At 37.5% G+C, this 72,089-nt stretch overlaps 2 pseudogenes; both read left to right on the forward strand.

Annotated features, from left to right (window-relative positions):
- Window positions 1-15,200: 15,200 nt before the first annotated feature.
- LOC126067957 (olfactory receptor 14C36-like) lies at window positions 15,201-16,154 on the forward strand (annotated as a pseudogene).
- A 29,199-nt stretch (window positions 16,155-45,353) lies between these two features.
- LOC126067961 (olfactory receptor 2M3-like) lies at window positions 45,354-46,290 on the forward strand (annotated as a pseudogene).
- Window positions 46,291-72,089: the final 25,799 nt, after the last annotated feature.

A 72,089-nucleotide genomic window follows, 5' to 3' on the forward strand; every position in this document is an offset into this window, starting at 1 on the left:
AAAAAATCCACAAACAAAAGGAATTCAGCACAGGAGTGTAAGAGGAACAAAGAAAAAGTCAGCACCGCAAAAAAAAAAAAAAAAAAAGCACTACAAAGTTACAGCAATAAACTCAAAACTATCAATAATCACACTGAACGGAAATGGCCTAAATGCATCCAGAAGGAGACAGAAAGTGACATAATGGATAAAAAAAAAAAGGACATATTAATATGCTGTCTACAAGAGACACACCTTAGAAACCAAGACATAAATATATTAAAAATCTAAGAATGGAAAAAATATATTAAAAAACAGCAACCAAAAAAGAGCAGGAAGGGCCATACTAACCTCAGATAAAATAGACTTTAACACAAAAACCACCATAAAAGACAAAGAAAGATGTGACAGGGATCCAAAATACATGAAACAAACTCTAACAACACTGAAAAGAGAAATCGACAGTTTCAAAATAATAGTAGAAGACTTCGACATACCACTCTTAGTAAATGACAGAATATCTAGAAAGAAACTTGACAAAGATACAGAAGATCTGAAGGCTGCAATCAACCAACTTGACCTCATAGACATATATAGAACACTCCACCCAATAGCAGCAAAGTACACGTTCTTTTCCAATACACATGGAACATTTCCCAGAATAGGCCACATCTTAGGCCACAAAGCAACCCTCAACAAAATCCAAATCATTGAGATAATGCAAAGTATCTTCTTTAATCACTATATCATCAAAGTAGATATTAATAACAGGAAAAGCAAGGGAAAAAAAATCAGACACATGGGAACTGAATAATACTCTGCTTAAAAAGCACTGGGTAATAGAAGAAATCAAAGATGGAATCAAAAGTTTCCAAGAATGAAATGAGAATGAAAACACATCATACCAAAATCATTGGGACACAGCAAAGGCAGTGCTCAGATGTCAATTTATAGCAATAGGTGCACACATCAAAAAAGACAAAAGGGCAAAATCAAAACTTGAGCTACACAACTCGAGCAAATCAAAAGAGGACAGCAAAAGAAGCCCACAGGCCCCAGAAGGAAGGAAATAATAAGGATCAGAGCTTAAATAAATGAAATAGAGAATAGAAAAACAATAGAATCAACAAAACCAAAAGGTGGTTCTTAGAGAGGATCAACAAAATTGACAAACCATTGGCCAAATTGGCAAAAGGTAAACAGGAGAGGACACAAATTACCCCCAAAAATAAATGAAATGAGGGACATTACAACAGACCTAATTGAAATAAAAAAGATCATGACAGAGTTTTATTAAAAAAAAAAAAAACAACAAGAAACTATTCTCCAACAAATTTGAAAACCCAGAGGATATGGACAATTTCCTAGAAACACACTACCTACCCAAACACAAACTGAGGTTTTAAATCTGAAGAGATCCATAACAACAGAAGAGATTGAAAGGGTACTAAAACAACTCTCAACAACAACAAAAAGCCCTAGCACAGATGGCTTCACTGGAAAATACTACCAAACATTCAGAGTAGAGCTTACACCAGTACTACTCAAACTATTTCAGAATATAAAAATGGAAGGGACACTTCTGAATCCATTCTATAAAGGCAGCATAATCTTGATACCAAAACCAGACAAAGGAACCATAAAAAAGAAAATTACAGAGAAATATCTCTCATGAATATAGACACAAAAATTCTCAACAAAATTCTAGCCAATAGAATTCAGCATCATACCAAAATAAATAAATAATAATACCCCACTACCAAGTGGGATTCATACCAGGTATGCAAGATGGTTCAACACTAGAGAATCAATCAGTGTAATCCATCACATAAATAAAAGAACCACATGATCATCTCAATTGACGCAGAAAAGGCATTCAACAAAGCCCAACACCTACTCCTGATAAAAACTCTCGATAAAATAGGTATAGATGGGAAATTCCTCAATGTAATAAGAGCATCTATACAAAACCAATAGCCAACATCATTCTGAATAGAACGAGGCTGAAAGCATTAGCCTTGAAAACAGGAAGAAGATAAGTTTGCCTTTTATCACCACTCCTACTGAAAGTCCTAGCTAGAGCAATAAGGCAAGAAAAAGAAATAAAGGGCATCCAGATAGGTAAAGAAGAAATAAAATTGTCCCCGTTTGCAGATGATATGATATGCTACTACACATAGAAAACCTAAAAGACTGCATAAGAAAGCTACTGGAACTAATAGAAAGATTCAGCAGAATAGCGGGAAACAAGACCAACATACAAAAATCAGTTGGATTCTTATACACCAATAAACAGAACTACAAAAAAAGGGAATCAGGAAAATAATACCATTTATAATAATAGCCCCTAAAAAAACAAAATGCTTAAGAATAAATCTAACCTGGGATGTAAAAGACTTATACAAAACAAAAAAACAAACAAACTGTAAAACACTACTGCAAGAAGCCAAAAGAGACCTACATAAATGGAAAAATATACTATGTTCATGGATAGGTAGACTCAACATTGTGAAAATGTCAATTGTACTGTCTACATATACCATGTAATCCCAATCCAAATACCAACAGCATTTTTTAAAGAGATGGAAAAACTGATCATTAACTTTATATGGAAAAAGAAGACTCCTTGAGTAAGCAAAGCACTATTAAGGAAGAAGAATGAAGTGGGAGGTTTCCTGGTTCCTGACCTCAGAATGTACTATACAGGTATGGTAGTCAAAACAGCCTGGTACTGGTACAATGACAGACACATTGACCAATGGAACAGAATTGAAAACTCAGATGTAAATCCATCTACCTACAGTTACCTGATCTTCGACAAAGGCCCAAAGTCTATTAAATGGGGAGAAAACAGTCTTTTTAACAAGTGGTACTGGTGAAGCTGGATGTCCATCTGCAAAACAATGAAACAGGACCCATACCTCACACCACACAAAAAAAACAGATTCAGAATGGATCCAAGACCTAAATATAAAACCAAAAACAGTAAAAAATGTAGAATAAAAAATATGGTCAATGCTAAAGGCCTTAATACAGAGCATAAACAGGATACAAACCATAACTAACAATACATAAATATCAAAATATAAGCTAGATGATGGAAACTTTTAAAAAATAAACACTTGGGCTCATCAAAAGACTTTATTAAGAGAGTAAATACAGAACTTACAGACTGGGAAAAAATTGGGGGCTATGACAAATTCGACAAAGGACCAATCTCTAAAACCTATAGGAAAATTCAACACCTTTACATCAAAAAGACAAATAATCCGATTAAAAATGGGCAAATGATACGAACAGACACTTCACCAAAGAAAATGTTCAGGCAGCTAACAGACACATGAGGAAATATTCACGATCACTAGCCATTAGAGAAATGCAAATCAAAACCACAATGAGATACCATCTCACCCTGACATTACTGGTACAAATCAAGAAAAGAAAATAAATGTTGGAGATACTATGGGGAGATTGGAACTTTTATGCACTGCTGGTGGGAATATAAAATTGTACAACCATTTTGGAAAATGATGTCATGCTTCCTTAAAAAGCTGAAAAGAGAAATACCATGAGAAACCTCAATGCCACTCCTAGGAATATATCCTAGAGAAATAAGACCTGAGACACAAATAGACATATACACACCCATGGTCATTGCAGCAAAAAGGTGGAAACATCCTAAGTGCCCATCAACAGATGAATGGATAAACAAACTATGGTACATAAAGAACAATGATGTATCTGTAAAACATCTCACAACATGAATGAATCTGGAGGGCATTATGCTGCGCGAAATAAATCAATCACAAAAGGACAAATATTAAAAAATTATAAATTATAAAAAAATTTTTTTTATAAATTATAAAAGCTCATGAAAATGTTTACACACAAGATAAAACAATCTTTGTTGGTTATGAGGGAGGAGAGGGGAGAGAAAACATTGAATAGACAATAGATAAGTGGTAACTTTGGTGAAGGGTAACACAGCACACAATACTGGGGAAGCCAGCACAACACAACCAAGGCAAGGTCATGGAAGATTCATGTTGTTGTTGTTGTTAGGTGCCATCCAGTAGGTTCCTACCCGCAGGATCCTATGCACAACAGAGCGAAACGCTGCCTCATCCTGCACCATCCTCACAATTGTTGCTATGCCTGAGCCCATTGTTGCAGCCACTGTGTCAATCCATCTCATTAAGGGTCTTCCTCTTTTTCGCTTACCCTCTACTTTACCAAGCATGATGTCCTTCTCCAGGTGATCCCTCCTGGCAACATGTCCAAAGTATGTGAGATGAAGTCTTGCCATTCTTGCTTCCAAGGGGCATTCTGGTTGTACTTCTTCCAAGACAGATTTGTTCATTCTTTTGCAGTCCATGGTATATTCGATATTCTTCGCCAATGTCCCAATTCAAAGGTGTCAATTTCTTCTTTGACCTTCCTTATTTATTGTCCAGCTTTTGCACATGAGGCAATTGAAAACACCGTGGCTTGAGTCAGGCATGACCCAGGGTGACGTTTTTGCTTTTTGACACTTTAAAGAGATCTCTTGCAGTCGATTGCCCAGTGCAAAGCTTCATAGACACATCCGAAATACCTGAGGTACTGAATTATTGGGCTGAGGGCTGGGGACCATGGTGTCAGGGAACATCCAAATCAATTGGCATAACAATTTATAAAGAAAATGTTCTACATCTTACTTTGGGAATAGTGCCTGGGGTCTTAAAAGGTTGTGAGCAGCCACCTAAGATACTCCACTGGTCTCACCCCATCTGGAGCAAGAGAGAATGAAGAAAACCAAAGACACAAGGGAAAGATTAGTCCAAAGGACTAATAGACCACAACAACCACAGCCTCCACCAGAATGAGTTCAGTACAACTAGGTGGTGCCTGGCTACCACTACCAACTGCTACCAACCCTCACAATTCAGGGTCCCAGACAGGGATGGAGAAAAATGTAGAACAAAATTCTGACTCACCAAAAAAAAAAAAGAAAAAACCCAGACTTACTGGTGTAACAGAGACTGGAGAAACCCTGAATGTATGGCCCCCGTACTCTCTTTTAACTCAGTACTGAAGTTGCTCCTGAGGTTCACCCTTCAGCCAAAGATTAGACAGGCCCATAAAACAGAACTAGGCTACATGGACACACCAGACCATGGGCAGGGACAAGAATGAAGGAGGAGACAGGAAAGGTGGTTATGGGAACCTAAGGTTAAGACGGGGAGAGTGTTAACATATTGTGGGGGTGGCATGCAATGTCACAGAACAATATATGTATTAATTGTTTAATGAGAAACTAATTTGCTCTGTAAACCTGGAAGTAAAACGCAGTAAAACACACACACACACACAACACTATCTAATCAAAGGCATTTTCTGTTTGAGTTCCTACTCAGAGAAGCCTGAGTATATAGTCTTTTCTCCTGTCATGAGGTTGTGAATTTTCCTCAGTTCAGATAGATGCCTAAAGTCATCTCTCATCTCTGCAATGTCGAGGACTTGCTTTACCTTTATTTTTTTCTAGAGTTTCCAACCTGTCTTTAGTCTTCCTATATGAAGTCGTAGAAAGAAAATGATGCAGTAAAAAATGACAAGGAAGATGTTGTATATTGCTAATTTATGGAAAGACGTCAATGTTTTCCCCAAAATTAAAATGTGACATCTAAGTTTACGTGATGTTAACCTTACTATACTACGCCCAAAAAGGAGTTGCTTGTGTTGAACCCCATGCCAGCAAACCAAAACTTAAGTTTCTATTTCTTCTAAATGCCTAACCTTCCCAGGAGCCGAAATCCAAGTTAATCAATTGATTCTTGGAAATGGAAACCTAAACCAGCCATTTGGGACTTGCTTGCTCTGTCAGGCCTAGTTCAAAATTTTCCCATAATCCGAAATAAAGAAAGAAAAGGCATACCAGCCAATCTGATACTTACCATGCATGGCTTCATTGTTTCTGTGTGTCTATTGTTACAAAGGCCCTTCCTCTGGTGCTTTGTTTGGGAGCTCTTGTCTGAATTTCTGGCTGGATCCCCTGTGTCATGGATTGAATTATGTCCCCCCAAAAATGTGTGTATCAATTTGGCTGGGCCATGATGCCCAGTATGGTGTGGTTGTCCTCCATTTTGTGATTGCAATTTTAAGTTAAAGAGGATTAGAGTGGGATTGTAACATCCTTACTAAGGTTGCATCTCTGATCCAGTGTAAAAGGAGTTTCCTTGGGGTGTGCCCTGCACCACCTTTTATCTTACAAGGGATAAAAGCAAAGGGAAGTGAGCATAATGGGGGGACTTCATACCACCAAGAAAGAACCAGGAGCAGAGCTCATCCTTTGGACCTGAGGTCCCTGCACAGTGAAGCTTCTAGTCCAGGACAAGATTGATGAGAAGGACCTTTCTCCAGAGCTGACACAGAGAGAAAAGCCTTCCCCTGGAGCTGATGCCATGAATTTGGACTTCTAGCACACTGACTGTGAGAAAATAAATTTCTCTTTGTCAATGCCTTCCACTTGTATTTCTGTTACGGCAGCATGAGATGGCTAGGACAACCCACAATTCATGAATTGCAAGAAAGTAAAGCTTATGAGTTCATACATAAATTGAATATTGTGAGAACTTTAATTTTAACAGTGAGTGAAGAGATATTCTTACTGAGGTGATTTAAATATAATTGATATATTCATTGATTTCATTTCTCTAATTTGTTTCCATATTTGAAGCTACTGCTGACCAAAACATAAGGGGCTAAGAAGTCCCCTGCATGGTCAGAGGTCCAATCACCCAGGCATTTAAAGATTCCCACAGAACAGTCCATCATCAAAACAGCCTGGAATATTATCAATGGAAAATTATTATTCTATACTAATTGCTGTCCTATTCATTTTTCCTCTTTCTCCACTCAGTTTCTCATGAATTATTTATGAAGCAATATGCTGATGTCTGAGTGTGATAGAGGAATAACACACTCTATTTTATAAAAACTGAGAGTAGGTATAGTTGTATGAGAGGATTTTCATGTATATGAGGGAAAAGGTAAAATGGCCAACACAGACTTCATCTCTGAAATATAATTATGTAGAACCCATAATGATTATATAAGAATGTAAGCAGATAGGTAAGCCCCTCAATATTTCATTTAGCTTAAGGGTTTTCGAAGGGCTCTTTACTTATGCATCTCTTAATAACCCCCTGAAATGAATAAAACTGATAAAATAACTGTATTCTGCAGAACGTGTGCATGGGAAGCCAGCTTTTTGGAAACTTCTACATTGGTTAGTAAGTTCTGGGTTAAAACATTTCTGTTTTTAATCATGTAAAAAATTACATGGCTCAAAGTCAAAACTACAAAATGAGGTATATTTTAGTAAGTCAGGCTCTGGTTCTGTCCTCAGCACTCTTTCCCTTCCTTTTCATTTATTTAAAGTCTCCTTCAACTTTTAAAATAGGAACAAATATATATACACATAGTATGAGTGGGAATTCATTCCTAAGAACCAAAGGCGGTGTTTCTGAGTGACAGTTGAAGAAGCACATATGTTGCAATCTCACTAGTTAACTTACCCCCTTCACCTACCGGCCCCACAATAATCTCTCCCTGTTCTTCAAGAAAACCAGCTCTGACCTGATATCAGGTTGCTCTTCCTATTCCTGGAATGTTCTTCCCTTATTTATCGGCATTGTTTGCTTCCTTAATAATCATATCTTTGCTCAAAGAGCACCTATCAAGTTTTCTTTGATCACCCATTTAAAAATTTCATCTCCCTTAAGCCATTCTATTTTCTTTTTATTACATTTATCAATTTCTAATTCTGCTACCCACCACAACAATGCATTTAATGTTTTTATTTAATTAAAAGTCTATCCCCCCACACACAATGGAAATTTAAAGCTCCACGATGGCAGAGATATTTGTTGTTGTTGCTATTATTTTGTTGTCTGATTTATTTACCATTTCCAAAATTGTGCATAAAAGATAGGTGCACAATAGTCGTTAGCTGAATGGTGAGATAACCACGTAATGGGTAATGGATTAAAGCTGAAGAGACTGACAATTTCTCTGATCCTCAGGAGTTCTACATTGTACCTGCAAAAGCCAATGATGTTTAGAGAGTCACAGTCAAGGTCAGTGTGAGCACTGGGCATTAAATGCACTCCCTTCCCAATGGTTGTTGTGGTTAGCTGTCATCAAGTCGGCCTCTGACTAATGGGGACCCATGCACAACAGAGCAATGCTGCCCAGCCCTATGCAACCCCCACGACCATTTGCAGACGGAACAGTTGTGGTCCAGGGGGTTTTTGGTTTTCAGAAGTAGATTGCCAGGCCTTTCTTCCTAGCTCATCTTAGCTGGGAAGCATCACTGAAACTTGTTCAGCATCACAGCAACACACAAGCCTTAACTGACAGGCAGGTGGTAGCTGCACATGAGTTACATTGGTCGGGAATTGAACCCAGGTTTCCCATATGGAAAGTAAGAATTCTGCCACTGAACCACCACTGCCCCCCTCCCAATGGAGAATCTTTTTTATTATCTACTTGAAATTATTCTTTACATAGGTATATAAATGCCTGTTTACTCCTGTAGGCACACATTTTGTTGTCTCATTTCTGCATAGCCAGGGATTCTAGGAGAAAAGATTAAGTGAGTAATATTTGTCCAATTTGTAGTTGAGGTAATTTTGCTGAGGTTTACCACAGGGCTCTTTCTAGATCACAAAGCCTCCATAATGCGTAAGTTCTCTCCTTATAAACTTTCTGAATGATGAGGTAATCAAGATTTCCGTGGTTTTCATACTGCTATAAAACTAGAGTCATGAAAGGCCATTTCTCTGAAAGGCAGTTTATGAGATCTGTGTTTATTAGTATTTCCAGATGTGCAACACTAGTGTCCACACATGAACTTTAAGTGGGTCCAATTCATTTACTGCCAAGAGGCAATGATCTCCTGAGCTCCTCCCAAGACTCTGGTGACTGCGAGATGTTCAGGGTGGAGATCCCAGAAGCCTTGATTGTGATGACATGGCAACTGTCACATATTTATGTAAATGGGAGCTCTATGGCCACTGTCAGTCTATGGTATTCCTACTTCACTCTATAAATAAATAAACACTGATGTTTAGCCAGTACTTTGCACATTTGGATAAGCTACAATTGATAGTCTGTTTGGGATAAAATAAAATTAAAAAAAGTTTCCTCTATCCAGGGCAGAAAATAAAACCAAAAAAAAAGAACAAAACCCGTTGCCATCAAGTCATTCCGACTTATAGCAACCCTATATGTGAGTATTTTTTCATGATTATTATCATTTTGACCTCTTTTCTTGCTTCCATATTGATGTTTCACCTCACTACTTCGTATCAACTTCTTGTCTGGGAAGACATGATGAATTGGAATTAAAAACAAAACCGTGTATAGGTACTAGTATAACAATCTGTTATAACGTTCCAGCGAAATGTTAGTCAAACCAAAGATTTCATAACACTGAGTGGTTTATTCAAAGTACACAAAAATGTCAGCTGGCAGTCATGAGCCAAAACAAAGCAGTGAACCGATGAGCAATATGCTATCACCATTCCCGTCATACAAGGACCGTGGGAGTTCAGGTGAGTTAAAGGGTCCGAAATAAAAGTAGTTTTCTTCATAGTAACTGCCAACTGAAAATTCAAAAACCCACCAAAATCCTTTAACAACTGTATGTACATCTGTCAGCAAGTTTGGGGAAGGGGGACAGAGTATGCTTAAGACCACAACAAAAAACAAAATTATAATGCGGGAAGATAAAAGCACATAAACATAATATAGAGTATTTAACTAGTTGAAAAATTAAAATGGACTACATTATACGCATATCTGCAGAATTTAAATACCACGTTAAAAACTAGGTTGTAATCTCTAATCAAAGGAACCCAGGTGGCGCAGCGGCTAAGCGTTTGGCTGACGTCCACAAGGTCAGTGGTTCCAGAGCAGCAGCCACTCCGTGGAGAAAGGTGTGGGATTCTGCTTCCAGAAAGATCACAGCCTTGGAAACCCTGGCGGGCACTTCTACTCTGTCCTATGTGGTCACTAGGGGTCAGGATTGAACTGACAGAAAAGGGTTAATCCTAATGAAGAGCTGAGGAATGTTAGGCTCTCAGTCATACTTTCTTGAATGACAACACATGAATATATAAATAAATGGATGATTGCATGAATAATTCAATTAAATCATTAATCAATGTGTTCTTCTTTTAGTTCTAAAAAGTACAAAAATGTATCTTTCACATTGCTGCACAAAATGCTATGCACTATTTATTTGTTTTCTCTTTAGGAAAACGTAATCCAATCAACAATGCTGTGGAGAATATTCTTTGACACTTTCCAATTAGAAAAAGGGGTCAGATTTTACTTCCATTTCTAAAAATGATTATAAAGAAAAGCAAATTTACTTATCTAGAAAATAAGTTTCAATAAATTGAATTTCCTTTAATATATCTACACTTTTAAGTGTCTGCTAGTTCTGGGTAGTGTTGAAAATGTTTCCATACAATAAACATCTAAGGCACACATTACTACCGTGTTTTATGATTCAGATAATTGAGGATATTAAGTTTGGAGACAAGAAACAGACAAGATTTTACAATCCAAAAGTTTCCATTCTTGGAAGTACGTTACTTTACCAGGTACAAAATCAAATTTAAAACAATTTGCTGTATAAATATAAAATTGGAATAATCAATGTATGCTTCAAATGTACAATACTTTCAATCTAAGGCAGCCTGAAATGTTTTACCTAATTTAATACACTAATAAAGGTTTGTGGTGATGCTATAGCAGAAACCGTAACTCCATTTTCAGAAGACCTCGAACATCTAAATATACAAGGAAAGGAACATAGGCAGCACTAATACATATAAAGGGCCTGATCAATTTTCACAAAATTAGGCATGTATTTCTTTTAAGTAAAAAAAATCAATAAATATGCTGTTTACTGATGGTGAATGACTAGTTAATGATGGAAAACCTTAATGTGTCTTGTTTGTGTAAATACAACCTCTTTTAATTTTCAGACTTTGACTAATTATTAAAAAATTATTTGCTTCAGGAGAAGAAATTTTTGGTTATTTAAATCTGGTATATAGGAATGATGTCCATGGGGTAAAATGCAATTGATTCAAAATAGAAACACAGGTGTTTTGAACTCATAAATTGAAACTCATTAATAACATAGGAATTGAGTTCTATATACTGCAGATTTTCCTCACTAATCATGAGTTGCACGCACTGGATATCATCAGTCCATCAACCTTGTCTTTTAATCTGAACCACCAGAACAGCACCCTTTTAGTAACTTTTAGTCCCTAATCTGAAAGAGCAGAGGTTAAATTTCTAAGACAAGGATAATGGTGATGTTGTTTCAAAAAACAAATTGTGGCTTCATTAGAAAATATTCCAGTTAATACCTAGAAAATGCTCTCAGAATGTCAACTCTGTAATGTAGCCTAACTGATATGAGTAAAGGGATAACCTTGATAAAAATATATCCTTGATAAAAAAATTATCCTTGATAATATCCTAAAAAATATGACTATATACATTTAATTTTTAATAAAGACAAGTATAATAACAAAATACTCATAATCCAGTTAACTATTTTTCCATGTGTTAAGTTTAAAAATATATGTTATGAATGGCTAATATTCAGTAGGACAAAAAAAAGGAAAATAAAAGTCTCTTCCTTACCTTCCTTACCAGGCAGTACAGGATCCCTTGGTAATTGTCTATGTTTTATATTTACATTTTTGATTTATTTCCACCTGTTTCTTTTTCCATTTATCTCTTTCTAGTTATTTTTTCCTCTTTTATTTAAAAAAAAAAGTTATAGCACGCACATGATTTTCCATCTTTCCTTCACAACTAAGAATATATCTCAGGAGCTTTTTCTAGAGATTTAAAAAATACGATATAGTATAATAAAAATGGCTTTATTTAAAACCCTACCTACCTAACAAAATATATTTTTCTACTTTTGTGGAGCAAAAATCTTCCTACTAGGTAATTCAGAAGTTTACTAACAATGAAAAAATGTTTCAAAATATTAAAATTGTAGCCATGAAATAAGATAAAAAATGTATATTTAAATGTTTGTTGGCAGAATCTTAGTTTTTCTCTCACCATTAGATTATTACGTCACACCTGTTTTTAAGCCTCTAGCAGCATTAGTTCTGTGTCTCACTCAAACACATTTGTGGGGAAAGCAAATCAGGGAAAAAAATTTCCAAAGTATTTTTTGGCCTGGGAAATAAAGCGTCACTCTATTTCTTTTTTTTCTATCTTATTTAATCAATTCAAAAGATACATGCTGGGATTTTCTCTACTCAAGGCAAAAGAGAATCATTAGCTTGGTGGGGAAAAGTAAAAATATGTGTCTTTACTTCCATAGCAGTTTGTTGAAAATCACTTGCAGTTACCTGAAAAAACCCACCCTGCACAATCACATCCATCCCATTCTCTATGTCATAGCATCCATTTCAATCTTCTTCAAAGCACTTAAAACTATCTGCAAAAGTTTATTTTTTCTTAATAGTTAACTGTTCAGACTGCACCTCTTTTAATAAAATATTTGTTTCATGAGTTTAGAGACTTTTCTGTTTTGTTTATTCTTCAGATATACTCCTAGCCTGTAGCAGCACTAAGTGTATATTTGGTGAATGAATGAATGAATGTATGTTGTTTAAATTGATAACAAGAGTAAAGATTATTATCTTATTTTTACAGGTGAAGGAAATATGTTTTGGGTGAAGTTTGTTGTTAACTTTACATGACAGAAAAGTAATGGTGATCAGTCCCTAATGTCCTGTCCCTTATTCTTCAGCCAAGTTTCTGCTAACTTATCTATAGGAAAATGAGTCTTGCTTAAAAATGTTTTGGAAATATGCTATATGTGCTTAATATATGAGGCATGTTTTAAACAGACTGCAATTAGTTCATCTTCATGAAAATCTGAAGACATTGTTTGAAAACTAAAAGAGCTATTGAATTGGACAGAGGTCCTGGGTAACCATTTGCCTATTGAATGCAGCAAAGGTGTGAAGATCACAAAATGGGGAACTGTTTGGTGAGAGAAACAGCACCTGTTGAACTTGAGCAGGTCTTTTGTGCTCTGTAAAAAGGAATACAAAACTACCTTTTAGCCTCATTGAGAGATTTAGAAATGATATGACACAGGACTGAGCAAAGTTTAGTTTTGTTATACACAAGTCTCCACGTGTTGGAGCAGCTCAACTGCAACTAACAACCATGTTACCTGTATCCTAAAGCATCTGACAGGAGTACATGCTCTAAAAGTAATGGTTCAAAACAACAATAATAGCAGTGCTTCTAAAGATAACAAGGGACATTTATGCTGTCCTGAGCATTTTACTAAACTTGTTACACACTTCTTCACATTTCATCCTGACCACATACTGTGAGAGAGGGACCATTCTTCCCTGATTAATAAAAATATCAAGACTTAACATATAGTCCAAATGCCAGTTTCACAGTGATTCAACCATTATTTCAACCCAGATCACTGGAAGTCAGAGCTCGTAATCACCACAGATTGTTGTTTTTATCCCCTCTAACCAACCAACTTCAAACAACTATCCAGAATATATGATCTGTTAGTGCAATTGTTTAAACAAGTCTTTTGTGGCAGTGGGAACCCTGGTGGCTTAGTGGTCAAGTGCTACAGCTGCTAACCAAAAGGTCGGTAGTTTGAATCCACCAGGCACTCCCTGGAAACTATGGGGCATTTCTACTCTGTCCTATAGGGTCACTATGAGTTGGAATCAACTTTACGGCAATAGGTTAATGGGGGTAAAAAATTTCCTTCTCTGCACCAAAAGCCATATAGGTAAAGAAGTAGGATGATATTTTAGTGAAATAGAAATTTCTGCATTATTTAAAAGGTTAAAGACAAAAAAGAAGAAAAACAAAAATAGTAATTTAAGGTAAAAGAAAGAAAAACCTAAAGCAGTACTGTAAGGTATCATGCACAATTTTGTTGAAATTTTGGTTTTTCAGAAAATGGAATAAAAGAAAGTTGGAAGAGTTGGAAAACTGAAGATGATAAAGAAACAATATTAGGGGAAGTTTCAAGAGGTTCTAAGAGCAGCTGGCAGCAGGAACACTCTGCCAATGGGAGGAACATATCTCTCTTTACAAGACAGACAAGTGGCTAGAAAGATAATTTGAAGAAGAATAAAAATTTAACAGAAAATGAGAAGCAGATCCAGTGTGGGGTAAATGCATGAGGTAAGGAGAATACTTACTTATTTTACTTACTCAGCTTGAGTAAGTAAAGGTCGAAATAACTTTAATATTGTATGTTACAGTGGTAGAAAATAAGATAATTTTGACATTATTATGCATACAGAACTACTTCTAGCAACATTATTTTTCCCAGTATTGTCTATAGGGAGCCCTGGTAGCATAGTGGTTAAGAGCTCAGCTGCTAACCAAATGTTGGCAGTTGAAATCCGGTAGCTGCTCCTTGGAAACCCTATGGACAGTTCCACTTTGTCCTACGGGTTTGATTTTAGGTTTTATTGCCCGTAGCTTCAAAAGAAGAATGCAAAATTGGGAAAGCTTTTAAAATATTTTATTCCAATTATCCAATATAATACCATTATCTGCATAGTTCCTATCAAAAGCCAACTATATCAATATAACCTATATGTATATTAAAAACAAAAATCCTTGCCATTGAGTCGACTCTGAATCATGGTGATTCCACGTGTGTTAGTGTAGAATTGTGCTCCACAGGATTTTCAATGGTTGATTTTTTGAAAGAAGATCACAGACCTTCTGAGACACCTCTGGTTTGATACAAACATGCAAACGTTTGGTTAGCAACAAGCATGTTAACCATTTGTCACCCAAGAACTCCATCAATATTTATATCTATTTTATCATGAGAAAATTACATACTCACACAGAAATATTTCTACATATGTGTGTTGTTTATGACAAAGTGGTCGTGACTTTCACTTCACTCTTACAGTAGGAATAGGAATATTATGGGGACTACCGAAGCAATACAAAATTGACATTCCAAAATATTAGGAACATCAGTAGGGATTAGAATTAGGAAGGGGGCAATAAAAAAAAATCAATTGAAAGCTATCTTCTCATAATTTAATTCTTTGTGTGTTCAGGGCTTCAGGGCTTCTCTCGTTGCCTCCCATGCGTACCTGCCTCACCCAGAGATGCCCAATTCCACCATGATGATTGAATTTCTCCCGATGGGGTTTTCTGATGAATGGGAACTACGGGTTTTGCATGCTGTAACCTTCTCTCTCATGTATTTTGTGACTCTCATTGGGAATTTTCTCATTGTTATTGTCACCACCCTGGACAAGAGCCTTCACACCCCCATGTACTTCTTCCTCAGGAATCTGTCCATCTTGAATGCATGCTACATTTCTGTAACAGTCCCTAATTCATGAGTCAACAATCTGCTTAACAGCAGTGCCATTTCAAAGGCAGGATGTGTAGCTCAGGTCTTCCTAGTGGTTTTCTTTGTATATGTGGAGTTGCTGTTCCTCACCTTCATGGCCCATGACCGCCATGTGGCCATCTGCCAGCCTCTCCATTACCCTGTGATCATGAACCTTCGAGTCTGTGTCCACATGACACTGTCTTCCATCCTCGGTGGTCTGGTCTACTCAGGATTCCACACAGGCATCACTTTCAGGCACCGTTTTTGTCATTCCAATGTTATTCATCAGTTTTTCTGTGACAACCCCTCTCTGCTGAAGCTCTCCTGTTCTGACACGTTTGGTAATGAGATGATAATCTTTGCCTCTGGTCTGGGGAGTGGTGGAAGCTGTATCATCTTCATCATCAGGTCTTACATTCACGTATTTTCTACTGTGCTCAAGTTCCCAAGTGGAAACAACAGAGCAAAGGCCTTTTCCACCTGCATCCCTCATATCCTCATGGTGTCAGTCTTCCTCACTTCAGGCTTCTGTGTGTACCTAAGGCCATCTGGAATCTCTGCAACCATCTGGGATATAATGCTTTCTGTGTTCTATTCTATAATTCCCCCCCCCTTCAACCCAATAATCTATAGTCTTAGAAATGAACAAATAAAATGTGCCATCAGGAAAATCATGATAAACTATTTTAATCAGGCAATTTATAGGAAATTGCTTAGGTAAACCCTACGTTTTTAGTTGAAATTTATATTTTTAGAAGTAAATTGAGATTATTGGTTGGAATTATATAGAGGTAGTTTTTTAATATATAATATCATTAATATATATTGTTTATCAAATGCTGAGGGTTTTTAATGATTTGAATTGGAAGTTGAGTAAGAGATCTAATGTTCTTTTATTTTCTTTACATAAATTTAATATATAATATCATTAATAGATATTGTTTATCAAACGCTGAGGGCTTTTAATGATTTGAATTGGCAGTTGAGTAAGAGATCTAATGTTATGATTAAGGAAGCCCTAGTCATACCTGTTTGGTTAGTCAAAAGTTCCCACTATTTCAGGCTTGAAAAGTTACCCTTAACAATATTTTATGTTAAACTTCATCTTCTGCATTTATCGACAATTTAAAAATTGATAAATCTACAAAGAATACTGTTGTTTATTTTGATATGCAACATTTAGTATTATAAAAGAAATGAAAATATTCAGTCATTTATTCATTCTTGAAATAATTATGAAAATATATGCTGTTTTGAAACCATAGAAATATCATGAAAAGGTATTCATTGGAAAAAGGAGTGGGTTGGGCAGGGGAGTGGTTGTGTATGAGGGAGTGAGAAACACTTTACAGGGCTTCCCTAATACGGTAAGGAAAATATGTAGATATGTTTAGTATTAGACCAAAATTTTCTTAAAAATGTGTTCAATTTGCTTTACTGAATTTTACATGCAAAAAGTGTTGAAATGATAAATATTTTGTTATATATATACTTACTACAATAAAAAATAAGGTCAAGTGGTTTGGGGATACATATACTTCTTTACGTGCTTTAAACATTATTTTCTAGGTTAATTAAGGTAATGCACCAATTTTGTGTTAGAAGTTATTATCACATGTCTATCCATTGATCTGAAGGACCCCTAGAGGCATAGTAGATAAGTCCTCGACTGCTAACTGAAAGGTTGGCAGTTCAAACCCTCTAGCCACTCCTCGGGAGTAAGATGTGGCATTCTGCTTCCCTAAAGATTACCATATTTTTAAGCAAATAAGCCAAGTGTTGTATTTTTGCTTGTGAACTGCTCCCTCAAACCATGAGGTCTGTTCATAAGCACAGCCAAACCAATATTTTTTTACATGTTGTTGTAAAAAATTGCCATAGTGTGCTTACAAAAATGTCTCACAGGGGTGAGGGAGTGGTTGGCAAAAAACATAGTAGTTGGCAAACAAAATTAGAAGGCACAGGTTATTTGTAAAAATATAGCACGGCCTTGGAAACCCTGTGGGGCAGTTCTACTCTGTCCTATATTGATGCTCTGGAGTAGGTATACACTCAACAGCAATTGGGTTTGATTTTGGTTTAACCCATAGAGCCATTAAGGCAATTGAGGGGTTAAAATAATGTTATTTTTCTTTTGGAGAGTGTCAGGTACCTGAAAAAAAATAATTTCAATGTTCAATAGTATCAACCAATAGCAGGAGGTTATATCACAGTAAATAATAACCCCAAAATCTTAATGGCTTAAAAAACATATTTCAAGCTCACAATATCTACAAAATGTGGGTCAGTGAGGAAGAGGGCTCCCCACTGAATGTCCTTCCTTTATAACGTAAGTACCTAGTCATAGAGATATAAATGACATTAAGCATTTATTTTTTAAAAATTACAAGTAGGAAGACTCATAAATCAGAAGCCAGTTGATGAATAAACCTTGGACTTGACCACATCAGTATCGTGAGTTCTTTAAAAAATATGGATATAATCCACAAAGCTCCCGGGTCGTCTTTCCAGATGAGTTTTGGTATCCACAGAAGAAAGACACCCTTGAATTCACAGATGATCAAACTTATAGTAAATAGTTAAAAAGCAGTTCAAGTATATATTTTGAAAACAGGGGTTAAGAATAAACAATGTAAAATATACTGGAAAAGAGATTCAAATAAACATTGTAACTTCAAGGAGAGTCACAATAAAAGAAGACATAGCATTCATGTGAAAAGAAGCTCTGATGTTCATTTGAAAAGAAAGGGAGCCATAACAGTTTTAACTGTTAAAAAAACAACATAAAATCATTTTGAGTATAAAAATGCAAATTTTCCTAGTCATGGGCCTGCCTCTTAGAGGAAGAGAGTATAAAGGACTGAAAAATGATTCTTCATATGTCTACCGGTCATTCTGCTCCCATTTCATTGGCTGAATAAGTCCATGGGCATACCTCCTGTGAAGGGATGGGAGGTGGGCAATCTCCCCACACATGCCAAAAGAGAGAAGAACAGCAAAGCCAAAGAGCACTAGGAATGATCTACATCTCCTTGATTAAAAGGATAAATAGACTCTGAGTATCTTGTTTCCCATGTAATCTTTATTAGCATGATACAATGCACATATTCTTTACCCTCATATCATAAGCAAAAATTTCAGTCTCTGATAACCGTAACATATTGTGGCAAGATCTGTTTGCTAAAATGATTTATCTTCTGTAACACTTCAACGCTAGCATATGGTCGGTAATAATATACCCTCATTTTATAGATGAGTGTCTGGGTTTTGAAATGTCAAATGAGTTTGTCAAGGACACTCAAGGAATAGCCCCATCTTGGATTCTAGGCATCGGTATTGCACCACAAAGGTTTTGGTGGAAAATTTCATTGAGCCTAATGGCCTTTATATTTTAATTATGCCAATGATTCTGGTATGAGCCCCTCAGTGTCAGATAAAGTTTAAAACCACCATAAACCTCATTTCACTACATGTCATTTAAAGTAAAGTATGAGGGAACCAAGGAAGCATTTAAGTGGCCTTACTTGCAATGGATTGACTCTCACTTCTGGATTAACAACTTATATTTAATAAACATAATCAACAACAAACTGTGGAAGTAAGTAGTTCTTATAGGTGCACAATACTGTGACTGTAACTAATGCTACTGAATTATACGCTTAAAAACTGGTAAAATGGAAAACTATGTGTCATATATATTTTGGCAGAATTAAAAAAGAAACTAATGTCAGAAATTTATTTTTAAAAAAGTTGAGTTGCTTAAAAAAATTGGTTTTGGCTGTGGAAGTGGTTATGTCAAGAATTCTTAATATGGGGAAATGGATACTACACAACTCTCAGGAAGTGAGATAAGTGTCAGAAAAACATATCATTGGTGTCCATAACTTTTTATAATCTATCCTCCAGATCTAAACATCATTATCCTCCCAAATATTGTGAACAGAACAATTCTTTTTTTTTTTTTTTTTTTTTTTGAGGTTGCTTTATGGAATCCCTCCTTATTCATCTCAAAAAAAAAAAAAAAAAAAGCCAGTATTGCTTTTCCTCATGTGATATGCATGGAAACTACTTTATTTTCTAAGTTGGGGATTAACTGCTATGGAGCCTAAACAATAAAATATGTCACAGGTTTGGCTAAATGAGAAAAAAATGATATACAGATAATACAAACACATGGCAAATGCCATTAAATAAATTGAGGAAGCCCAAAAGTATATTGAGATTAAAAGGGGCTTTTTTTTTTTTTTTTATAATAAGAGACTAAAACTCTGATGGTGTAGTGGTTAGGAGCTACAGCTGCTAACCAAAAGTTTGGCAGTTAGAATTCATCAAGTGCTCCTTGGAAACACTATGGGGCAGTTCTACTCTGTCCTTCATCTGTCCTTCAGGGTCACTGAGTTGCAATCGACTCAAGAGCAATGAGTTTGGTATAATAAGAGATAGAGTAAAAAAATTTTTTTAAATAAAAGAATATTGTAAAAAAAGTCTAATTAATACATGTTGAAATCTTAGGTAAAATGGTTTCATTCCTAAAACTGACTAAAAAAATGGATGAAAATGTATGAAATGGATATACACATAACTTTCAAATAAATTAATTCAGTCACCAAAATCTTTGGAAAAAAAAAAAAGAGAAGCAGGCCAAGATGTGTCTATCACCCAGCACCCCATTACCATCGATTCTGAGTCACAGCAACACTACAGATAAGTGTCAATATTTCAAATAATATTTAAAGAGGCAATAGTCTTCAAGTAATTTTATTAGGCTAGAAAATCTTTCATATCTAAACTACACAATAACATTTTGGGAGATATTTGCCTCTGTCAATTGCGAGCAAAAATAATAAAAAATCAACCAAATATTTGTAAATAAAATATAACAAGAAATTACAAAATAAAAAAAAAATAAAAGAAAATATTGTGGAGTCATCCATGGATGCTGGGGTCCAGGAGCAAATATTCTTCTTAAAATTATATATTGCCGCATAACAATCATCCCCAAATTTAGTTTAAACAATACAATAATTTTATTATCTCTCATAATCTTTATGATTCACAAATTCAAGAAAAGATCAGCAGGGATATTCTAGCTCAGAGTCTCTCATGTGGCCAGATGATAGCTACCACTGGAACAGCAAGGGTCTGAAGCAGTTGCGGGCAGCCTGGGAATATATCTCTCTCCATGAAATCTCTGCAGGTAGCTAATTTGTGTTTCCTCACAGCATAGAAACTTCAGGGCAGTAACCATATATATGAGGACTGAAATATTGAAGAAAGAGTATTCCCAAGAGAACGAACTGAGAATGCACAGTGTTAAGGATTGAATTGTGGCTCCCAAAAATATGTTAGAATTCTAAACCGTGTACCCGTAAAATGTAATCTCATTTGAGAACACGGTTTTCTTTGTTGTGTTAAGGAGGCCATATCATTATACAGTGTGTCCTAAAACTGAGGACTTTGGAGATATAAAAAAAGCAAATTAGACACGGAGATAAGAAGCACTAATGAGGGTAAGATAGATGCCATGTGAACATGGTCAAGGAACCGAGGAATACTAAGGTTACACAAACTCAAAGAGGTCTTTTTCAGAGATAACAGAGAAAGAACATTTCCCTAAAGCCAGTGCCCTGAATTTAGACTTCTAGCCTCCTCCTGATCAGTGAGAAAATAAATTTCTGTTCTTTAAAATCACCCACTTGTAGTAGTAATTTAGCACTAAGAAACTAAAAAAAAAAAAAAGAAACTAAGATCACAGTATATTTACACACCAGCCTTGAACATCAGAGTGTATCATTTCTGCCACACTCTGTTTAAGTAGTAACAAAAACCTGCCCAGATTCAAGGGTAGGGTACATAAAACACATCCCTTGGTGGGGGATTGGCAAGTTTCTAGAAAAGCTGTGTACGGGACATATAACTGCAGCCATTTTTTAAAAATTTATTTATTGTGCTTTAGGTGAAAGTTTACAAATAAAGTCAGTCTCTGATACAAAAAGCCATACATACCACACCGTGCACTACCAGCTGCTCTTTCCTTAATGAGACAGCACATTCCTCCTCTCCACCCTGTATTTGCCATAACCATGCAACCAGCTCCTGTCCCCCTCTTTCTTCTCATCTTGCCACCAGACAGGAGTTGCCTGCATAGTCTCATGTGTCTACTTGAGCCATGAAGTTCACTCCTCTCCAGCATCATTGTCTATTTTATAGTCCAGGCCAATGCCTGTCTGTAGAGTTGGTTTGGGGAATAGTTCCAAACTTGGGCTATCAAAGGGTCTGGGGACCATGACCATCAGGTTCCCTCCAGTCTCAGTAAGACCACTAAGCCCGCTCTTTTTATGAGAATTTAAGATCTGCATCCCACTGTTCTCCTGCTCCATCAGGGATTCTCTGTTGTGTTCCCTGTCAGGGAAGTCTTTGGTGGTAGCCGGGCACCATCTAGTTCTTTGGGGGATATAGCCTCAGCAATTTCTTAAAAAAAAAAAAAAAAGAATCTACCACAGTCCCTCTTCTGGACACATCCTGCCCACAGATAAATAACACTTATACCTCACTCAAGATCTCTACTCTTAAATAAATAAATAACCTATTAGAATGCTAGACTCATCAGGCTAGAGGTCTAGGATATCATCAGATACATCAGATCCAGGGGCAGCTGAGGCATCTCAGATCTACTTCCACAGATCAGATCCTTGACTGTCATTCTTTCTTATCTGAAGACCCAGTAGCTGAATAGAAATTTACTTGTCTTTCTTACCCATCCATTATGCAATGATAGACTGGTCAGAGGATCATGGCTATAGGCACATCGGCTCAGAAATGGTGAAGCGAGAAGGCACAAAGACATCACTGGTCACAGCAGTTCTGACATCCGGGTGACAACGTGTTCCTCAATTAGGGTTAGTCTTGTGTCCCAAGAATGTTTCTCTATGACTCAAAGCTTTATTTTCTGGTTCTTAGTGTCTAATTTCACAGCCTTTCTTCCTTCTGAATAAGAAGTGTGAGTTTACAACTGAAATGACTGTTTCAGCCTGCTTCATGCTTCAAGTGGGGAGTATAAAAAGCCTCTTTTAATTTTATAATGCTTCTGTTTTTGCATAGCTTGAGGTTCACTAAGCTACCCTTACTCTGACACCAACTGCAAGTTCTTCGACCACCAAGACCAACTTCAGACTCAATAATTTCTTAGGAGAATTCACAGAACTCAGAAAAGTCATTATATTTATCATCACTGTTTATTACACTGAAATGACACAGATGACAATCACCCAAGGGAAGAGGTACATACGGGCAGGTCCCAGGAGAGTTCCCAGCATGAGCTTCTAGTTATCTTGTCTCAGTTGAGTCATGCTTCTCCCAGCAACAGTGTGTGGCAGCATGCATGGAGTACTGCCAACAAGGGAAGCTTGCTGGAGTCATGGTGTCCAGAGTTGTCATTGGGACTTCTGTGGTTGGCCTTACTTTCCAGCTAATCCAGTGGTCAAGCTGATACCACATAGTACAAAGTCCCCCCCCCAAATTAAATCACATGTTTAGCATAGACTGTCTGGTGTGGCCTAAGGCCCCAGGTAAACAAAGACACTCTTATCAGATAAGACATTAAAGTGCTTAGATGTTACCTCCCAAAAGTCAAGAGCATAGGCCAAACCTCTCTTTGGGCAAGGTTAACACTTTTCTCCACTGCTCCAATTCAAACAGACCATCGAAACAGTATTGTGATCTCAAAAACTCAGCTTAGTCTATACAGAAACTTAATATCTAATAAAATAGGAATTACATGTCAAACACACAAACGTATACAAAATGCTATAAAGTGGTATAAAAAAAACTATTCCTTTATATAGGAAAAAACAAAAACAGATTCTTTGTATATGTGTATATAAGTTGGACTTATGTAATAGCGTTGAATTATTTGAACATTATGTAAAATTATCTATTACAAAGAGGAAACAACACATTTCTGTAATAATAAAATATAATGAAGTTTAAAAAATTAAGAATATTTATTTAGTAAAGGGCAAAGTTAACACACGGATATGGGTTGAATGGGTTATTTTACATGACTAAAACCATCAAACCAATAACATCTAAAATATTCAAGGAACACATTAAAAGTCTGTAAAATTAAACAAGGTAACAATCATTTGAATAGATGCCCAGCTTCTTTATCAATCAATGAAATGACAACAAAACAACGGTAAAATATAATCTTGCACTAAATAGAAGAGTAAAACTTCAGAGGCTGGGTAATATTAAGTGGTGGCAAGGGCTAAGAAAGACTTCTCAGAAAAGCATTTGGGTATGTGGTCTGATCTAGACATCTCAGAGGCTGATCTGCTGGTATCGCTTTAATTCATATTTGCATATGAATTAGGACTCAGCAATTCTACTCCTGGCTATTTTTCCCAAAGAAATTCCCAAGGATTCAAAATTGGGGGAAAAAAAAAAAACTACATAATTTGGAAATTGTTTTTAGTTACAAATAACAGGTTCTCTAATATATATGAGCAAATCACAAAATAATTTATGTTTACATGTAAAAAAAAAATGTGGGTTTAAGCAGCTTGGAAATAACATGGGACTCAAAGTCCTCAGAGAACCAGACATGCTGCAGTTATACTAGAAATCACAACACTTTGTATAGAAATTGAAAAACTTGTTCTAAAATTTCTGTGGAAGATAACATATAAGGAATGCTTACTAAATATTAAAAAATAAAACTATAGAAACAAGAGGTAATATCTTCAGTGACATTAATATTTATTTTTAAGACATAGAAAGAAAAAAAATTACTGGAATAAATAAATGAATCAATTTAAGGAATTCTGAAACAGATACTATCATATATAGCAATCTGGTAAATGGTATTAGAAGACATTACAAATCATTGCAGACAAAAGATCCAACCCAAGACACAGTGCCAGTAAAATTGAAAAAAAAATAGGAAACAATATTCCTGTATATTTGATTTCAAAAATGATACATTGATAATAGTTTATTTGTTAATGAAATTATTTGAAGGGGGATCCTGAATAGCCAATAAATACATGAAACATGAAACAACTCCCAAAATCAGTTAAAAAAAAAGCATACCAATATAATTCGAAACCATTTTTCACAAATTTGAAAAAAATAAGAAGTAACAAGTGGTATCTCAAATATGATAAGAGAAACTTCTCTATCTGTTTACTACCTAGTGAGAATGTAAAGTACTAAAAGCATTCTTGCATTTACTTATGAAGTAATTTTGAAACTCATTTTCCTTCCATGATATCTTTATATAAAGCCTAAATGGGTTTGGCTACAACATATCCAATAGAGGTCTAATCTCTAAAATCTACAAGATACTGCAAAACCTCAACAACAAAAAGGCAAATAACCCAATTAAAAATTGGGTAAAGGATGTGAACAGGCACTTCACCAAAGAAGACATTCAGGCTGTTAACAGATACATGAGGAAATGCTCAAGATCATTAGCCATTAGAGAAATGCAAATCAAAGCTACAATGAGATATCATCTCACCCCAAGAAGGCTAGCATTGATCCAAAAAACACAAATTAAGAAATGTTGGAAAGGCTGGAGAGAGTCTGGAACACTTATTCACTGCTGGTGGAAATGTAAAACTGTACAACCTCTTTGGAAATCAATTTGGCACTTCCTGAAAAAGCTAGAAACGGACGTACCATCAAACAAAAAAAACCAAACCCAGTTCCGTCGAGTCAATTCCGACTCATAGCAACCCTATAGGACAGAGTAGAACTGCGCATTGGAGTTTCTAAGTAGTGTCTGGCGGATTTGAACTGCCAACCCTTTGGTTAGCAGCCATAGCACTTAACCACTACGTCACCAGGGTTTCCAGAAGTACCCTATGATCCAGCAATCCCACTCCCTGGACTATATCCTAGAGAAATAAGAGGCATCACACGAATAGATACGTGCATACCCACATTCATTGCAGCACTGTTCACAGTAACAAAAAGATGGAAACAACCTAGCTGCCAGTCAAGAGATGAATGGATAAACAAATTATAGTATATATACACAATGGAATACTACTCAATGATAAAGAACAATGAAGAATCTGAGAAACATCTCACAACCTGGATTAATCTGGAAGGCATTATGCTGAGTGTAATTAGTCAGTTGCAAAAGGACAAATATCATATAGGACTGCTACTCTAAGAACTCAAGAAAAGTTTAAACACAGAAGAAAACATTCTCTGATGGTTAAGAGGGTAGGGAGGGAGGGAGAAGGTAATTCACTTGCTAGATGGTAGACAAGAACCGTCTTGAATGAAGGGAAAGACAACACACAATACAGGGTTAGTCACACAACTAGAATAAACCAAAACCTAAGAAGTTTCCTGAACACAGCCAAACCCTTTGAGGGACAGAGTAGCAGGGGCTGGGGGCTCCAGACCATGGTTTCAGGGGACATCTAGGGCAACTGGCATAACAAAGTTTATTAAGAAGGTGTTCTGCATTCCACTTTGGTGAGTGGCGCCTGGGGTCTAAGAAGCTTATGAGTGGCCATGTAAGGTTCTTCAATTGGTCCCAATCTACCTGGACCAGAGGAGAATGGAGAATACCAAAAACACAAGGAAAATATTAGCCCAAGAGGAAAAAGGGCCACGTAAACCAGAGACTCTTATCAGACTGACACCAGAAGAACTAGATGGTGCCTGGTACCATCAAAGACCTCCCTGACAGGGAACACAACAGAGAGTCCCTGACGGAGCAGTAGAAAAGTGGGGTGCAGAACTCAAATTCTAGTAACAGACCAGATTGAATGGTCTGACTGAGACTAGCGGAACCCCAGAAGACTCGGACCCCAGACTCTCCGTTAAACCAGAACTAAAACCATTTCCAAAGCCAGCTCTTCAGACAGAGATTAGACAGGACTAAAAAATATAAAATAATACTCGTGAAGAGTGTGCTGCTTAGTTTAAGTAGATACACAAGACAAAATGGACAACTCCTGCCTGGAGGTGAGATGATAAGGTAGAGAGAGATAGGCGCTAGTTGGACATGGGAAACCCTGGGTGGAAAGGAGGATTTTGCTGTCACATTATAGGGGTTGCAACTAGGGTCACATATCAATATGTGTATAAATTTTTGTATGAGAAATTAACTTGACCTATAAACTTTTATCTAAAGCACAATAAATAAATAAGCATAATGAATTGTCACTGCAAAGAACCATTTACAGAAAGTCATATTATTTCATACACATACATATTTTTTCAATTTTCCCTGCTATGCATTCCCTTCTGCCACCTCACTCGATTTTCAAATTTCTAGTTAAGGCAGACCCTTTGCTGGAGCATCTATATGCCCTGGCCATTGTAGCTGCCTTGACTCTTCTCAGGCTTCCCCCAAAGAGGAAGTGCATTCTGTCAATCTGCTGTCCTGATGCTTAGCTACCATAATGCATTGCACAGTGGCACCTTCCCTTATTTGTTCCTCTTTTCTCAACTGTTTTCTTGTATTTAAAATAAAAATTATATGATGATTAAGTAATAGATACATTAATAAATATATAAAATGAAGAATCTAATGGTCTGTTTATCAACCAAGTTAATGGAATTAATAAAGTTTGAAAACATAACAGTCAAAATGGAGTCATTATTATATTACTAAGCCAGGGTGTAAAATTAGAGAAAAAATAAGGATTTTATATTACTAATCAAGAAGATGTCAGAATTTTTTACTTGCCATTAAATACCAGTAAAAATCATTTTCAAGACAGGGAACTAATTCTACATGAAGGCCTAGGAGAAAAAGTGGATGAGAGCACATACGGCTGTAATTAAAACCAAGGGACTGACTTCCCTGGAGGAATTGCAAATTTAAATCACAGATGCCTTAACAAAATGTACTTGCAAAGGTGTTCTACAGAAATTTAAACATTTTTAGTTACTCAGTGAAAGGATCATCTTCTTGGAAAGATCCCGAAGGAAAAACTGAGAAAGAAGGCATGTATTCCTAATTGTTTAGGCATATTGGAGTTTAACCAGATGGAAGCATATTTTATTCAAAAGCTATGTATTAGAAATTTTTTTTTTTTTAAATCCTCCAAACTGGGAGGTAATTTTTCACATTGATCTGTAAAATTAGAGTAATGAATTTCTTATATATGTCACATGATTTTTTATATTGTTTAATTAACTTTATTGAGGCATACCATAATACATTAAATGCGTTCATTTTAAACGTACAGTTTGATGCATTTTGGCAAATATCTATACGCGTTTAACTATAAACGTAATCAGAGAGCAGAACATTTTTACCATCCCCCAAATTTCCCTCCAGAAGTACCCCCAGTCTTAATGGAGTTGATCCCTCAGCATGCCTAGGCCTGTGTCTGCTGGCATTTGGTCCTCTTTGCCTCCAGGAAGCCTTGTCACAGGGTTGTTTTTTACAGATTAAATGAAATAGTCCCTTTGGGATGCTAAGTGATTGAAAGGAAGTATTTAAAGCAACATAAACTCACAGCCACTGAATTGATTTTGATTCATAGAGACTCTACATGACAGAGTAGAACTGCCCTATTGAGTTTTCAAGGCTGTGATTTTTCAGGAAGCAGATGGCCTGTCACATCTTTCTCCTGCTGAACAGCTGGTAGGTTCGTAATGATGATCTTTTGATTAGCCAAGCACATAACCACTGTGAGACACGGCTCCCTTTTAAACTATGTTATATATACTAATTGAAGACTTACCTTGACTTTTGCTTCGTTAAGAACATATACAGATTAAGCATATAAATTATTAGTCTATTAAGGAAAGCTCAGTATTTTCAGAAAGAATTACAGGTAAATAACAGCAGGGTTTACTGCAAGGTTGCAAAATAAAATGTGTGACAAAGATGTGTGTGATGATGACCATGCACATCTGGTGGGTGAATACTGTGAGGCTATAACTCATTCAGTCTTTACAACAGTGTGAGGGAGCAGAGAAATAAAAACAAAATCTCAGAGAGGTTAATTAACTTGCCCGTTGGTGACAGAGTAAATCAGATTGGTCAGATCTGAAGGTCTATGGCATTGTTCTTCTCACTGCCTTTCGTATGGAACAGAGGTAGAAGCCACAGCTCTTCTCTGAGTTCAACATATGAAGAGCTGGCTATACAGAGAGGAGCACGAAGAAAGCTGCACATGTGTTGGAACTTGACGGAGGAAGATGATTTGCAAAGGGAAAGTGGAGTAGAAAAGTCATTCCAAGCAAGAGAGCTCTCCGGAGAAGAAACCTGAACTCAGACAGGTGTATGGTGCTTTTGGGGGTTGTAAGTAGCATACACAGGTTTTTGTATTGGGAAATGGAGTGCAGATGACTTGAAATAGAGGCTTAAGTGACTTTTTGCAACTACTTCAAAACAAGATAAATGAGATTAAGGGCTGTTCTGCAGAAGATCAGAGCTATGCAATGATTTTGAGAAGGAGAGTGATTAAATCTGACGATGATTTGGGAAAAATCCAAAAGTAGTATGTTAGATGGATGAAGAATAGATGACTAAGTTTTTCCGTAACGTGAAAGGGTGCAGATGCAAATAAGAAGGATGTTTCAGAAGTGTGAATGTGCCTTTCTCAAAAATATCAACAATCCTCCCTGGAGAGGTGGTCAGAGGATGCTATCTGTAGGGCAGGGGATGGATTAGATGAATGATTTCTACATTTAGGAAGGACTTTACACCCCCTTTTTATTTGTAAAATAGCTACATAGTTTTTGCCGTTTTGTTGGAAGTGGAGGGGGGGCATGATTTGTCTATTTGAAAAGTCCACCCGTATAGGACAGACACTTGTGCTCATGGCTCCTGTCAAAATTGATCCACCATCCTCTTGTCTCACTTTTCTTTCCTTTGTTCCTTATTCCTCTCAGTTTCTCACCAACTCCACTTTTTTTTTTCTTCAAGCCTCTCCATCTTTCACTATTGCATTGTTTTGCACTGTGCTTCCTCAGTCAACATGAATCCCTTTCTTTACTCTTCTCACCCCACTTTTTCCAATTACCCTTTCCTTAGGATGCCTCTGTGCCACTCCTCTTTAGCCTGTAGGTTTAAGTAACACTGATTGTCTTAGGGAGAGCTGTGTGTTAGATTTTTTTTTTTCAGGTGTTTGGGTCCAACAAAGAGCCTGTTTCAGTGGCCTGAGGGATTAGATAAGAATTTATGATGTGTATCAATTTTATCAGATTGTGATGAAATGATTATACAAAATATGAATTAATAAAATAATGTGCATTAAGGTTTGAAGTGCATTGATCTAAAGTCTATTCCAATCCCTCATTCTGCTGTAACTAAAATCATCCTTCTGGATCTCACAAAATTGACTTTTCCCAAGACATTGCTTGTATGTGGTTTATGGGCAGGAGCCTGAGTTGACCCTGTTCTGAAATAACTGCTTTAACAGCCATGAAACTCTGTTTATTCTAGTCTCCTTTGATAGGTCTGTGAAGGCAACAAAAGTTTGTAGGACTGACTTGACCAAAATGTTTGGTAATACAATACAATACTGTAATATAGCATCATACAACATAATATCAATGTATTCCTTTATAGATGTTCAACTTTAAGCAATAAGAAACTTTGAAAAAAATTAGAGGGATAGATAGCCTGCATGTCCTCCGCCTAATGAATATTGCTTTTCTCTACTGGGAGCTGACAAATCAAAACTGTACATCAACCCCTATTGATCAAGATCCTGTTAACTGACAGTGACACAGAATGACTAGTATTGAAAAAGCTGTAGACTGGTATTCTTCATGAGTGCCTGAAATGGGCTGAGATAAAGTTATAATTTTACTTATGAGGACAAATTATGAAAAAGCATAGATATAAAATATGCTGGAGTTTGCTGGTAACAAAAACCAACAAAGGGGCTGCAAAACCCAGCCATGGGCATAAACTGGGATGAGAAATATAATCTATATATAGAGTTAGGTCCTATCATTAACAACAGGATTTCAAGCAGCAAGCATGCTAAAATATTTCAGTCTTAAATAATGTTCCAAGGTCTTACTTTGGGGGGTGGTGCATAAATGATAGATTTGCACAAGGATGAAGAATAGAGGAAGGTTTTATAAAGCCTTAATTAGAAGTTGTGTTCAGGAAGAGTGGGGAAAAAAAAAAATAAAGAACTAAAACATCAAGGATCATGTGTTATAACTATCCACACAATAGAGGTTGCATTTCTAGATAAGCATTGCAAGTGCAAGAAGTATTTCTAGGAGAATTTAGAACTGACCAGGAATTTAAGATATAGCGAAGGACAGATTCTGAACTCCTGAGTTAGAATTGTTGAGTTGCAAAATTACAGAATTAGTGAATACTATTTTTTTTTTTTTTTACACAGGTGAAGCTATGAGTCAGAATCGACTCAACAGCACTGGGTTTGGTTTTTTTGGTTTGTTTACACAGGTGAATAGATTGGGAGGAGAAAATGGTGAACAAGATGGGGTGTGTCCACAATTTGTTCATAGGGTAGTGAGGGCGATATACAAAGTAGAAAATTGTTACTATGAAATATGATATCTACCAACAGAGTTATGTTTAAAAATTTATGGGAGGGCTCTCAGTTTAAGATCACTGAGAATGCAAAGATAAATGGATCTTTAAAAATATTTAGAGGAAGAAGTAATCAGTAGATTACAGATGTCAGCAAATATTAGGGTGAGAATATAAATGGAAGTCTGTGGATAAACACAACAAATCTTCAGCCTAAACATGTGAACGTAAGTCCTGTGATAGGGCTTGAAACAAATCTTCCCAGTAATGGTGGAGAGTGTTCTGAAATCTTCTGGGTACAATGCATGAGAATTACACCTGTAGTAAGAATAGTGAGATCAAGTGAAGGACTCTTAATGAAAGTGAGATTAAGTGAAGGACTTTTTTGTCTTTCATTATTTATCATACTTTAAGTGAAACCCTGGAGGTGTAGTGGTTCAGTGCTACAGCTGCTAACCAAAGCGTCGACAGTTCAAATCCTCCAGTTGCTCCTTGGAAACTCTGTGAGGCAGTTCTACTCTGTCCTATAGGATCACTATGAGTTGGAATCGACTCGACAGCACTGTTTTTTTTTTTTTTCTTAAGTGCAAGTTTACAAATCAAGTCAGTCTCTCATACAAAAAGTTATACACACCTTGCTATGTATTCCTAGCTGCTCTACCCGTAATGAGACAGCACATTCTTCCTCTCCTCCCTGTGTGCATTCAACCAGCTCCTCTCCCCTTCTTCCTTTCCATCTCACCTCCAGACAGAAGATCCCTACATAGTCCATGTGTCTACTTGAGCGAAGAAGCTCACTCCTCACCAGTATCATTACCTATCTTATAGTCTAGTCCAATCCCTGTCTGAAGACGTGGCTTCCGGGATAGTTCCAGTCTTGGGCTAACAAAGGGTCCAGGGACCATGACCTCCAGGATCCCTCTAGTCTCAGTCAGAACATTAAGCCTGGTCTTTTTACAAGAATTTGAGAGCTGCATCCCACTGCTGTCCTGCTTCATCAGGGATTCGCTGTTGTGTTCCTTGTCTGGGCAGTGATCAGTGGTAGCCGGACACTAACTAGTTCTGCTTTCAAGCTGATGTAGTCTTTTGTTTATACGGCCCTTTCTGTGTCTCGTGCTCATCTTTACCATATATCTTTAGTGTTCTTTATTCTCCTTTGCTCCACGTGGGTTGAAACCAATTGATACATCTTAGATGGCCACTTGCTAGTGTTTAAGACCCCAGATGCCTCTCACCAAAGAGGATGAAGAACATTTTCTTAATACATTTTGTTATGCCAATTGACCTAGATATCTCCTGAAACCGTGGTCCCCAAACCCCCATCCCTGCTACTCTGGCCTTCAAACCATTCAATTTTATTCAGGAGACTTCTTTGTTTTTTTCTAGTACACTTGTGTTGACCTCTCCTGTATTGTGAGTTGTCTTCCCTTCACTTAAAGTAGTTCTAGTCTACTATCTAATTAGTGAACACCCCTGTTCTTCTCTCTCCACCTTCATAACCACCAAAGAATTTTTTCTTCTGTGTTTAAACTTTTTCTAGAGTTCTTATAATAGCAGTCTCATACAATATTTGTCCTTTTGCAACTAACCTCACTCAGCATAATGCCTTTCAGATTCCTCCAGTTATAAGAGGTTTCACAGATTCATTGTTGTTCTTAATTGTTGCATAATATTCTCTCATTTATTTATACATCACCTGGTTATGTGCACCTTGGTTGCTTCCATCTTTTTGCTATTGTAAACAGTGCTACAATGAACATGGGTATGCATATATCTGTTCGTGTGAAGGCTCTTATTTCTCTAGGATATGTTCCAAGGAGTGGAATTGCAGAATCGTATGGTAGTTCTATTTCTAGAGCTTTTTAGGGAAGCACCAAATCAATTTCCAAAATGGTTGTACTCATTTTACATTCCACCCACGGTGTATAAGTGTTCCAGTCTTTCCACAACCTCTCTAGCATTTATTATTTTGTGGTTTTTTGGATTAATGCCAGCCTTCTTGGGGTGAGATGGTACCTCATTGTAGTTTCGATTTGCATTTCTCTAACTGGCTAATGATCTTGAGCATTTTCTCATGTATGTGTTAGCCACCTGAATATCTTCTTCGGTGAAGTGCCTGTTCATATCATTTGCCCATTTTTTCAATTGAGTTATTTGTCATTTTGTTTTAGAGTTTTTGCAGTATCATGTAGATTTTAGAGATTAGACACTGATCGGATATGTCATACCTAAAAACTTTCTCCCAGTCTGTAGGTAATCTTTTTACTCTTTTGGTGAAGTCTTTGGATCAGCAAAGGTGTTTGACTTTTAGGAGCTCCCGATTATCTAGTTTCTCTTCTGGTGTTTGTGCATCGTTAATAGTTTTTTATATTGTTTTTGCCATGTATTAGGGCTTCTAACATTGTCCCTATTTTCTCTTCCATGATCTTTATTGTCTTTGATTTTATATTTAGGTTTTTGATCCATTTTAAGTTAGTTTTTGTGCATGGTGTGAGGTATGTGTCTTATTTCATTTTTTTGCAGGTGGATATCCAGTTATGCTGGCACCATTTGTTAAAGAGACTTTTTTCCCATTGAACAGACTCTGTGCCTTTGTCAAACATCAGTTGCTCAGATGTAGATGGATTTATGTCTGGATTCTCAATTCTGTTCCATTGTTCTATGTATCTGTTGTTGTACTAGTACTATGCTGTATTGACTATTATAAAAAACTATTATAGTGGTATAATATGTTCTCAAATCAGGTAGTGTTAGGCCTCACACTTTTTTCTTCATTTTCAGTAATGCTTTACTTTTTTACTTACCCAAGGCCTCTCTGCTTTCCATATGAAGTTGGTGATTTGTTTCTCCAACTCATTAAAAAATGTCCTTGGTATTTGGATTGGATTGCATAGTATTTATAGATTGCTTTGGGTAGAATAGACATTTTTACAATGCTGAATCTTCCTATCCATGAGCAATGTATGTTTTTCAATTTATGTAGGTCTGTTTTGGTTTCTTGCAATAGTATCTTGTAGTTTTCTTTGTCTAGGTCTTTTATGACTCTGGTTAGATTTATTCCTATGTATTTTATCTTCTTGGGGACTATTGTAAATGGTATTGATTTGGTAATTTCCTCTTCGATGTTCTTTATTGGTGTAGCAGAATCCAACTGACTTGTGTATGTTTATCTTGTATCCTGATAGTCTGCTAAACTCTTCCATTAGTTTCAGTAGTTTTCTTGAAGTTTCTTTGTATTTCTCTTCGTATAAGATCAGGTCATATGCAAATAGAGATACTTTTACTTCTTCTTTACCTTTTGGAAGCAGATGGCCAGGCCTGTCTCCTGAGGTATCTCTGGGTAGGATTGAACCTTAACTTTTTGTGCCACTCAGGGACAAATAATGTTGTCCAGTCTTGCACCATCTTCATGATGATTGGTATGTTTAAGTCATTTGCTGTGGCTATTGTGTAATGACTTCCAACCTATGTGGCTCATCTTCTAGCATTGTATGGAACAATATTCTGTTGTGATCCATAGGGTTTTCATTGACTAATTTCAAAAGTAAATTACCAAGCCTTTCTTTCTAGCTCTGTCTTAGTCTAGGAACTCTGCTGAAATCTGTTCAACATTCATGGGGCAGATTAACCAGTAAGCTTGGTGTGCCCTGACTTATAGTAAGCAAGGTACTGCTGTAGAGAAGAAATTCATTCAGTCCTTGAAATAAGGTTAAGAGGATTCATTCAGTAAAATAATTAAAAAAATACATTTGAATGTAGAGAAACAACAGTCCACATAAATGGAAACTAATGGGACCAGCAAGAGCTTCTAACAGGAACAAATACTGTGCAAGGAACAAAGGAATTAAAATAAAACCAATTGTTTGGTCAGCCTTCAGTTAGGGTCACAAGAAGCATTGATTAGAAAGTGGGGAATGGGCTTCCATTGGAAAATTTGGCATAGGGGGAAAGCTTATGGTGTTGGGTTTAAGAAATAATTACTGAGGTCTTTGATCATAGACGCAAATGATTACATTGCATATTCCTCAGGAGAGATAAGTAAAACAGTCCTAACCAGATGTCTCAAAAATTTATGAGAACCACTTGGTACCAAAGTTTCATTTCCCAGAAATCGTTTGTTAAAACAAAATCATTTTAAGTCGCTTGGGAGACTTCAGGTAAGACTATGGCCCTTTCAGACCAAATTTTATTACATCCCTGTCATAAAGAAAATATTTTTGGCCCACTTTAAACAAAAAACACCCGCGTGAAGACTCCTTTCCTTATATTATTTTTCTTTAACATGCTGACTTTACGGGAGAGTTAGAAATGTTTCCTCAGTTACTACAATTAGGAAGGAAAATGGCAGGCATTCGTCAAGAAGTCTGAGCTGCCTCATGAAAAAACAGCTAGGCAATTAAAGTGTTCCAGAAAAACTGAATTTCAAAACTTCATGAGCTTCTCTTTTGAATGCAATATTAATTTTTTCCTGACCTGATCACAGAGAAAAGGTAAAATATATTTCTCCTTTATTCCCATGGTAGCTAACTCAAGGAGCTAAATGATACATAGTTGTGAAAATTCTGAACCAACGCCATAGACAGAGCTGAGTAAGTAATGGGCCCGGAGACAGGCATATACAAGGAAAAACTTTAAACTGATTCTATGCTAAAAGCAATAGAGAAAAATGATTTTGCTTTTTGACATTTTAATCTGGTCAAAAGGTTTACTGGAAACTTCTTTCGTACAGCAAGCAAGGACTAAATCTTTGAGGTGGTGAAACCCAGGAGAAATGGTGCTCTATAGATTAGTATTTATGCGGTGAAACACAGGTGAAATTGTGCACTACAAATTAGTAAGTAAGCACAATTAAGCCCATGCCTACATTTTATTTTTTACCTTGCTTACCTGACTATATTTGAGACTAGTGGTATTTGAAATACCAGTAACATAGCTTCTAGCATCACAGCAATGTGCAAGCCACTACAGTATGATAAACTGACAGATGGGTGGTTAAATAGAGTGTTAGATAGGAATAAATGCTATAAAGAAAAAGTGGGGAAAATTGTAGAGAGGGTGATGAGTGTATTGAGCATTTTTAGAGAGAGTGAGAGATGAAAGCTTTGTGACACAGGAAGCTTTTGAATAAGAAAACCCAGCACAGTTGAGGGACTTGCTGTAAGAAATAACCAGAGGAACATCAGAGGGAACATCAACATCAAATATTCTGGACAACTGTATTCCAAGTGTGTCCCACATTCAAGGAGATCAGTGTGATCTGAGCTCAGCAGGTGAGATAGTAGACACCTGGCATAAGTCAAGGGAAGTAATGACTTGCATTTCAGTGCCCACAGAAGTGTACACACTGTACGATTCACGTGCAGTTCAAGGACAGGCAAAATGTAAGCCCTGGAAACATGTCAGACTAATAGTTACACCTGGGAGGGTGACCGAGTATGAAAGGGAGTGAAGAAGTCTGGAAAATTCCATGTTTTTGTCTGGGTGGCAGTTATATGTGTTTAGACATTTATCAAACTGCAGTCCACGATGTGCTTAAGGTGATTGCCGTCAACACACTTTGCTACATAAATGTTTTATTTCCAAGAAAATTTAAAAAATTAAAAAGAAAAGGTGAAATATCATGTTAGAATTATATAATTTTGCCAAATTAGACATAAGCCTTTCCAAAATGAATAAATAAGTGTACTCAGCCTGGGAACCTTGATGCTGGGCTTTGGACTGGCAACAGAGGAACTGACCACAGCTTTTGCAGGCCTGACCCTCGGGGGCAATCTCTACCCAGCCAGCACACATAGGCGACACGCCCCTCAGGAATCTCAGATAAAATAGTCATCCCAAGCAAGATAAGTAACTTTGTCTATATCCCGGGGTGCTACTCTCTCCTGTTTTTCTGAACCCTTCCCTCCCCTTCCCAGGTGGCTTCATTAACATTGGAATTTCCTGAGCCAGAGGGAAAACTGCTCTGTGGTTTTTCTTTTCCCTTTTTCTTTGGGTTTTTTCCTAACCCATCCTTCCGGCCTGAGAGAAGCAATCACAAAGAACCCAGGGACGAAAAATCCTTCCCTAATTGGCCTAAAAACACAGAACCAGCTCCAGCCAAACATAGGTGATCCACAGTCTCCGGCATTCAACCCTGCAGGGAACAAGGTGGCTATTATAATGCAAAGGCATTTCTGATAGGGATCTGAATGCATTTTTTTTTTAGCGAATTTACTGGAAAGACAAGTTTCCCAGATCTGATATCTCTGCGTATTCAACAGAGCCCTCACTGACGCACAACAGGGAACGGAGGGCTGGAGCTCCCCCCAGACCACCTAGCCTCCTGCCTTAGGGGTCTAAGGAGGGTGACACCTACCAATCTGTAGAGGTACTTGCATTGGGAGCCTAAGGTACAGCTGCAGAGCCCATCCACCAAGGTGCTTTAGGAATAGAGACACACCTACCTCACTGACACTTGGGGGAAGCCTATCAGCATCATGCCTGCCCTGGAGTGTGAACCCCAGCTGCTAATTGAATCTGGTGCACACAACTATCACCACTACTTCTCAAGGTGGACAGGTGTTAGCGTGCATCACATACTTGATGACCCCAAATCAGATTCTACACAAGAATAGTGAATGGACTCAGGCATACATATCTGCTAACAGCCCAAACCAGCTGGTAATAGGCCATAAGTAAGTCAAGGGCTACAACAATCAAGACAGCACAATCTAGTAGCCCATCCACGTATATTTAAAGAAAACAAAACGAGATAAGACTCAGTGAGCAAATATAGAATAAATCACTACAATATCTTAGTGATGGTTCGGAGACAGCAGTCGATATTAAACCACATAAAGAAGCAGACCATGAATGTTTCTACAACCCCCCAAACAAAAGAATCAAAATCTTTCCCAAATGAAGATACAATCCTGGAATTATCAGATACAGAATATAAAAAACTAATTTACAGAATGCTTCAAGACATCAGGGATGACCTCAGAAATGAAATAAGGCAATCAGCAGAAAAAACCAAGGAATACACTGATAAAACACTTGAAGAACTCAAAAAGGTTATTCAAGAACATAGTGGAAAAATTAATAAGTTGCAAGAATCCACAGAGAGACAGCATGTAGAAATCCAAAAGATTAACAATAAAATTACAGAATTAGACAACGCAATAGGAAGTCAGAGGAGCAGGCTCGAGCAATTAGAATGTAGAGTGGGAAATCTGGAGGACCAGGGAATTAACACCAACATAGCTGAAAAAAAAACAGATAAAAGAATTAAAAAAAATGAAGAAACCCTAAGAATCATGTGGGACTCTATCAAGAAGGATACCTTGCATGTGATTGGAGTCCCAGAACAGTGAGGGGGGACAGAAAACACAGAAAGAATAGTTGAAGATCTGCTGACAGAAAACTTCCCTGACATCATGAAAGATGAAAGGATATCTATCCAAGATGCTCATCGAACCCCATTTAAGATTGATCCAAAAAGAAAAACATGAAGACATATTATCATCAAACTTGTCAAAACCAAAGATAAAGAGAAAATTTTAAAAGCAGCCAGGGAGAAAAGAAAGGTCTCCTTCAAGGGAGAATCAATAAGTTCAGACCAGTCAGCAGAAACCATGCAGGCAAGAAGGCAATGGGATGACATATACAGAGCACTGAAGGAGAAAAACTGCCAGCCAAGGATCATATATCCAGCAAAACTCTCTCTGAAATATGAAGGTGAAATTAAAATATTTACAGATAAACACAAGCTTAGAGAATTTGCAAAAACCAAACCAAAGCTACAAGAAATACTAAAGGAAATTGGTCAGAAAACCAATAATATCAGATACCAGCACAGCACAAGGACACAGAACAGAACATCCTGATATCGACTCAAATAGGGAAATCACAAAAACAAATTAAGATTAATTAAAAAAAAAATGCTCAAAACAGGGAATCATTGAAATCAATATGCAAAAGATCACAATAATCAAAAAGAGGGACTAAATACAGGTGGCATAGAACTGCCACATGGAGAGGGATACAAGGCAATATAGGACAATACAAGTTAGGTTTTTACTTAGAAAAATAGGGGTAATTATTAAGGTAACCACAAAGAGGTATAACAACTCCATAACTCAAAATAAAAACCAAGGAAAACGTAACGACTCAGCAAACATAAAGTCAAATACTATGAAAATGAGGAACACACAATTTACAAAGAAAAGCGTCTCAGCACAAAAAAGTAAGTGGAAAATTAAAATTGTCAACAACACACATAAAAAGGCATCAAAATGACAACACTAAACACATACTTATCTATAATTACACTGACTGTAAATGGACTAAATACACCAAGAAAGAGACAGAGAGTCTCAGACTGGATAAAGAAACATGATCCGTCTATACGCCGCCTACAAGAGACACACCTTAGACTTCGAGACACAAACAAACTAAAACCCAAAGGATGGAAAAAAATATATCAAGCAAACAATAAGAAAAAAGAAGAGGAGTAGCAATATTAATTTCTGACAAAATAGATTTTAAACTTAAATCCACCACAAAGGATAAAGAAGGACACTACATAATGATAAAAGGGACAACTGACCAGGAAGATATAACCATTTTAAATATTTATGCACCCAATGATAGGGCTGCAAGATACATAAATCAAATTTTAACAGAACTGAAAAATGAGATAGACACCTCCGCAATTATAGTAGGAGACTTCAACACACCACTTTCGGAGGACAGGACATCCAGTAAGAAGCTCAATAGAGACACGGAAGATCTAATTACAACCATCAACCAACTTGACCTCATTGACTTATACAGAACTCTCAACCCAACTGCTGCAAAGTATACTTTTTTTTCTAGCGCACATGGAACATTCTCTAGAATAGATCACATATTAGGTCATAAAACAAACCTTTGCAGAATCCAAAACATCGAAATATTACAAAGCATCTTCTCAGACCACAAGGCCATAAAAGTGGAAATCAATAACAGAAAAATCAGGGAAAAGAAATCAAATACTTGGAAACTGAACAATACCCTCTTGAAAAAAGACTGGGTTATAGAAGACATTAAGGAGAGAATAAGGAAATTCATAGAATGCAATGAGAATGAAAATACTTCCTATCAAAACCTCTGGGACACAGCAAAAGCAGTGCTCAGAGGCCAATTTATATCGATAAATGCACACATACAAAAAGAAAAAAGAGCCAAAATCAGAGAACTGTCCCTATAACTTCAACAAATAGAAAGTGAGCAACAAACGAATCCATCAGGTACCAGAAGAAAACAAATAATAAAAATTAGAGCTGAACTAAATGAATTAAAAAAATATAAATAAATGAATTAGAGAACAGAAAAACAATTGAAAGAATTAACAAAGCCAAAAGCTGGTTCTATTGAAAGAATTAACAAAGCCAAAAGCTGGTTCTTTGAAAAAATAAACAAAATTGATAAACCATTGGCCAGACTGACTAAAGAAATACAGGAAAGGAAACAAATAACTCGAATAAGAAACGAGATGGGCCACATCACAACAGACTCAACTGAAATTAAAAGAATCATATCAGATTATTATGAAAAATTGTACTCTAACAAATCTGCAAACCTAGAAAAAATGGATGAATTCCTGGAAAAACACTAACTACCTAACCTAACACAGTCAGAAGTAGAACAACTAAATAGACCCATAACAAAAAAAGAGATTGAAATGGTAATCAAAAAACTCCCAACAAAAAAAAAAGCCCTGGCCCGGATGGCTTTACTGCAGAGTTCTACCAAACTTTCAGAGAAGAGTTAACACCACTACTACTAAAGGTATTTCAAAGCATAGAAAATGACGGCATACTACCTAACTCATTCTATGAAGCCACCATCTCCCTGATACCAAAACCAGGTAAAGACATCACAAAAAAAGAAAATTACAGACCTATATCCCTCATGAATATAGATGCAAAAATCCTCAACAAAATTCTAGCCAATAGAATTCAACAACATAGCAAAAAATTAATCCACCATGACCAAGTGGGATTTATACCAGGTATGCAAGGCTGGTTTAATATTAGAAAAACCATTCATGTAATCCACCATATAAATGAAACAAAAGACAAAAACCACATGATCTTATCAATTGATGGAGAAAAGGCATTTGACAAAGTCCAACACCCATTTATGATAAAAACTCTCACCAAAATAGGAATTGAACGAAAATTCCTCAACATAATAAAAGGCATCTATACAAAGCCAACAGACAACATCACTCTAAATGGAGAGAGCCTGAAAGCATTTCCCTTGAGAACGGGAACCAGACAAGGACACCCTTTATCACCCTTCTTATTCAACATTCTGCTAGAGGTCCTAGCCAGAGCAATTAGGCTAGACAAAGAAATAAAGGGCATCCAGATTGGCAAGGAGGAAGTCAAATTATCTCTATTTGCAGATGACATGATCTTATACACAGAAAACCCTAAGGAATCCTCCAGAAAACTAGTGAAACTAATAGAAGAGTTTGGCAGAGTCTCAGGTTATAAGATAAACATGCAAAAATCACTTGGATTCCTCTACACCAACAAAAAGAACATCGAAGAGGAAATAACCAAATCAATACCATTCACACTAGCCCCCAAGAAGATAAAATACTTAGGAATAAATCTTACCAAAGATGTAAAAGACCTATACAAAGAAAACTACAAAGTACTACTACAAGAAACTAAAAGGACCTACTTAAGTGGAAAAACATACCGTACTCATGGAGAGGAAGACTTAACATAGGAAAAATGTCTATTCTACCAAAAGCCATCTGTACATACAATGCACCTCCGATCCAAATTCCAATGTCATTTTTTAATATGATGGAGAAACAAATCACCAAATTCATATGGAAGGGAAAGAAGCCTCGGATAAGCAAAGCATTACTGAAAAAGAAGAAGAAAGTGGGAGGCCTCACTCTACCTGATTTCAGAACCTATTATACAGCCACAGTAGTCAAAACTGCCTGGTACTGGTACAACAACAGACACATAGACCAATGGAACAGAATTGAGAACCCAGATATAAATCCATCCACATATGAGCAGCTGATATTTGACAAAGGCCCAGTGTCAGTTAATTGGGGAAAATATAGTCTTTTTAACAAATGATGCCGGCATAACTGGATATCCATTTGCAAAAAAATGAAACAGGACCCATACCTCACACGAAGCACAAAAACTAACTCCAAGTGGATCAAAGACCTAAAGACTAAAACAATAAAGATCATGGAAGAAAAATTAGGGACAACTTTAGGAGCCCTAATACAAGGCATAAACAGAACACAAAACATTACCAAAAATGAGGAAGAGAAACCAGATAACTGGGAGCTCCTAAAAATCAAACACCTATGCTCATCTAAAGACTTCACCAAAAGAGTAAAAAGACAACCTAGAGACTAGGAAAAAATTTTCAGCTATGAAATCTCCGGCCAGCGCCTGATCTCTAAAATCTATATGATTCTGTCAAAACTCAACCACAAAAAGACAAACAACCCAATCAAGAAGTGGGCAAAGGATATGAACACACTTCACTAAAGAAGATATTCAGGCAGCTAACAGATACATGAGAAAATGCTCTCGATCATTAGCCATTAGAGAAATGCAAATTAAAACCACGATGAGATTCCATCTCACTTCAACAAGGCTGGCATTAATCCAAAAAACACAAAAGAATAAATGTTGGAGAGCCTGCAGAGAGATTGGAACTCTTATACGCTGCTGGTGAGAATGTCATATGGTACAACCACTTTGGAAATCTATATGGCTTTATCTTAAACAGTTAGAAATAGAACTACCACACAACCCAGAAATCCCACTCCTCGGAATATACCCTAGAGAAATAAGAGCCTTCACACAAACAGATATATGCACACCCATGTTTATTGCAGCTCTGTTTACAATAGCAAAAAGCTGGAAGCAACCAAGGTGTCCATCAACGGATGAATGGGTAAATATACTCACACAATGGAATACTACGCATCGATAAAGAACAGTGACGAATCTGTGAAACATTTCATAACATGGAGGAACCTGGAAGGCATTATGCTGAGCGAAATTAGTCAGAGGCAAAAGGACATATATTGTATAAGACCACTATTATAAGATCTTGAGAAATAGTATAAACTGAGAAGAACACATACTTTTGTGGTTACGGGGGGGGAGGGAGGGAGGATGGGAGAGGGTGTTTTACTGATTAGTTAGTAGATACGAACTGCTTTAGGTGAAGGGAAGAACAATACTCAATACATGGAAGGTCAGCTCAACTGGACTGGACCAAAAGCAGTTTCCGGGATAAACTGAATGCTTCAAAGGTCAGCGGAGTAAGGGCGGGGGCTTGGGGACCATGGTTTAAGGGGACTTCTAGGTCAATTGGCATAATAAACTCTATTATGAAAACATTCTGCATCCCACTTTGAAATGTGGCATCTGGGGTCTTAAATGCTAACAAGTGGCCATCTAAAATGCATCAATTGGTCTCAACCCACCTGAATCAAAGGAGAATGAAGAACACCAAGGGCACACGATAAATAAGAGCCCAAGAGACAGAAAGGGCCACATGAACCAGAGACCTACATCATCCTGAGACCAGAAGAACTAGTTGGTGCCCAGCCACAACCGATGACTGCCCTGACAGGGAGCACAACAGAGAACCCCTGAGGGAGCAGGAGATCAGTGGGATGCAGACCCCAAATTCTCACAAGAATACCATACTTAATGGTCTCACTGAGACTAGAGGAATCACAGGGGTCATGGTCCCCAAACTTTCTGTTGGCCCAGGACAGGAACCATTCCTGAAGACAACTCATCAGACATGAAAGGGACTGGACAGTGGGTAGGAGAGAGATGCTGATGAAGAGTTAGCTAATGATATCAGGTGGACAACTGAGACTGTGTTGGCATCTCCTGTCTGGAGTGGGGATGGGAGGATAGAGAGAGTTGGAAGCTGGCAAAATTGTCACGAAAGGAGAGACTGGAAGGGCTGACTCATTAGGGGGAGAGCAAGTGGGAGTACGGAGTAAGGTGTATATAAACTTATATGTGACAGTTTGACTTGATTTTTAAACGTTCACTTGAAGCTCAATAAAAGTTAATAAAAAGAAAAAGACTTATACAGTGCTAACTGTATTCTAGGTAATGTTTTAAATATTACCTCACTGAGTCTTAATAACACCCTCTAGAGTAAAAAAAAAAAAAAACTCATTGCAATCAAGTCAATTCCAACTCATAGTGACTCTATAGGACAGAGTAGAACTGCTCCAAGGAGCAGATGGTAGATTCATACTGCCGACCTTTTGGTTAGCAGCCATACCTGGCCATAGCTCTTAACCACTCCACCTCCAGGGTTCCATAGTTAGTATAAATAGCCACATTCGCTGGTGTTGAAAATAAGGCTTAAAAAAGTTAATAACTTGCCCAAGTTCACAAAGCTAATATATTCTAGAGCAGGAGTTTAACAATGCTCTCCTCTAGTCTGCTTCTCCTGTAAAATGGTCTCTACACCTGACTGCACCATGGACAGGCCTCATTTTTAATGATATAGTGAGGGAAGGGTATATCCTCAAAAACCACCTTCCACTAAAATTCATAATTGTTAGAAATAAATATTAATCAGCTGGACTTCTGACTGTTGATGTCGCAATTTCTTCTGTTCGCTTGGCGTTTGACTATATGTTAATGAACAACAATAAAATTTTCTCATTGCCACTAATCAGCACTTCAATATACACTTTGTTAAGCAAAATTTGTATGAGTTTTATGGAATGATATGTTGAGTTACTTGTTGTCACAAATGGTTAAGTGCTTAACTACTAGTTGAAAGATTGGCAGTTGGAACACACCCAGAGGCACCTTGGAAGACAGGACTGATAATCTGCTTCCAAAAAGTCAGAGCCTTGAAAACCCTATGGCGCAGTTTCACTCTGCACAAATGTGGTCGCCATGAGTCAGAATTGACTTGACAGCAGGCACCTAACAACAACAAGAAAAACATGCTGAGTTCAGTAGAAGAGCATAATGAAAAATACCATTGCCTTCCCAGCAATTAATGAAACCTCATATATCTCTTAGAGCTACTGTTAAGGAATGAGCCACTCAACATGTTTGAGTTGAATTGTTGCTTAAACCAGATTACACCCCTCTTCAGAAAACTCCTATGTTCTTACTATGAACTATTAAGTCTATTAGCTACTAGTTTACATTTAAAAATCATGCCAAGCTTAAAAATAAGCCTCATCATCCCTAGTGTACAAATGAGAAAATCAATGCCAGGAGAAAAAAATTTTTCCACACTTAGACACCTTTTAGGTGTTGTGATCTAGGCATGAAGTCCTTTATATTTCCATTATACAATCCTGGCCATTGTTCACATGCTGTATTCTCCACAGTGAATTTATTCATGATGGCATGGGAGAATCCGACCTTCAAGTCTGATTTCATCCTTCTGAGAATCTTCAATCACAGCCCCGCCCACACCTTCCTCTTCTTTCTGGTCTTGGGCATCTTCACAGTGGCCTTCATGGGAAATACTGCCATGGCTTTCCTTATCTACTGGACTCCCATCTCCACACCCCCATGTACTTCCTCCTCAGCCAACTCTAGCTCATGGACCTGGTGGTTATCTGTACCACAGTACCTAAGATGGCCCTCAACTACTTGTCTGGCAGGAAATCCATCTCTGTGGCAGGTTGTGGAACCCAGATATTTTTCTATGTGTCCCTGCTTGGGGCTGAATGTTTCCTGTTGGCTGTCATGGCCTATGACCACTATGTTGTCATTTGTCAGCCATTAAGATACCTAATTCTCATGAGCCAGAAAATCTGTGGTCTCATGGCTGCCTCTTCCTGGATTCTTGGCTCTTTTGATGGTATAATTGAAGTTGCAGATGCCTCGTCTTTCCCATATTGTGGTGCCTGGGAAATACCCCACTTCTTCTGTGATGTTCCTGCCCTACTCACTCTTTCATGCACTGACACCTCAACATTTGAAAGGATAATATTTATCTGCTTCTCTTCCCTGTAGCAGTCATCATTGCTTCCTATACTTGTGTCCTTCTGGCTTTCATTAGCATAGAATCTGGTGAGGGTCATCGCAAGGCTTTCACTAAATGTTCCTCCCACCTAATGATGGTGGGGATATACTATGGAGCAGCCATGTTTATGTACGTGTGACCCACTTCAGATTGTTCCCCCACTCAGGACAAGATGGTATCAGCCTTCTATACCATTCTCACTCCTATGTTGAACCCCCTCATCTATAGCCTCTGCAACAAAGAAGTAAACAGAACATTCAAGAAGGTATTAAGGAAGGGAAAATCTGGAGAGGAAGTTGCTTAATTATGCTTTTCTCCACATTTTTGATTTATGCCTAAATTTATGTATTCAACAAATACAATTTAGCACACAGTATTTACCCATCTTTGTAATAAAAGACTTATAGGCGGACACATTATTTGAAAATAAAAATTGTTTGCATCCTAGTTTATTCATATATTTCCTATTTTTGTTATGGCAAATTCAAGTTATGAATACAAGTAAATCTTCATTACAAGAGGAAATGCACAACTGTATACTTTGGTTTACATAATTCAGTTAACAAGTGAGAGGTGTTTGCCCATCATAAGATCACAGAATTTGATTGCGCTGGTTGAAATTCTGTATTTTTTACTATGGAGTTGCCATGAGTCGGAAAAGACACCCCAGCAACCGGTTTGATATGGTTTTGTCTCTTAACGTATAGTAGATTTAACCACGGCTAAACAGATTTCTGAAGGAGCCTTGCCGGTGAAATTGTTAAGAGTTAGCAGTTCAAACTCGTGAAGATGCTCTGCTGGAGAAAGACCTGGCAATCTTTTCCCATAAAGATTAAAGCTTAGAAAACACTGCGAGGCAGTTCTACTCTGTCTCATGAGGTTACTATGAGTCAGAATCTACTTATGCCACCCAAAAACAACAATAAACAGAATTCTACTAAGTCTTATGTCATACTTTGAACTGATCCCTTTGCTATGATAAACAAATAAGCTAATTATCTACAAAATTATAGATGTTCTTGTAATATCATAATAAAAGTCAATGTAACTTAACCAGATGGAGAAAAGAGAGGTATTAGATTAGAGGAAAGTATAATGAGCTTGTCTTATACGAACACTATCTTTTTTTAGGATGGAGGATTGGCAAGCCCCATTTATGTTCTTGCTTCACAGACATCAGTCACATATGTGGAAATTGAAATGTGAATTTGACTCCCCCAAGTCTGAACTTCCATCATTAGATATCCTGATCTTTAAATGAATCATGTATTTCAACAGTATGGAAAAATTCTTAATAGAGACATCTAGGTTTTCTGAAATCTGTACATTTTCCATAAATTACATGTGTGTCATCTCAACAGGCATTGTAGAGATGATATTTAAATGAATTTTAGTGGAATTCTGGAGATTCTGTATTTTTATGAGGAAAATCACTATATTCTAATTTCAGTATTAACTCTTCTGTTAAAACTCCGTTGTTACATCCCCACTGTATTAGTTGTCTGTTACTATTAAAAAATTACCACAGCCTAAAGTAGCAATCATTTATGATCTCACAGCTTCAGTGTGTTAGAAGTCCAGGAAGAGCTTAGCAGGGTCTTCTGTTTAGCTTCTCACATGACTATAATTTAGGTGTTAGCTGGGGCTACAGTTTTATCTGAGGCTTGGTGTCATCTTCCAAACTCACATCGTTGTTGAAAGAATTTCTTTCTTTACAGCTGTAGAACTCATGGCATCTTGCTTCCTCAAGGCTAGAGAGGCCTAAGTCTTTTTTTTTTTTTTTTTTAAAGAGCTTCCAGCTAGTTAAAACTAGCCCACTCAGGGTAATTTCTGTTTTGATTATGAAATAAATTATCAGTAAATCAACCGATCTGGGAGATAAATCTGCAAAATCATCATGGGAGTAACACCAGGGGATGGAGATCATAAAGGTCATCTTAGAATTCTGCTGACCACACTCACCGAGAAAGCTTCAAGATGCATATCCATTAAACACAACAAAATGCAATCACCTGTAACATGGATTAACCTAAAAATCATTATTCTGAGTGAAATAAGTCATTCACAAAAGATAAATATTTTATGATCCCACCTATATACAATAGGCAGATATATAGAGACCAAAGCATATGCATGAGGGGCGCTGGGTTTCTGTTAAATGCGGTGGAAAAATTAGAAGTGACAATAGTTGTGCAGCATGATGAACACTTTCAGTCACTGAGGTGTATACACAGAAATTTTGATTTGCCAAATGTTTTATATGTATATATATATATATATATATAATCACAATAAAAATGCAATTCAAATAACTTATCTTGAAGAGTATATGAGAAAACATTAATAATGTTCAAATTATTGCCTGGCTTAAGTCACCTTTTTGAAGAATTTCAATAAATTTTGTGACAGTTCTGTTTAACGGATCAGCATATAATACATGGAATTTGATTACACTGTTCTAATTTGCCCATGGCTCGTCTACTGTGTACACAAATATAACATCCAACACAGTGAAGAGGATAGGTATATCATGCTGATTCTGTAAACAAAAAAGATGATTGCTTAACCCCATATTCTCCATTTTCAGCTCTACAAGAGGACTAAAATAAAACTGACCCTCAAGGATACTTTCCCCAGACAGAGCATAAATGGCTGAGTTCAATGAAATAATATTTGTAATGTTCTTTTTTTGTTACATTTTGTTTTTTACTTTATTAAAAACGACTCTACCCTTGAACCAAAATTTCTTCTTCCTATTATTGTTTGAAAAATTTTTTGTAGAAAGTTGGCTTAATTATAGGCTACACAAGTGATTTTCACACTTGGATCATAGCAATAGATTCTGTATTATCTTATGTACGAGCCCTGTTGGGATTAAGGGGGTAAGAGCTCAGCTGCTAACCAAAAAGTTGTCATTTAAAATCCACCAGCCGCTCCTTGGAAACTATAAGGGGCAGTTCTACTCTGTTCTATATTGTCACTGAGTCAGAGTTGACCTCACGGCAGTAGTTTGTTTTTGTGGTATTACCTAAATAAATATTACTACCTAGGCTTTTAGGCTGTTGGTGTTGTTAGATGCTGTCAAGCCAATTCTGACTTATGGTGACCTCATGCGTGGAGCATAGAATTAATCAATAAGGTTTTCAAGGCTGTGACGTTTCAGATGTCGATTGTCAGACATCTCTGTGGTGCCTCTGTGTGGGTTCAAAGAGCCAAACTTCTGGCTAGTAGTCCAGAGCTTAACCATTTGTATCACCGAGGACCTCTACGCCTAGGCAGGAAAGAATATTTCTCTGTGTGTATTGAAATGTAATTATAAGAAATGTGATTGACTGATAATCCCACTAAAAATTTGTGGACTGTGAAAATTTTCATGAAACGGGCATCTGTGACTCTCCACCATCTACTTACTTCTTAGAAGTATTAGGACGATTTACCCTTACTAAGTTCTTTCAGTGGTAAGAGAAACCAGTTATCAGTTTATGTTTGGAAGTAACATGGTATTGGTCTTAAAAGCCATTTACACAGGCTGTACATATACTCTTATTTCTGGATATTTAACACAATTTCCTTGATTGTATATGAGTTGGACCCTAGTCAATAGCCATCTAGAGATATTTATCTAGCTGAACTTACTCTTGGGCCACTGGCTAATGTTTACTTTTAAGAATTTAAGGTTGTTTATTGCATTTTTAAGGTCCCTGGTTGCACAGCTTCTTTCTCTCAGGGTAGCTATGTTACTGAAAAGTATAAAGAATCTCAGCTGACCATCTAAAAAATGGGTAATAACTGTGCTTTATATTGTTGCATAGCATTAGGTACCTTATATTTGAAATGTGTAAAGCCATGCCTGCCTCATGGCATGTCTTCTGTAAAACAGTGATGACTTTAGTTTTTAGGTTGAGGAAATCACTTTTAAGGTTGAGAAAATCAATCCCTACTTCCAATGAAAGCCCAAGAGTGGAATTATTACAGTGCTAGAAGTCATATGCTGATGATAAATATTGACAAGTATATTTCATCTCCATATAAATAAGGGAAACTCTGGTGGTATAGTGGTTAAGAGCTATAGCTGCTAACCAGATGCTCTTTGGAAACGTTATGGGGCATTTTACTCTGTCCTGTAGGGTCGCTATGAGTCAGAATCAACTTAATGGCAATAGGTTTTATATAAATAAGACCTAAGGCTTCAAAACTCTTAAAATAAATAATGAACACTGACAGAATTTTTAGTCATAAATTAGTTAAAAAAAAAAACCCTCATTAAATTATGAATGGAGAAGTTTATGAAGGATGGAGCATCCCCTCCCAGAATGTTTAGTTTTAAAAGGAGAATTGATACAAGCAGTTACTAACAATACATTAGAAAGTGTGTTTAATTTTCATAAGAGAATTGTACAAAAATGATATAGAAATATAGAAAAAGGAAGATAAAATCTGAAATCACCATGAATGAGTAAATAAAAAAGACCATATATTACCTAGATCATAAACAGGCAGAGAATTAGTGTATTTGTGGAAGAAGGTTAAACTTAATTTCAAAAAATTAAATAATAATGTGATTATGGGGATTGGGAGGCCTGTGGTACAGTAGTTAAGCATTCAGCTGCTAACCAAAAGGTCGGCAGTTCAAAGCCATCAGTCACTTCTTGGAAACTCTATGGAAACTCTTGGAAACTGTCCTATAAAGTTCTTCTGAATCAAAATTGACTAGATGGCTATGGGTTTGTATGTTGGAAGTGATATGAGAAAAAACTCAGAAAAAAGGATTTGGAAGCAATTAGGAACTGATTATTTAAGGACATAGATGAGAGAAGAAATAAATGGTACACTAAAAAAGTATTGTTTAATGCAAACAGAGACAGTAAAGGAACACAGAAAAAATGTTATGAGACATGTAAAAATTAAAAATCAAAATGGCAGAAGTAAATTCAACCAGATCAAGCATTACATTAAATGTGAATGGACTACACACCTAAATTAAAAGGTAGAGACTATCAAAATGGATATAAACACAAAATAACAACCCTGTGCTATCTATAAGAGACAAATTGACACTCAAAGAACCAAATAGACTGAAACAAAAATTACGGGAAAACACAACCCCGATAAAAAATCCCAGCAAGTTATTTTATGAACGTAGGCAAACATATTCTAAAGATTATATGAAAAGTAAAACCAGAATAGCTAATACAATATTAAACAAGAATGAAGTGGGAGGACTGACAACACTCAAAGACTTATGATAAAGCTTCAGTGATCAAGACAGTGAGATATTGTAAAAGAATACACAAATAGATCAATAGAATTGAAGATACAGCTCAGAAATACTCCCATAAAAATATAATCTACTGATCTTTGAAAATGGAGAAAAGGAATTTCAAAGGATAAAAAATAGTATATTCAGCTAATGGTGATGAAACAACTGGACATGCAAAAAAATGAATCTAGATACATACCTTACATATTTCACAAAAATTAACTCAAAATGTGTCACATATCTAAATGTTCAACACAAAACTATGTAAATTCTAAAAGATATCGTAGGAGAAAATCTAGGTCACCTTGGGTTTGGCAATGAATTTTAGATACAACAGCAAAAGCATGATCCATGAAACAGACAACAAATTTGTTAAATTGGACTTTATTAAAATTAAAAATTTGTGCTCTGTGGAATATACCACTAAGAGAATAAAAACATGAGCTACAGATTCAAGAAAAAACAGATCTGATGAACAACCTGCATCAAAAATATACAAAGATCTATTAACACTCAACAATAAGAAATTAAAAAAAAAAAACCTCAATTAAAAAATGGGTAAAAGGTCTGAACAGACATCTCCCTGAACAAAATATATCACACGGTATATGAAAAGATGCTCAAAATCATATGGTATTTAAAAAAAAAAAAAACTCCTTGCTGTCAAGTTGATGCTATTTACCAGGAGCAAAACAGTAAGATGACAACCAAAAGCTCAGAGAAGAAACAAGTGTACGTGAGTCACAAAACTCATGTACCCTGAAACCAAAAGGACTAGATTGTGCCCGGCTACCACCACCACCACCACTGATCGTTCTGAACAAGGTCAGAATAGATGGTACTGGATAAAATGAGAGAAAAATGTCAAGTAGAACTCAAATTAAAAAAAAAAAAAAAGCCAGGCAAGTTGGAACAGTAGAGAACAGAGGACTCCTTGAGACTATTGCCCTCAGACACTTTTTAAATCTAGCACTAAGCCTATCCCCTGAGATCACCTTTTAGAGAAATAGGAGTAGCACACAAAATGAAGAATGTTACACCTAAGATCAGTGTTCCACTTAAAACCATCTGTATAAGACCCAAAGGCCAACAATAAGTCAAAAACAAAGATGAGAAGATAAGGAGGTAGGGAAACTATAGTACCGGAAATGGAATAAACAGAATACAAAGGGAATGTTGACACATTGTGATAAATGTAACTAAAGTCACTGAAAAATCTGTGCAGAAATTGTCCAATGGGAACCTAACTTGTTGTGTAAACTTTCATGAAAAACTCAATAAAATATTATTTAAAAAAAAAAAAGATGTTAAAAAAATTCCTACTTACTGAGATCTGACTCAGATACTCTTTGTATAAATCATATTGAATTTACTTTCACCAATTGTACCAAAGGAGTCAATGCAATCAAGTCAACAAATCAGAGAGAGAAGCAATTTTCACCATGACAGAGTCAGCTGCAATTTTCTGAACTTCACAAGCATCACCACGCTGTCCCAGAGTTGCAGTCGACAGCATGGACATGTGAATGGGATGCCTGACCTTCCATAGGCACAGCAGGCTTTCTTGTGGTTGATTGTCCTATGCGCCAGGCTGGAGCAACCCAAACATGAGGTGGTCTGCTCTCAGAGTCATAAAATAAGCTATGTACACCCAAGGTACACTGTAATACTGTCTAGAATGGTAAGATCCCTGGGAACCCCAAAGTGACAGTCTGGTCCATGCATATTTCTAAATACTTTGCTGCAAAAACAAAAAGAGGTCATCATTAAGATGCTTTGGGAGTCATGCTATTTGGCCCTTTGAATTTGTGTAATTAATCCCGAATCTTATAAGACATCCTCTTGATCTCACTTTTAGTAGTTTTGGCTCTAATTTATAGTTTTACATCCTTCTCATATGCATAAGGAATATAAGAACAAAATTCACCTCACTGCAATTCACTACATAAATTTGAGTTATGCAATGAGGATAAAATGTAGTATCAACGAAAGTATCTACTCTATGCCTTATAATCCCCCACGGGTCCATCAGTTTGTCGTATTGTGGGGGCTTGCGTGTTGCTGTGATGCTGGAAGCTATGCCACTGGTATTCAGATACCAGCAGGGTCACCCAGGGAGGACAGGTTTCAGCTGAGCTTCCAGACTAAGAAGGACTAGGAAGAAGGACCAGGCAGTCTACTTCTGAAAAGCATTAGCCAGTGAAAACCTTGTGAATAGCAGCAAACATTGTCTGATATAGTGCTGGAAGATGAGCCCCCCAGGTTGGAAGGGCTTCAAAAGATGACTGGGGAAGAGCTACCGCCTCAAATAGAGTCAACCTTAATGACGTGGTGGAGTAAAGCTTTCGGAACCTTCATTTGCTGATGTGTCATGACTCAAAATGAGAAGAAACAGCTGCAAAAGTCCATTAATAATTGGAGCCTGGAATGCACAAAGTATGAACTAGGAAAATTGGAAATCATCAAAAATGAAACGGAGCACATAAACATCAATATCCTAGGCATTAGTGAACTGAAATGGACTGGTATTGGCCATTTTGAATCAGACAATCATATAGCCTACTATGCTGGGAATGACAACCTGAAGAGGAATGGTGTTGCATTCATTGTCAAAAAGAACATTTCAAGATCTATGCTGAAGTCCAATGCTGTCAGTGATAGGATAATATCCATACTCCTACAATGAAGACCAGTCAATAAGACTATTGTTCAAATTTAGGCACCAATCACTAGGGCCAAAGATGAAGAATCCAGATGAAGAATAGTAGATTTTTATCAGCTGCTGCAGTCTGAAACTGATCAAACATGCAATCAAGATGCATTGATAATTACTGGTGATTGGAATGTGAAAGATGGAAACAAAGGTATTGTTTCTATCACCATGGCCGTGTTTTCCAACTTCCCATCCTTCTTCTTTTTTTCCAATTTCACATTCCAATCACCAGTAATTATCAATGAATCTAGATCGTGCATTCAATCAATTTCAGACTGCAGCAGCTGATAAAAATCTTCTATTTCTTCATCTTTGGCATTAGCGGTTGGTGTGTAAATTTGAATAATAGTCACACTAACTGATCTTCCCTGTAGGTGTATGGATAGTATTCTATCAGTGACAGTGTTGTACTTCAGGATAGGTCTTTAAATGTGCTTTTTTACTAAGAATGCAGTATGTTCGTCTTCAAGTTGTCATCCCTGGCATAGTAGACCATATGACTGTCTAATTAAAAATGGCCAGTCCCAGTTCATTTCAGCTCACTAATGCCTAGGATATCAATGTTCATGTGTTACATTTCAATTTTTTTCAGTTCTTTTTTTTTTTTTTTAGTTTTTATTGTGCTTTAAGTGAAAGTTTGCAAATCAAGTCAGTCTCTCACACAGAAACTTATATACACTTCGCTACATACTCCCAGTTGCTCTCCCCCAATGAGATAGAAAACTCCCTCCCTCCACTCTCTCTTTTCATGTCCATTGCATCAGCTTCTAACCCCCTCTACTCTCTCATCTCCCCCTCCAGACAAGGCACGGCAACATAGTCTCAAGTGCCCACCTGATACAAGAAGCTCACTTGTCTCCAGCATCCCTCTCCATCCCATTGTCCAGTCCAATCCTTGTGTGAATAGTTGGCTTTGGGAATGTTTTCTATCCTGGGCCAACAGAAGGTCTGGGGGCCATGACCACCGGGGTCCTTCTACTCTCAGTCAGGATATTAAGTCTGGTCTTTCTACGAGAATTTGGGGTCTGCATTCCACTGCTCTCCAGCTCCTTCAGGGGTTTTCTGTTGTGTTCCCTGTCAGGGAAGTCATCAGTTGTAGCTGGGCACCCTCTAGTTCTTCTGGTCTCAGGCTGATGTAGTCTCAGATTTATGTGGCCCTTTCTGTTTCTTGGTCTCGTAATTACCTTGTGTCCTTGGAATTCTTCATTCTCTTTTGGTCCAGGTGGGTTGAGACCAACTGATGCATCTTAGATGGCCTCTTGCTAGTGTTTTAAACCCCAGAAGCCACTCTCCAAAGTTGGATGCAGAATGTTTTCTTAATAAGTTTTATTATGCCAATTCACTTAGATATCCCCTGAAACCATGGTCCCCAAACCCCCGCCCCTGCTATGCTGGCCTTTGAAGCATTCAGTTTATTCAGGAAACTTCTTTGCTTTGATTTAATCCAGTTGTGCTAACCTCGCCTGTATTGCGTGTTGTCTTTCACATCACCTAAAATAGTTCTGATCTACTTAAACTTCGTTTCTGATGACTTCCAATTTTTTAGATTCATACTTCATACATTTCATACCCTTATTATTAATGGATCTTGCAGCCATTTTTTCTCATTTTGAGTCCTGCCACCTTAGCAAATGGAGGTCCCAAAAGCTTGACTCCATCCACATCATTAATGTCAACACTATTTTGAGGAGGCAGCTCTTCCCCAGTCATATTTTGAGTACCTTTCAACCTGAGTGGCTCATCTTCAAGGACTATACCAATGTTCCATTGCTATTTGTAAGGTTTCACCGGCCAGTTTTTTTTTTTTTTTTTTTTCAGAAATTGACTGCCAGGTCCTTCTCCCTAGTCTGTCTTAGTTTAGAAGCTCTGCTGAAACTAGTCCATCATGGGTAACCCTGCTGGTATTTGAAATACTGGTGGCATAACTTCAACATCATAGCAACACAGAAGTCACCGCAATATGACAAACTGAGACATTTGAAACACTAACAACCAAGCACCAGACGAGTTGTGGGATGATATCAAGGACATTATACACGAAGAAAGAAAAAGGTTATTAGAAAGATAGGAAAGAAAAGACCTAAATGAATGTCAGAAGAGATCTCAAAAATACTTTTGAACATAGAGTAGCTGAAGTGAATGGAAGAAATACTGAAGTAAAAAAGCTGAACAGAAGATTTCAAGAGGCTGCTCAAGAAGAAAAAGTAAAGCATTATAATGAAATGTACAAAGACCCGGCATTAGAAAACCAAAAGGGAAGAACGCACTCAGTATTTCTCAAGCTGAAAGAACTGAAGAAAACGTTTAAGCCTCAAGTTACAATTTTGAAGGATTCTATGGGGAAAATATTAAACAACGCAGGAAGCATCAAAAGAAGAGGGAAGGAATACACAGAGTCACTGTACCAAAAATAATTTGTCGACATTCAACCATTAAGGAGGTAGCTGATGACCAAGAAATGATGGTACTGAAGGAAGAAGTCCAAGCTGCACTGAAGGCAATGGCAAAATATAAGCCTTCAGGAATAGAGAGAAAACCAATTCAGATGTTTCAACACATGGATTCAGGCCTGGAGATGCTCACTTTTCTACAGCAAGAAATTTGGAAAAGAGCTACCTGACCAATTGACTGGAAGAGACTCATATTTGTGCCTATTCCAAAGAAAGATGATCCAACAGAATGCAGAAATTATCAAAAATAATTATCATTAATATCACACCCAAGTAAAATTTTTCTGAAAAGTAGGTGTAGCAGTATATTGACAGGGAACTGCCAGACATTCAAGCTGGATTCAGGACAGGATAGGAATGACAGATAGTATTGCTGATATTAGATGAATCTTGCCTGAAAGAAGAGAATACCAGAGAGGTGTTTATCTGTGTTTTATTGACTATGCCAAGGCATTCAACAGTGTGGATCACAACGAATTACAGATAACATTGCAACGAATGGGAAATCCAGAACATTTCATTATGCTCATGGGGAACCTGTACATAGACCAAGAGAGGGTTGTTTGAACAGAACATGAGGATAATGTATGGTCTAAAATCAGGAAAGATGTGTATCAGGGTTCTATCCATTCACGATACTTATTTAACCTGTGTGTTGAGCAAATAATCTGAGAAGCTGGATTACATGAAGAATATGACATCAGAATTGGAGGAATACCCATTAACAAACTGAGATATGCAGATGGCACAACCTTGCTTGTTGAAAGTGAAGAGGACTTGAAGCACTTAGTGATGAATATCAAAGACTACAACCTTTAGTATGGATTACCCCTCACCAAAAAGAAAACAAAAATCCTCATAAGTGGACCAATAAGCAATATCATGAAAAACGCAGAAAATATTGAAATTGTCAAGGATTTCATTGTACTTGGATCCCCAACCAACACACATGAAAGGAAACAGCTCTCAAAATTCCTCAGCATAATAAAGGGCATTTATACAAAGCCAATAGTCAACATCATCCTAAATGGAAAGTGCCCGAAAGCATTCCCCTTGAGATCGGGAACCAGAAAAGGATGCCGTTTTTCACCACTCTTATTCAACATTGTGCTACAGGTCCTAGCCAGAGCAATTAGGCTAGATAAAAAAAAAAGGGGGCATTCAGATTGGCACGGAAGAAGTAAAATTATCTCCATTTGTAGATGACATGATCTTATACACAGAACAACATAAGGAATCCTCAAGAAAACTACTGAAATTAATAGAAGAGTTCAGCAGAGTATTGGGATACAAGATAAACATACAAAAATCAGTGGGATTCTTCTACACCAACAAAAAGATCATCGAAGAGGAAATAAAAAAATCAATACCATTTACAGTAGCCCTGAAGAAGATAAAATACTAAGGAATAAATTTTACCAAAGATGTAAAAGACTTCTACAAAGAAAACTACAAAACACTTCTGCAAGAAACCAAGAGACTTACACAAGTAGAAAACCATACCTTGCTCACGGATAGGAAGACTTAACATTAAAAGGTCTATTCTACCAAAAGCTACCTATAGATTTAATGCAATTCCGATAAAAATTCCAACAACATTTTTTAATGAGAGGGAGAAACAAATCCCCAAATTCATATGGAATGGAAAGAAGAACAAAGTGGGAGGCCTTACTCTACCTGATTTTAGAACCTATTTTACTGCCACAGTAGTCAAAACAGCCTGGTACTGGTACAACAACAGATACATGGACCAGGGGAACGGAATTGAGAATCCAGACATAAATCCATCCACATATGAGCAATTGATATTTGACAAAGGCCCCAGAACAGTTAAATGGGGAAAAGACAGTCCTTTTAACAAATGGTGCTGGCATAACTGGATATCCATCTGCAAAAAAGTAAAACAAGGGGAAGGAGGCCAAGATGGCTGACTAGGTAGATGCTACCTCGGATCCCTCTTGCAACAAAGACTCGGAAAAACAAGTGAATCGATCACATACATGACAATCTATGAACCCTGAACAACAAACACAGATTTAAAGAGTTGACCTGAGTGACAGAGACGGAGAACGAACAACTACGGAGAAGCAGTGACTGTTTTCGGAGCCTGGAGCCAGCATCCCAGTCAGGTAACCTTGGCACCGGGCTTAGGACTGGGCCCAGGGGAGCTGAACACAACATCCTGTGACGGCGCAAATACAGGGCACAGTCCTACCCCCTGAACTGACCCCGGGAGGGGGCCCAGGCAGTCCGCGTTGGCGGCACGGCCACGCAGCTGGCGGGAGGAGAAGTCTCCTGGAGGCAGTGACTGGTTTTGGAGCCGGAAGTGCAGCGTCCCAGCCGGGGAACCTTGGCACCGGGCTTTGGACTAGGCACAGGGAGGCTGAGCATGGCATCCTGTCACGGTGCAAACACGGGGCGCTACCCTACCCCCCTGAGCTGACCCCGAGAGGGGGCCCAGTCGGTCCATGCGGGTGGGGAGAGGAGAAGTCCCCGGGAGGCAGCGACTGATTTTGGAGCTGGGAGTGCAGCATCCCAGCCGGGGAACCTTGACGCTGGGGTTTGGACTGGCAGCGGAAAAACTGACCATGGCTGCTGCGATCTGACCCTCGGAGGCAATCTCTACACAGCCAGCACACATAGGTGACACACCTCTCAGAAATCTCAGATAAAATAGTCATCCCAAACAAGATAAGCAACTTTGGCTATATTCCAGGGTGCTACTGTCTCCTGCTTTTCTGAAGCCTCCCTCCCCTTCCCAGGCGGCTTCATTAACATTGGAATTTCCTGAGCCAGAGGGAGAACGGCTCCGGCTACGCGGCTTTCCTTTTCCCTTTTTTTTTTTTTTTGGTCTTTTCCTAACCCATTCTTCCGGCCTGAGAGAAGCAACCACAAAAAACCCAGGGACCAAAAATCCTTCCCTAATTGGACTAAAAACACATAACCAGCTCCAGCCAAGCATATATGATCCATATCTCGGGCTTTCATCCCTACAGGGAAAAACGTGGCTGTTATAATGCAAAGGCATTTCAGATATGGATCTGACAGCATTTTTTTTTTTAGCGGATTTACTGGAAAAACAAGTTTCCCAGGTCTGATATCTCTGCTTATTCAACAGAGCCCTCACTGACCCACAACAGGGAACTGAGGGCTGAAGCTCCCCCCAGACCACCTAGCCTCTTGCCTTAGGGGTCTAAGGAGAGTGACACCTACCAATCTGTAGAGGTACTTGCATTGGGGGCCTAAGATACAGCTCCAGAGCTCTCCCATCAAGGTGCTTTAGGAATAGAGACACACCTACCTCACTGACACTTGGGGGAAGCCTGTCAGCATCCTGCCCCCCGCCCCGGAGTGTGAACCCCAGCTGCTAATTGAATCTGGTGCACACAACTATCACCACTACTTCTCAAGGTGGATAGGTGTTAGGGTGCAGCACACACTTGATGACCCAAAATCAGATTCTACTCAAGAATAGTGAATAGACTCAGGCATATATATCTGGCAACAGCCCAAACCAGCTGGTAATAGGCCTTAAGTAAGTCAAAGGCTACACCAATCAAGACAGCACAATCTAGTAGCCCATCCACGTATATTTAAAGAAAACAAAACAAGATAAGACTCAGTGAGCAAATATAGAATAAATCACTACAATATCTTAGTGATGGCTCGGAGACAGCAGTCAATATCAAACCACATAAAGAAGCAGACCATGACAGCTTCTACAAACCCCCAAACAAAACAATCAAAATCTTTCCCAAATGAAGATACAATCCTGGAATTATCAGATATAGAATATAAAAAACTAGTTTACAGAATGCTTCAAGACATCAGAGATGACCTCAGAAATGAAATAAGGCAACCTGAAGAAAAAGCCAAGGAACACACGGATAAAACAGTTGAAGAACTCAAAAAAATTATTCAAGAACATAGTGGAAAAATTAATAAGTTGCAAGAATCCATAGAGAGACAGCATGCAGAAATCCAAAAGATTAACAATAAAATTACAGAATTAGACAACGCAATAGGAAGTCAGAGGAGCAGAATCGAGCAATTAGAATGCAGACTGGGACATCTGGAGGACCAGGGAATTAACACCAACATAGCTGAAAAAAAATCAGATAAAAGAATTAAAAAAAATGAAGAAACCCTAAGAATCATGTGGGACTCTATCAAGAAGGATAACTTGCGTGTGATTGGAGTCCCAGAACAGGGAGGGAGGACAGAAAACACAGAGAGAATAGTTGAAGATCTGCTGACAGAAAACTTCCCTGACATCATGAAAGACGAAAGGATATCTGTCCAAGATGCTCACCGAACCCCATTTAAGATTGATCCAAAAAGAAAAACACCAAGACATATTATCATCAAACTTACCAAAACCAAAGATAAACAGAAAATTTTAAAAGCAGCCAGGGATAAAAGAAAGGTCTCCTTCAAGGGAAAATCAATAAGAATAAGTTCAGACTACTCAGCAGAAACCACGCAGGCAAGAAGGCAATGGGATGACATATACAGAGCACTGAAGGAGAAAAACTGCCAGCCAAGGATCATATGTCCAGCAAAACTCTCTCTGAAATATGAAGGTGAAATTAAGATATTTACAGAAAAACACAAGCTTAGAGAATTTGAAAAAACCAAACCAAAGCTACAGGAAACACTAAAAGAAATTCTTTGGTCAGAAAACCAATAATATCAGATACCAGCACAACACAAGGTCACAGAACAGAACATACCGATATCAAATCAAATAGGGAAATCACAAAAACAAATTAAGATTAATTTTAAAAAACTGCTCAAAACAGGGAATCATTGAAGTCAATATGTAAAAGATCACAATAATCAAAAAGAGGGACTAAAAACAGGTGGTATAGAACTGCCATATGGAGAGGGATACAAGGCAATATAGGACAATACAAGTTAGGTTTTTACTTAGAAAAATAGGGGTAAATATTAAGGTAACCACAAAGAGGTATAACAACTCCATAACTCAAAATAAAAACCAAGAAAAACGTAACGACTCAGCAAACATAAAGTCAAATACTATGAAAATGAGGATCTCAAAATTTACAAAGAAAAACATCTCAGCACAAAAAAGTAAGTGGAAAAATGAAATTGTCAACTACACACATAAAAAGGTATCAAAATGACAACACTAAACACATACTTATCTATAATTACGCTGATTGTAAATGGACTAAATGCACCAATAAAGAGACAGAGAGTCTCAGACTGGATAAAGAAACACAATCCGTCTATATGCTGCCTACAAGAGACACACCTTAGACTTAGAGACACAAACTAAAACTCAAAGGATGGAAAAAAATATATCAAGCAAACAATAAGAAAAAAGAAGAGGAGTAGCAATATTAATTTCTGACAAAATAGACTTTAAACTTAAATCCACCACAAAGGATAAAAAAGGACACTACACAATGATGAAAGGGACAATTGAGCAGGAAGATATAACCATTTTAAATATTTATGCACCCAATGACAGGGCTGCAAGATACACAAATCAAATTTTAACAGAATTGAAAAGTGAGATAGACACCTCCACAATTATAGTAGGAGACTTCAACGCACCACTTTCGGAGAAAGACAGGACATCCAGTAAGAAGGTCAATAGAGACACGGAAGACCTAATCACAACAATCAACCAACTTGACCTCATTGACTTATACAGAACTCTCCACCCAACTGCTGCAAAGTATACTTTTTTTTCTAGCACACATGGAACATTCTCTAGAATACACCACATATTAGGTCATAAAACAAACCTTTGCAGAATTCAAAACATCGAAATATTACAAAGCATCTTCTCAGACCACAAGGCCATAAAAGTGGAAATCAATAACAGAAAAATCAGGGAAAAGAAATCAAATACTTGGAAACTGAACAATACCCTCCTGAAAAAAGACTGGGTTATAGAAGACATTAAGGAGAGAATAAGGAAATTCATAGAATGCAACGAGAATGGAAATACTTCCTATCAAAACCTCTGGGACACAGCAAAAGCAGTGCTCAGAGGCCAATTTATACCGATAAATGCACACATACAAAAAGAAGAAAGAGCCAAAATCAGAGTACTGTCCCGACAACTTCAAAAATTAGAAAGTGAGCAACAAAAGAATCCATCAGGCACCAGAAGAAAACAACTAATAAAAATTAGAGCTGAACTAAATGAATTAGAGAACAGAAAAACAATTGAAAGAATTAACAAAGCCAAAAGCTGGTTCTTTGAAAAAAATAACAAAATTGATAAACCATTGGCCAGACTGATTAAGAAATACAGGAAAGGAAACAAATAACCCGAATAAGAAACAAGAAGGGCCACATCACAACAGACCCAACTGAAATTAAAAGAATCATATCAGATTATTACGAAAAATTGTATTCTAACAAATTTGCAAATCTAGAAGAAATGGATGAATTCCTGGAAAAACACTACCTACCTAAACTAACACAACCAGAAGTAGAACAACTAAATAGACCCATAACAAAAAAAAGAGATTGAAACGGTAATCAAAAAACTCCCAACAAAAAAAAGCCCTGGCCCGGATGGCTATACTGCAGAGAGTTCTACCAAACTTTCAGAGAAGAGTTAACACCACTTCTAGTAAAGGTATTTCAAAGCATAGAAAATGACGGCATACTACCTAACTCATTCCATGAAGCCACCATCTCCCTGATACCAAAACCAGGTAAAGACATCACAAAAAAAGAAAATTACAGACCTATATCCCTCATGAACATAGATGCAAAAATCCTCAACAAAATTCTAGCCAATAGAATTCAACAACATAGCAAAAAATTAATCCACCATGACCAAGTGGGATTTATACCAGGTATGCAAGGCTGGTTTAATATTAGAAAAACCATTAATGTAATCCACCATATAAATAAAACAAAAGACAAAAACCACATGATCTTATCAATTGATGGAGAAAAGGCATTTGACAAAGCCCAACACCCGTTTATGATAAAAACTTTCACCAAAATAGGAATTGAACGAAAATTCCTCAACATAATAAAGGGCATCTATGCAAAGCCAACAGAAAACATCACTCTAAATAGAGAGAGCCTGAAAGCATTTCCCTTGAGAACGGGAACCAGACAAGGACGCCCTTTATCACCACTCTTATTCAACATTGTACTAGAGGTCCTAGCCAGAGCAATTAGGCTAGACAAAGAAATAAAGGGCATCTGGATTGGCAAGGAAGAAGTAAAATTATCTCTATTTGCAGATGACATGATCTTATACACAGAAAACCCTAAGGAATCCTCCAGAAAACTACTGAAACTAATAGAAGAGTTTGGCAGAGTCTCAGGTTATAAGATAAACATACAAAAATCACTTGGATTCCTCTACATCAACAAAAAGAACATCGAAGCTGAAATCACCAAATTAATACCATTCACAGTAGCCTCCAAGGAGATAAAATACTTAGGAATAAATCTTACCAAAGATGTAAAAGACCTATACAAAGAAAACTACAAAGCACTACTACAAGAAATTAAAAAGGACATACTTAAGTGGAAAAACATACCTTACTCATGGATAGGAAGACTTAACATAGTAAAAATGTCTATTCTACCAAAAGTCATCTATACATACAATGCACTTCCGATCCAAATTCCAATGTCATTTTTTAATATCATGGAGAAACAAATCACCAACTTCATATGGAAGGGAAAGAAGCCCCGGATAAGCAAAGCATTACTGAAAAAGAAGAAGAAAGTGGGAGGCCTCACTCTACCTGATTTCAGAACCTATTATACAGCCACAGTAGTCAAAACAGCCTGGTACTGGTACAACAACAGACACATATACTAGTGGAACAGAATTGAGGACCCAGATATAAATCCATCCACATATGAGCAGCTGCTATTTGACAAAGGGCCAGTGTCAGTTAATTGGGGAAAATATAGTCTTTTTAACAAATGATGCTGGCATAACTGGATATCCATTTGCAAAAAAATGAAACAGGACCCATACCTCACACGAAGCACAAAAACTAACTCCAAGTGGATCAAAGACCTAAACATAAAGACTAAAACGATAAAGATCATGGGAAAAAAAAGGGACAACCTAAGGAGCCCTAATACAAGGCGTAAACAGAATACAAAACATTACCAAAAATGTTGAAGAGAAACCCGATAACTGGGAGCACCGAAAAATCAAACACCTATGCTCATCTAAAGACTTCACCAAAAGAGTAAAAAGACAACCTAGAGACTAGGAAAAAATTTTCAGCTATGACATCTCCGACCAGCGCCTGATCTCTAAAATCTATATGATTCTGTCAAAACTCAACCACAAAAAAACCAACAAACCAATCAAGAAGTGGGCAAAGTATATGAACACACACTTCACTAAAGAAGATATTCAGGCAGCTAACAGATGCATGAGAAAATGCTCTCGATCATTAGCCATTAGAGAAATGCAAATTAAAACCACGATGAGATTCCATCTCACTCCAACAAGGCTGGCATTAATCCAAAAAACACAAAAGAATAAATGTTGGAGAGCCTGCAGAGAGATTGGAACTCTTATACACTGATGATGAGAATGTAATATGGTACAACCACTTTGGAAATCTATCTGGCTTTATCTTAAACAGTTAGAAATAGAACTACCATACAGCCCAGAAACCCCACTCCTCGGAATATACCCTAGAGAAATAAGAGCCTTCACACAAACAGATATATGCACACCCATGTTTATTGCAGCTCTGTTTACAATAGCAAAAAGCTGGAAGCAACCAGGGTGTCCTTCAACGGATGAATGGTTAAATATATTCACACAATGGAATACTACGCATCGATAAAGAGCATTGACGAATCTGTGAAACATTTCATAACATGGAGGAACCTAGAAGGCATTATGCTGAGCGAAATTAGTCAGAGGCAAAAGGACATATATTGTATAAGACCACTATTATAAGATCTTGAGAAATAGTATAAACTGAGAAGAGCACATACTTTTGTGGTTACGAGGGCGGGGAAGGAGGGAGGGTGGGAAAGGGTGTTTTACTGATTAGTTAGTAGATAAGAACTGCTTTAGGTGAAGGGAAGGACAATGCTCAATATATGGAAGGTCAGCTCAAGTGGACTGGACCAAAAGCAAAGAAGTTTCCAGGATAAACTGAATGCTTCAAAGGTCAGCGGAGCAAGGGCGGGTGTTTGGGGATCATGGTTTAAGGGGACTTCTAAGTCAATTCGCAAAATAATTCTATTATGAAAACATTCTGCATCCCACTTTGAAAGGTGGCGTCTGGGGTCTTAAATGCTAACAAGCAGCCATCTAAGATGCATCAATTGGTCTCAACCCACCTGGATCAAAGGAGAATGAAGAACTCCAAGGTCACATGATAACTAAGAGCCCAAGAGACAGAAAGGGCCACATGAACCAGAGACCTACATCATCCTGAGACCAGAAGAAGTAGATGGTGCCCGGCCACATCCGATGACTGCCCTGACAGGGAGCACAACAGAGAACCCCTGAGGGAGCAGGAGATCAGTGGGATGCAGACCCCAAATTCTCATAAAAAGACCATACTTAATGGTCTGACTGAGACTAGAGGAATCCCAGCGGTCATGGTCCCCAAACCTTCTCTTGGCACAGGACAGGAACCATTCCTGAAGACAACTCATCAGACATCAAAGGGACTGAACAGTGGGTAGGAGAGAGATGCTGATGAAGAGTGAGCTAATTATAACAGGTGGACACTTGAGACTGTGTTGGCATCTCCTGTCTGGAGGGGGGATGGGAGGATAGAGAGAGTTGGAAGCTGGCAAAATTGTCACGAAAGGAGAGACTGGAAGGGCTGACTCATTAGGGGGAGAGCAAGTGGGAGTACGGAGTACGGTGTATATAAACTTATATGTGACAGTCTGACGATTTGTAAACGTTCACTTGAAGCTCAATAAAAGTTAACAAAATTAAAAAAAAAAAAAGTAAAAGAACACCCATACCTCACTCCATGCCCCAAAACGAGCTCAAAATGGATTGAAGACCTAAACATAAAATCTAAAACGATAAAGATCTTGGAAGAAAAAATAGGGACAAGGTTAGGAGCCCTAATACATGACATAAACAGTGTACAAAACATTACTAACAATGCAGAAGAAAAACTCGGTAACTGAGAGCTCCTAAAAATCAAACACCTATGTTCATTCAGAGACTTCACAAAAAAAGTGAAAAGATTACTTACAGATTGGGAAAAAGTTTTTAGCTATGACATTTCCGATTACTGACTGATCTCTAAAATCTACATGATACTGCAAAAACTCAACTACAAAATGACAAATACCACAATTAAAAAATGGGCAAAAGTTAATGAACAGACACTTCACTGAAGAAGATATTCAAGTAGCTAACAGTTACATGAGGAAATACTATCATTAGCTATTAGAAAAACACAAATCATAACTACAATGAGATTCTATTTCACTCCAAAAAGGCTAGTATTAATCCAAAAAACACAAAACAATAAATGTTGGAGTGTCTGGGGAGAGACTGGAACACTTATACACTGCTGGTGGAAATGTTAAATGGTACAACCACTTTGGAAATCGATTTGGTGCTTCCTTAAAAAACTGGAAATGCAACTACCATATGATCCGGCAATCCCACTCCTTGCAATATATCCTAGAGAAATAAAAGCCTTTACATGAACAAATATATGCACACCCATGTTCATTGCAGCACTGTTTACAGTAGGAAAAAGGTGGGAGCAACCAAGGTGCCCCTCAACAGATGAATGGATAAATTGTGGTATATTCACACAATGGAATACTACGCATTGATAAAGAACAGTGAGGAATCTGTGAAACTTTTCATAGCATGGAGGAACCTGGAAGGCATTATGCTGAGTGATATTAGTCAGTTGCAAAAGGACAAATATTGTATAAGACTACTATTATAAGAACTGGAGAAATAGTTTAAACAGAGAAGAAAATATTTGTTGATGGTTACTGGGGGGGAGGGAGGGAGGAGAGGTATTCACTAATTAGATAGTAGATAAGAACTACTTTAGGTGAAGGGAAAGACAATACACAATACAGGCAAGGTCAGCAGAACTGGACTAAACCAAAAGTGAAGAAGTTTCCAGAATATATTGAGTGCTCCAAAGGCCAGCATAGGAGGGGCAGGGTTTTGGGGACCATGGTTTCAGGGGATATCTAAGTCAATTGGCATAATAAAATCTATTAAGAAAACATTCTACATCCAAGTTTGGAGAGTGGTGTCTGGGGTCTTGAACCCTAGCAAGCAGCCATCTAAGATGCACCAATTGATCTCAACCCACATGGATCAAAGGAGAATGAAGAATTCCAAGGACACAAGGTAATTATGACCCCAAGAAACAGAAAGGGCCACATAAACCAGAGACTACTTCAGCCTGAGACCAGGAGAACTAGAAGGTGCCCGGCTACAACCGATGACTGCCCTGACAGGGAACACAACACAGAACCCCTGAGGAAGCAGGAGAGCAGTGGGATCCGTAGACCCCAAATTCTCGTAAAAAGGCTAGACTTAATGGTCTGACTGAGACTAGAAGTACCCCGGTGGTCATGACCCCCAGACCTTTTCTTGGCCCAGGACAGGAACGATTCCCAAAGCCAACTCTTCAGACAGGGAAGGGACTGGAAATGGGTTGGAGAAGGATGCTGGAGAGGAGTGAGCTTCTTGAATCAGGGGGACTCTTGAGACTATGTTGGCATCCCCTGTCCGGAGGAGAGATGAGAGGGTAGAGGGGGTTAGAGGCTGATGAAATGGACACAAAAAGAGAGAGAGGAGGGAGGGAGCAGGCTGTCTCATTAGGGGGAGAGCAATTGGGAGTATGTAGCAGGGTGTATATGGGTTTTTGTGTGACAGACTAACTTGGTTTGTAAACTTTCACTTAAAGCACAATAAAAATTAAAAAAAATAATAAAACAGCCTTCAAGAAATCAAAAAATGTACTGCATTGGGCAAATCTACTGCAAAAATCCTCTCTAAAGTGTTGAAAAGCAAAGATGTTACTTTGAGGACTAAGGTGGGCCTGACGGAAGCCATGATGTTTTCAATCACCTCATATGTATGAGAAATCTGGACAATGAATAAGTAAGACCAAAGAAGAAATGATGCCCTTGAATTATGGGTTTGGTGAAGAATACCGAATATAAAATGGACTGCCAGAAGAATGAACAAATCTATTTTGGAAGAAGTACAGCCAGAGTGCTCTTTGGAAGCAACGATGGCAAAATTTTGTCTTGTGTAGTTTGGACATGTTATCAGCAAGGACCAGTGCCTGGAGGAGGATATCAGGCTTTGTACAGTAGCGGGTCAGCAAAAAAGGAGACCCTCAATGAGATGGGTTGACACAGTGGCAGCAACAATATGGGCTCAAACATGGCAACAATTGTGAGGATGGGGCAGTACCGGGCCTTGTTTCATTCTGTTGTAGACAGGGTCATTATTATTTGGAACAAATTTGATGGCACCTAACAACAACAACAATTTGATATATCATTATAGTTTTGATTTGCATCTCTCTAATAGCTAATGAGAAGAAACAGCTGCAAACATCAGATAAGGAGAAACAAATGCCAACATTCATTAATAATCAGAATGTGGACTGTCAGAAGTATGAATCTAGGAAAACTGGAAATTGTCAAAAATGAATGGAGCACATAAAGATTGATATCCTAGGCATTAGTGACCCTAGGTATTGGCTATTTTGAATCAGACAGTCATATGGTCTACTCTGCCAGGAGTGATAAACTGAAATGGAATGGTGTAAGATTCATTGTCAAAAAGAATATTTCAAGATCCTTCCTGACCTACCACACTGTCAGTGACAGGGTAATATTTATATGACTATAAGGGAGACCTAGGAGCCCTGGTTAATCATTAACGTGCTAACCAAAATGTAGGTTCAAACCAAAGGTAAAGATTTGGTAATCTGCTCCTGTAAAGATGAAAAAAAAAAAAAAAAAAGATTATAGCCTTGGAAACCCTATAGGCAGTTCTACTGTGTCCTATAGGGCCGATATGAGTCAGAATCAACTTGATGGCAAAGGTCTATGCAAGACCATTTAATATGACTGTTACTCAAATTTACACACAAACTATTAATGCTAAAGATGAAGAAACTGAAGATTTTCACCAACTTCTGCAGTCTGAAATTGATCAAACCTGAAATCAACGTGCCTTGATAATTATTGATGACTGGAATGCAAAAGTTGGGAACAAAGAAGAAGGATGGGAAGCTGGAAAATATGGCTTTGGTGACAGAAAGGATGCTGGAGATCACATAATAGAATTTTGAAAGACCAACAACTTCTTCATTTCAAATACCTTTTTTCAACAACTTAAATGGTGACTAGGCACATGTAATCTCACCAGATGGAATACACAAGAATCAAACTGACTACATTTGTGGAAAGAGACAATGGAGAAGCTCAGTATCATCAGCCAGAACAAGACAAGGGGCCAGCTGTGGACAGACCATCAATTACTCATATGTAAATTCAAGTTGAAGCTGAAGAAAATTGAAGCATCTCCACGAAAGCCGAAGCACAGCCTTGAATATATCCTATATGAGTTTAGAGACCATCTCAAGAACAGATTTGATGCATAGAACACTAATGACCGAACATCAAATTGTGGAATGACATCATACATGAAGAAAGTAAAAGGTCATTAAAAAAGAAGGAAAGAAAAAGACCAAAATGGATGTCAGAAAAGACTATGAAACTTGCTCTTGAATGTAGAGTAGCAAAAGCTTATGGAAGAGCAGTCCCTATGGAAGGATGAGATGGACTGATACAGGGGCTAAAACAATGGCTCAAACATTGCCACAACGGTGGGGATGGTGCAGGACCGGGCAGTGTTTCATTTTGTTGTGCATGGGGCTACTATGAGTTGGAACCAACTCAATGGCATCTAACAACAATGGCTAATTATAATGAAACATCTTTTCATATGTTTGTTGACTTTTTGGATGTCCTCTTTGGTAAAAGTTCTGTTCATGTCTTTCCTCATTTTCTGTTTGGGTTGTTTGTCTTTTTGTTGTAGAGTTGTTGTAGTTTTCTGTAGATTTTAGAGGATAAGTTTTTTTCTGAAGATTTTTCCCAGCCTCCAGGTTGTCTATTTACTCTTTTCTTTCCTTTTTTTTTTTTTTTTAAGCAAAAAGACAGCTTGTATTCTTTATGGAAACAAATTGTCTCCTTTGCATGGTGGCTGTTAGCACAGAGTTTCAGTGACAAGAAAGGCTTCTTTACTCAGCTTGTTGAAAGTTAGCAGACAGCTGGCATTACCACCGACAGTATCCCTACCCCTTATGATAGAATCCTCTTCAGCTCTGAATGCTTTTCATCTTCAGTTTTTAGTTCATTTGTTTGTTTCTATGTACTGTTTTAGTAAAGTTTTTTGATGAGCATAAGTGTTTAATTTTTATGAGGTTCCATTTATCTATTTTGTCTTCTATTCATGAATTTCTTGTTATTTTTGTTATCCTATTTTCACAAGATATTAGGTCCCATAGTTTTCTCCCAGCAATTTTATGGCTTTGGGTTTAAGGTTTTGGTCTTTGATTCATTCTGAGTTAGTTTTTTTGTGTATGGTGCGAGGTATGGGTCCTGTTTCATTTTTCTGCAGGTGGATATCCAGTTTTGCCATTACCATTTATTAAAGAGACTGTTTCTGCCCCACTGAATGGACTTTCACTCCTTGTCGAAAATCAGTTGTCCATAGATGGCTGGGTTTAATTCTGAGTTCTCAATTCTATTCCACTGGTCTATGTGTCTATCACTGAACCAATACCGGGCTGTTTTGATTACAGTGGCTGTATAGTATGCATTGATATCAGGGAGTGTGAGGCCTCCTGTTTTGTTCTTTTTCTTCAGTGTTGCTTTAGATATTTGGGATTTCTTTCATTATGAAGTTAGTCATTAGTTTTCCCATTTCAGTGAAGAATGTTGTTGGTATTTGTATAGGGATCGCATTGTATCTGTGAATCAATGCAGATTGAGATTTTCACTATATTAGGTCTTCCAATCCATGAGCATGCCATATCTTTCCATTTTTGTAACTGTCATCGAGTCTCTTGCAGTAGTGTTTTATAATTTTCACGGAATAAGTCTTTTATGTCTCTGGTTAGGTTAATTCCTAGGTATTTTATCAATTTGGGGTTATCGTAAATGGTATTGTTTTCTTGATTTCTTTTTCAGAGTCTTAGTGCAGAAGGACCCAACTGATTTTTGTGTGTTGATCTTGTACCCTGCAACGTTGCTAAATTATTCTATTCGTTGCAGCAGTTTTCTTGTGAAATCATTCGGGTCTTCTATGTGTAGGATCATGTCATCTGCAAATAGAGATAGTTTTACTTCTTCTTTTCCAATTTGGATACCTTTTATTTCTCTTTATAGTCTTGTTGCTTAGGCTAGGACTTCCAGTACAATATTGAATAAGAGCGGTGATAATCATCATCTTTGTCTTCTTCCAGTTTTCAAGAGGAAGGCTCTTAGTCTTTCTCTGCTGAGTAAGATAATAGCTGTTGCTTTTGAATATATGCCTTTATTTATGTTGAGAAATTTCCCTTCTATTTCAAAGTTGCTAAGAGTTTTTATCAGGCAAAGGTGCTGAATTTTATTGAATGCCTTTTTTGCATCAATTGATGCCATCATATAGTTCT

Source organism: Elephas maximus, chromosome 2 (genome assembly GCF_024166365.1).
Source record: "Elephas maximus indicus isolate mEleMax1 chromosome 2, mEleMax1 primary haplotype, whole genome shotgun sequence".
Classification (NCBI taxonomy): domain Eukaryota; kingdom Metazoa; phylum Chordata; class Mammalia; order Proboscidea; family Elephantidae; genus Elephas; species Elephas maximus.